Raw genomic sequence first — 72089 nt, forward strand, 5'->3', positions numbered from 1 at the left:
GGCTTTTCTGGGATATATTCCCAGCAGTGGTATTGCTGGGTCAAATGGGAGCTCAACCTCAAGTTTTTTGAGAGTCGTCCATACTGTTTTCCAAAAGGGCTGAACTAGCCGGCATTCCCACCAGCAGTGTAGAAGGGTCCCTTTCTCCCCACATCCTCTCCAACAGCGGTTGCTTTTGTTCTTTTGGATGTGTGCTAGCCTCTGTGGTGTGAGGTGATATCTCATGGTTGTTTTGATCTGCATCTCTCTGACGATTAGTGATGTAGAGCACTTTTTCATGTGTCTTTTGGCCATTCGTATCTCTTCCTTGGTAAAGTTTCTGTTCATTTCTTCGCCCCATTTTTTGATGGGGTTGGATGTTTTCTTCTTGTAGAGTTCAACCAGTGCTTTATATACCCTTGATATCAACCCCTTATCTGATGGGTATTGTGTAAATATCCTTTCCCATTCTGTAGATAGTCTTTGTATTCTGGTCGCTGTTTCTTTTGCGGTGCAGAAGCTTTTTAGTTTAATGTAGTCCCATTTGTTGATCTCTGTTTTTACTAGATTGCTTAGTTCCGTGTCATCTTTGAAGATACCTTTATCTTCAATATCCTGGAGGGTTTTGCCTACCTTGTCTTCAATGTACCTTATGGTTTGTGGTCTGATGTTGAGGTCTTTAATCCATTTTGATCTGACTTTTGTGCATGGTGACAGATCGAGTTCTAAGCCCATTTTTTTGCATGTGGTTGTCCAGTTGTGCCAGCACCATTTGTTAAAGAGACTTTCCTTGCTCCACTTCACATCTCTTGCACCTTTATCAAAGATTAGATGATCATACATTTGAGGTTGTGTGTGGGGATATTCCACCCTGTTCCATTGGTCTGCAGTTCTGCTTTTGTTCCAGTACCATGCTGTTTTAATTGTTACCGCTTTGTAGTAGAGTTTAAGGTTGGGAAGGGTGATGCCTCCCATCATCTTTTTCCCAAGAATTGTTTTAGCTATCCGTGGGCGTTTATTGTTCCATATAAATTTCAGGATTGCTTGCTCCGCTTCTTTGAAGAATGCCATGGGTATCCCCATAGGGATCGCGTTAAATCTGTATAATGCTTTGGGGAGTATTGCCATTTTGACAATGTTTATTCTCCCTATCCATGAGCAGGGGATATTTTTCCATTTCCTCATGTCCTCTTTTATTTCATGAAGTAGCGTTTTATAGTTTTCTTTGTAGAGGTCCTTTACTTCTTTAGTTAAGCTGATTCCTGACTGTGTTTTTTTCATTAGGGTTACTTCCCTGTGCTTCTGGTACTCCAATGATTCTGTGTTGTTCCTCTTGAAGTCATCCCCAAGGACTCTGATTCACTCTATAGACATTTTGAGGTCTTTCGCCATAATTTGTTGTTGTCTGTAAGCTTTCTGCAGCTCATCTCAAGGTCGCTGATTCTGTCTTCAGCTGTAGTTATTCTACTGTTGAGGGCATTTACTGAGATTTTTAATTTATCTACCAATTCCTTTATTTATGTGACTTCTGTACGTAGCTTTGAAATTTCTGCTCTCATTTCTTTCTGCATTTTTTTGGTAGACCGTTCCAGTGCTTCATTCATATCCTCCCTTAATTTATTGGATGTCTGTTCCATGGTTGCTTGGAGTATGTCGGCTCTCCTCAAGATTTCCTCTATGAATTCTTTATCTGAGAGGTCGTAGATGTGAGTAGACCCTGTTGAGGTTTCTGGAATCATTTCTTCTCCCTCTCTTCGTGGAGGGGATTTTCGCTGCTTCTTCATATTGTTATGGAAGTATCGAGTTAGAACGTTAGAACTTTGTAGTTCTTTTTTTTTTTAATAAAGTCTGTGTATTTTATTTTTTTTAATTTTTTTTAGATTTTTTATTATTTTTTTATTAGTTTATTTTTAATTAGAGAGTCATCGTGAGGGTACAGTTATAAATCCATACATCTTTGTGCTCATGTTTCCCCCATACAAAGTTTGATAACCCATCCCTTCACCAGTGCCCATTCTCCACCACCAGTAATCCCAACATCCCTCCCCCACTCCCCAGTCCCGTCTCCCCCCACCCCACCCTGCCACTATGGCAGGGAATTCCCTTTTGTTCTCTCTCTCTGATTAGGTGTTGTGGTTTGCAATAAAGGTGTTGAGTGGCCATTGTGTTCAGTCTCTAGTCTGTATTCGGCCCGCATCACCCTTCCCCCACATGACCTCCAACCACATTTTACTTGGTGGTCCCTTCCCTGAGTTACCCAGAATGAGAGACCAGCCTCCAAGCCATGGAAACAATCTCCTGGTACTTATTTCTACTATTCTTGGGCGTTAGTCTTATAGTCTATTATTTTTTAGATTTTTTTTTAATTTTTATTAAATCACCTTGTGGAAAGTTACAAAGTTCTCAGGTTTATATGTCAGTTATAAAATATTCAAACACCCATCCCTTCACCAGTGCCCATATTCTACCACCAGAAACCCCAGTATACCCCCTGCCCCCACCCCCTACCCCCTACTGTATAACTAATGAATTTCACTTCATTTTTTCTTTACCTTGATTACATTCCATAATTCAACACAAAACTCACTATAGTTGACATAACTCTCTCTCTCTCTTTTTTTCTTTTTCCTTTTCCCTTTTTTTTTCCTTTTTCCCCCTCATCCCCCTTCCTGCGCCTCATAGTATGGTGTAAGCCACGCCGTGTCATCCAGCGTGGGGCTTTTGCTTAGTTCACAGTCCAGAGGTGGCTGCTCCATTAAAAACTTCAATATTTCAACAAAAACTTACTGTTATTATTTGGAGTTTCCCCCCCAAGTCAGACATGTTCAAATGGAACCGTTTCACATTGCTGACAATTATAAATGTTATAAATGTTTTGGATTTCTGTATAAAGTCCAGGGAAAATTCTGCCAGAAATTGCATAGCCCAGCTCACAGTCCCAGTGCATTGCTGTAAGAAGTCTCTGAATTCAAAGTCTTTAGGCGAGAGGGTCCGATTCGCGCTCAGCGGCTCCGGATTTATCTGGGCTGAGGGCGTGCCGGTTACGCCCCCTTCCCATGAGTTCCTGGGAGCCCCCAAAGTAAAATCCGAATACCTGTGGGTTTGGAGTCACAGATGATGGCGCCTGCCACATGGGTGCCGCCAGCCCGCCGCTTTCCGTGCAGGAAGACAGAGTGGGGAGGAAAAAAAAAATCCACCCCCGGCAGCACAGAGTTGTATCCCAGTTTGGTGTCCCAGTGCATCGCTATCGGATGTTGCACTGGATGCCCGAATGTGTTACATCTTTGGAATCAAAGTCTTTAGGCGAGAGGGTCCCAGAACTTTGTAGTTCTTTATTCCTATTTTCTCTTGCTGTGGGAAGGAAGGGGCTCTGGTTGTGCTATTGCTGATGGCAGCCATGTTCCTATTCTAGAGTTCTTCCTTATACTCAGGCGCTCTTTCTGATTGATGAGGGGCCTCTAATGAAGGCTTAAGGCCTTCTCTTTACGAAGGTTTTGCTAAGCTTCTCTTATTTACTGATAGTTTTTATAAAGTTAAACTAAGCTAATGGGCTATTTTGCAGAAGTTATTGAGATGGCTAAAGTGATTTTCAAAAAAAAGACTATACCTATTATGCGGGGAGTGGTCTGATTACCTGGAGAGAGGGCCAGTATTCGGGAACCAGGCGGGAAGGTGGGTCGCAGGACGCGGGGGCGCCAGGTTTTTTAAGTTGCACTCTAGTCGAGAATTGGAACCTAGAAAAATAGGGCACGATACTGATAAATCAGCTGTTAATTTTTGGAAGACATTGAGTTATACCATCTGGGTGTAACATGAAATCTCATAAAGGACTCCAACAACCCAACTACTATATCTTACAGTCACTCACTATTTCTTTTGAGGAACCAATCAAAATATTGTTTCATTGATTCTGCTTCTTGCACATATTTGAAGCCTTTCCAGAACAAATGGCCAGAAACAATAACATCTCTGGGATTTCTAATGACATATATCACCTTCAATAGAAAAAGGGAGTAAAAATCAACCATTGGAAGTATGTTCTATTCTTCCTATGAAAATTCATATATATTGAGAAGCATCAGTTTAGAACATGATCGTGTTTCCAGTTTGAAACACAGACACTGAGAGGTCATCATGTTTGGTCCATTATCTAATTTCGGCACAGATCTCCCATCCTGACTGATTCTTCCAGCCATCATTTTCTTAGTGATCCATTCTCTATTCCATATGACTTCTTACCTCCGCTCATAAAGCAGGCTTCCAGCTATGGGGAAATCCGCCTGGCCCTTGGGTGTCAGCCTCATGTGATTTTATTGTATACTCCACAAATGAGTGAAGTCCTTCTATATCTGTCCCTCTCTTTCTTACTCACTTCACTTAGCATGATACTCTCCATGTCTATCCATTTATAAGCAAATTTCATGACTTCTCTCTTAACAGCTGCAGAGTATTCCATTGATCAATAACCCATATTATTTTTTTAATTTAAATTTTTTTTGTTGTATCACAATGTGAGAAGTTACAAAGCTTTCAGGCTTAAGCCTCAGTCATACAATTATCAAACACCCATCCCTTCACCAGTGCACATGTTCCACCACCAAGAAACCCAGTATACCTCCCATCCCACACCCACCCCCGCCTGTGTGGCTGATAATTTTCACTTTACTTTCTCTTTACTTTGATTACATTCAATATTTCAAATAGTAAACTCACTATTATTTGAAAATTTCCCCCAACAATCAGACCTGCCAAAAAGGCATCATTTGATAATTTGTTTTCCATTGCTGAGAATGGAGAGCATATGAGGTTTTGGATTTCTGTTATTTTCGTAATTAAGTCCAGAGAAATTTCTGCCAGAAGTTAGATAATTGCAAGCTCATACCTCTGTTTAGTGGACCTTATAAGATGGCAGTTGCCATGCTGCCGGGGAAAGGAAAGGCCAAGAGAGAAAAACCATTTCCCTCCTGGGGTGGTGTGGGGCTGTAGCTTAGTCCACAGTTTAGAGGCATTTCTGCAAGAAGCCGCTGGGTGCCAAAAGTAGTTAGTTGGCCTCTGGGATCATGGGCGTTCAGGAACGGCTCCTCCATTCCTGTGCATGCGGCCAATTAGGGTCACATCTGGGCGGAGAGTAATGCCGATAATACCCCCAATCCTGAGATCTCCCACGCATCCCATCACTGCAAGCTCGTACCTCTCTTTAGTGGGCCTTATAAGATGGAGGTCGCCACACTGCTTGTGAAAGGAAAGGCTGAGAGAGAAAAAAACCTTTCCCCTCCCAGGGTCACCCATATTCTAATAGTAATTTTTATCTACCTAAAGTTGTATTTTCATTGATCTATCTAAAGTCTTATTTCATTGATTGGGGTCAGTGGGAAGGGGTTCTTTGGGCCAAACATGTTGCTCAGGGCATACGTCTGGCTCTTCTTTCAGGGATCATTCCTGCTTGGGCTTAGGGGACCATATTGGGTGCTGAGGATTAAAGCTGAGATGCACGTGTACCAAGCAAACACGCTTCCTTCTGCACTATTGCTCCTGCCCTCTTTGTTTATTTTTTAAATAAACAAATAAAGTCATCATAAGTTACTTTTTTATTGCTTGATTTATTTCATAGAGCTTAATACTGTCAGGCTTCATACTCGTCTAAACAAAACATTTGCTACCTTTGAGTTTGGTAGTTTTCCAATCTATATGTTCACCTCTCTTCTTCTATAATCCAAGAAAACACCAGACAATACAAAATAACTAGGTGTGAGGAGGGCGGGATGGCAGGGAGAAGGTGGTGGCAGTGTGTCTACAAGAGCCCAGAGCTGGCTGAGCGCTGACAGCTCTCAATACTCTGAACAGCAGCCAACTGCAGTCACAAAATTTCTGCCCGAAGGAAGGTAAGCGTCCTTTAAATATTCTCCCTCAATGAGAGACTTCAGAAACAGCCTGGCGCCTGCTGTGGAGCTCTGGCCAGGAATGTGACCTCTGAAGAAGGCTGCAGTGCGGCTGCAGATGCACACGCTGGTGAAAGCAGGGCAGTTATATGCACTATATCAGCTGGCCGCTGCAGCCACTGCATTCTATCTGAATAAACAATGATCTTCAGGTCCAACCTGGCACCATTGTGGTGCTCCGGCCCTTGAGTAGAGGGGCGCCTCAGCTTCCTGTCATGGGGGGTCAGGCTCGTGGACCCAGCTGCTCGGTGCCACCAAGGCATCCCCGCCGCTCCTGCCCCTTCCCACCACACACACCAGATCTGCTCTCGCAGCGGTGGCCAACGGTATCATATCTTGGAGGAAAATCTTTCCGAGTTCCAGCTGGCTGGAGACAGGACTCAGGATGGGGGCAAGTGCCCCCTTGGAAGGTTTCTAGACTGGTTGTGGCCACCTTCCCGAAAGTGCCCAACCCACACAGTTTCTGGCCAAGGTTGCTACTGCCACCACCCCTGGGGCCTAGAGGGTGCAGCACTGCTGTTGGGGCAACCTGGACCTGCTGGGCGAGAGTATCAGCATCCAGGCAATGCCCTTGGGCTTCCTGACACCCAAAATTTGGCGCTATGGCCTCCAGCCAGACTCCATCACTAAGAACATAGCTTTCTGAGAAATTAGGCTGGCAAAATTTAGGTATGGGTAGACATGCCCACAAACCTCCTCTGGTTCTGCCATACAAGCTTATTATCGAGCTTGCTCCAGAGACTGTATAAATAAATCTCAAAAGAGATATTTTTAAAAGCCTCAGTAAATTTTTTCAGACACTTGCATGATGGAGTCATTCAGTGCACCTGGGAGAGGAGTGAGTTAGCCCAGTGCATTCCCAAACAGAGCTTCTGGCAGCCACTTGCTCCCACAACCCAAAATTGCTACCATTCCCTCAGCCAAATTCCAACGTCTATGGATGGATCTAACCAAGATATTAATCTTCAGGAACTTTGGGTATGCCGGTTTTATGACTGAAATCTCCAGGCTCATTTGTAGTTGGGATTGGATAACTCCACCCACATTGCTGTAATTCTAAAGCCCTGGTAGTTATGTTCAGCCCCAAACTGTCACATATTTATAAAATCCACTCCAGTAGTACATTCTCCATATCAATACTGAACTTCTCAAACAAACACATTTCTTCTCAGTACCCGTGTAGCAAACCAAAATGCTCAAAGGGAGAAAGAGAGAGATTTGAGAGAGAGAGAGAGAGAGAGCGAGTGAGTGAGAGATGAAACATGCTTAGTATAGAAGCAGGCTTAGGGGTGTGTGAGAGGGAAACTGTACACATTAGTGGTAGAAAATGTACAGTGGTGAAGGTATGGGTGTTGGAGCATTGTATGACTGAAACCCTCTCATGAAAAAAAAGGAAAAAAATTAGCTCATCCCAACAAGGTTTCAAATATACCCAGTCCTGGATCTCCATGTTACCAAATGCCAACACTGGTACTCAGAGTTCCCCCTGAACTGAGTTCCCTGTCGCGTGTTAGTGCAGCCCAATGATATCTGCTTGCTCCAGGCACAGGAAGAGCCTCAAATCGTTCATTCAGGGATTTGACGAAGAAATCTGACCATCTAGTTGGTGGGCGGCCATGAGGTCTTCTGACATCCCGTGGAATCCAGTCAGTGACAGCTCTAGTCCAGCGGTCATCTCTGAATCGCATTACATGACCGGCCCATCTGATTTTTGATGCCTTGGCAAATGAGACAGCGTCCCTGATTCTTGACCGTCAACAGAGGTCAGAACTCTGGATTCCTTCTCTCACTTGAGTGAGACGTGATACTCCTAGCATAGCTCTTTCGATTCCTCTTTGGGATACCCTAATAGCGTTCTCATCCTGTTTGCGTAGGGCCCAGGTCTCTGAGGAATATGTTAGTGCAGGAAGAACAGTGGAATTGAAAAGATGTGCCTGGAGTCAGAGGTTCTTTGTTCTCTTAACCACTTCTTCGACGCTCTTGAAGGCATTCCACGCTGCTCTCTTCCTCCTGCGCAGTTCTGGAACCAAGTCGTTCCTCATGTTGATTTCTCGACCCAGGTACACATAGCTGCTGCATTCGGACTTGTTCATTCCATTGAGAGCAAATGGAGCTTCAGGGACCAGTTCGTTTTTCATGAACATCGTCTTGTTGAGATTCAACTGCAATCCGACCTTTCCACACTCATGGTTGAAGTCAGTCAGCATTTATGCCACTTGGCTAATGTTTGGTGTTATGAGAACGATGTCATCAGCGAAGTGGAGGTGGTGTAACTGCCGACCTTCTATCTTCACTCCCATCCCTCCCCATTCCAGTCGTCGCATGATGTTCTCAAGGATGGCACTGAAGAGTTTCGGTGAAATGGTATCACCCTGCCGTATCCCTCTCTTTACATCAGTGATCACTTCCTTGTAGAATGGTGAGATCCTGGTGGTGAATCCGCAATACAGCTCGCGGAGGATTTTGATATACTGAGTTTGAATGCCCCGTTTGGCCAAGGCTTCAATGACCGCCTCAGTCTCAACAGAATCAAAGGCCTTCTTTAAGTCGATGAATGTTAGACAGAGTGGCATCTTGAACTCTCGCGAAACTTCAATCAGTTTGGTCACTGTGTGGATATGGTCTATCATGCTAAATCCCCTTCAGAACCTGGCTTGCTAACATGGTTGTCCTTCATCTAGTGTTCTGCCTATTCTATTCAGGATGACACGAGTGAACAACTTGTAGACGACAGATAGCAGGCAGGTTGGGTGTAGTTGCTGGTGTTGTGGATGTCTCCCTTCTTGTACAACATAACGGTCTTACTGACATCCACTACCCAGCCACCGCTATGCTCCAGGCCGCTCTCCGGACACTTGGGCCGAACCTCATGCACGAGTGAAGCCCTGCAAAACCAGGTAAGCAGAACTTTGTAGCCTTGAACTCTAGGTTCAAGGAGACCTGGAAACAAGATTCTCTGTCTGCCTCCTTCAATCTCCAGCATCTGAGGGACGGGTCAAACCCAGACACCCCACGGTACCCAAGCCAGATAAATACCTCACTGGCGGACCCCCACTACATCCACTACTCAGCTACTGCCACGCTTCAGGCTGCTCTCCGGACACACCATAAGACACTTAATACCCATTATTCCCGCACCATATTTGATAGGTTTAAATTTGGTATGAACCATGGTAACAACTCTAAGGGCGATTGGAGGCCGCCCTAATAGCCTTCGTTCCTCTCGGTGACCCCGGCAAGCTACTGAGAGTATCCCGCCCACACGGAAGAGCCTAGCATCCTACCCGTGGCGTATTCGATATGCCAACAATGGTAACAAAAATTGGCCTAATTCACCTGTCACTGAAAGAGCCCCCAATATGGCAGCATTAAGAAAGATGAGCAAGAAGAGGCTGAAAATATCTCAGGGACGAACTAGACTGCTAAAACGAAGAAAGACTAAAATGATTGTCTGTACTTTCAATGCATGTACGCTGGCATTAGAAGCATCCATCGAGGACCTGATGGTGCAAGCGCAGAAGATCAAGTACAACATCATTGGTCTGACCAAAGCGAGGAGACATCAATCACCTCACATCATTTTTGACATTGGAGAAGAATTGTTCCTCGGAACATGTGACAACAGAGGCATTGGGGTCCTTGTCAACACAAACTTGGCCATGAGCATCGATTCATTCGAATGCCTAACAACCTTAATTGGACCATTATGCTTGAATAGATGTGGCTCGCTACCTGCAGTTTCTATCTTCGTCATCTGTGCACCAACTTCCAACTATGTTGAAGAAGAAATTGAGAGGTTCTACAGGAAACTGGAGAGGTTCTATAAAGAAGACCACACCTTCTACAAGATCATTATTGGTGATTTTAATGCCAATATAGGTCTGAGAAGGTCGCCCGAAGAACTCCACATTGGTACTCATGGCCTAGAATGGAACGATCAGGGTGAGAGACTGTAAATTCATCATGTCGATCAAAACCATCCATGGTAACTCACAGTTCCAGAAGGCTGAGTCTAAATGCTGGACATGGGAGTCTCCCGGTGGACAGTTCCACAATGAAATTGACCACATCACATTCAATCGAAGGTTTTGCCTGACTGATGTCGCTTTTGTACCAAAATTCCAAATGGGCCACCGTCTCCTTCGTGCAAAATTCTACGACACAGAATGGAGAGAAAAGTTTGCAAACTTTAAGTCTAAGAAGGCAACTCCCAGAATGACTACCAACTGGGAGCTCTTTGGCACTATTGCAGCAATGTGGGAAGATGCTATTTTTGACAGCATCGACGAGGAATATGATTGACTGGTTCAGCACCTCCATGACTGTGCGAAGAATGCCGAGAGTGAGAAAGCCACAAACAGACGCCTGTCTTCGGAAACTCTCGAGCTCACTCATCAACATGGTTTGGCGTGATCCTCAGGAAACCACAAGCTAACATCCGAGCTCACAAAGCTGTGCAGAGATGTGATAAAGGAAGACCTCAAAGAGAGAAGAGCAGCAGTGTTGGCCAGTACAGCAGAAGTTGGGAAAAGTATTCGCAACGCTTGCTTGTCCTTCGCCAACTACAAGACCAAGACGACTGCCCTCCGACATCCCGATGGATCTATCACATCTTCCAGAAAGGCAATGGAGGGGATTATTTATGACTTCTACTCAGATCTCTTTGACAGCCATGTTTACCTGCCCACATACCAAATTCCGCAGGATGGATATGTCATTCCCAGTGTTCTCCCTTCTGAAATCCAACACGCCATTTGTTGGTAAAGACGCATACAGCACCTGGTCTGGACAAGGTCAGACCCGAACACCTGAAGAATCTGCTGCCAGTACTCATCAATACACTGGCTGACTCTTCACATGCTACCTGTCTGAATGCAAGGTTCCGTCTCAGTGGAAAACCAGTATGACCTTTCTGTTTTAAATAATAATAAAGTAAATAAACAAAAATAAACAGCAGGTTATACAACTGATAGATCATTAATCAAGAAGATAAACAGGGAAATAAAATAGAGGGACTCGGGGAAGCTACCCCTTATTGTGTGGTCACAGTTTAGATGTTACCGAGGCTGCCAGTGGGTCAGCAGTGGTGCAGGGGTGTTGGCAGTTTGGTGTTGGAATGGTGCAGTGTATCCCTAAACAGAAACATTTATGCTCTTGAAACCCTCTGGTACCTCAGTATGCAAACAGGCAATTATCACGTGCTTGGGACTTGCCTGGAGTTCTCTGCCCATTTCCCCACAGTTCTCTTTGTAAGAAAGTCTTGACTTATAAGAAGGAACTTTATACCTGGTTATAAACATTCAAGCAGGACCTTCTACCAAATCCATATAAACTATTCTTTTGCCTCTCCCTTTACTCCGTAATAACCACCCATATTTTTCTGTTTTCAAGAGCTCCAGTAGAGCAGGTATCTTTCCTAAATACGCCAGCATGTAGTTTGTCCTTGTGTCACTGGTCGTTGGACTCAATACAATCAGCTGGACTCAATACTCAGTTGTGAGCACACAAAATCTTGTGGCTGTTTCAGAACTTCACTCCTTAATAAAAGGTTGAAGAATATGCCCTGAGATGTTTGTGCTACATTTTAACTACACATTGCCAAGGCATTTGATCTTCACTTTGACTCTGCCTCTGTCTCTGTGCCTAATGGTCATTTCTGTGCACTTACCCTGTCCCTGACCTCAGCCTCAGTCCTCTGTTTCCCTTCCTTCATATAAATAACATCTGGATATACATAGCAGCCTAGCATCACAGCCTCAGGACCAACCCCGGAAGAGATGCATCATCATCATCATCATCATCATCATCATCATCATCATCATCATCATCATCATCATCATCCCGTTGATTGTCGAATTTCTGGAGCGGTCTCAGTAACGTCTCTATTCGTCCTAGCCCTGAGATTTTAGAAGCCTCTCTTTACTCGTCTGTTGCAGTAAGGTTTGGTTAGACAGTCTGAGGCATTAAGATATGCACGCAAAAGAAATACTTTATGGAGGTTCACAAAACTGTCTCTGGTGTTGTGCTGTGCTGGACAGCAGCTTGTTCATCCCCCTTTTATTAACTATCTTGATGTTCTAACCAATGATATTCAGCCACATAGGCAGAATATGCAAATTAACTTAGTCAACAGAAACAGTATCAAAGTCAGTTACATAACCGGAAGCATAGTCAGTTAAATAACCATAACAGAAAAACAATTTTAACATCCAAGCCTAGCTAGGCCTGAGATTGTGAGATGTTGCACACCAACATTTCCCCCTTTTTTGTTTTAAAATGACCAGTAACAAACAACACAAACATTCTCACAAATCTTTCCAGCAGTACCTCAATGCTGTTTTACAAAAATCTAACTTTATTCTACAGAAATTGTTTTTCATTTTTCAATACAGAATTTACATATACAGAGTTTACACATATTAAGTAATATTCCTGTTCCAGTCCTGGGTCAGAGACATTTGTCAACGAAGACCAATTAGTCTCTAAACAAAAACAACATTTTCATGCCATTTCTGATGAACTTCACAGTCCAGGTTTTTCCACAATCAGTAACTGCCGAAGCACTCCTGTTATCAGATTCTTCTCTCATGGACAAAGAAGAACCATCGGCATCCATAAGTAAAAATAGAAACTTCCTCCTCAAACTTCATAGATTTTCCAATAAAATATGCATGGAATATTATCCAGTTTTGTATAATAAACGTGTTATCTCTTAGAACTTATGTTTTGAACTAAACCATACCTTTTGAACTTGTTTTTTTATACAATTATTTCAATTCTCTTTTAACAACTCAATATAATGCAGATACAAAGAGAAATTATAATATAAATATTTAGAGAGAAAAATGTACTATCATCACAAAAACTTGTACCACTTTTACAAAGCATGAATAAATCATCTTTTAAATTAATTTTGATAGCTCCTATACCTTAGATATTTCAAATCATGAACCTTCTACACCAATCTTTAACAATTTTCACCTTGGTTTCATGCTCTAATTTTACAATTCTTAATAAGCTCCCAAAACACCCAAACTTAAAAAAAAAGTTTTTGGAGCACATATTACTAACCTTTTTGATGGGGCTGTGTGCCCAGTTACAAGGATTTCCACTTCTGATTTAAATCTGACTTCAACATTTAAAGCACTCAACGTAGACAGACATCACAATCATGATCACGAAATCCTGTTGATCATCGAGTGGCTGGAGCAGTCTCAGTAACCTCTACATTCATCCTATCCCTGAGATTTTAGAATCCTCTAAAGGCTTCAGGGTCAGGGGAATGAGATTAAGCTGGTTACTGGCTTTGGCATATAGATACACCATGGAAAGCTTTCGAGGCTGTCCCATATGGGCAGGAAGCTCTCAGTAGCTTGCAAATTTCTCCCAGAGGGAAAAGTAGGTTATAAGATATCACTTCTGGGAGCTAGCTTTTACGTCTCTGGATGTTGGCCATTGATGGGATTACACAACCTGGGTTCCTCTGCCGGTACCTTTATATGTGAGGCCTGTCCGAACGTGTGGAGAAGGGCCTTGAGCATGGCTGTGGCTAGATTCCGGTGGTCTTCAGCCTGTGGGAGCTCTGCTCGGGGCAGGGAGGGAAGTTGGAGCCCATCCCCTCCGAGGGGCACCAGGGAAGATAGTCAGGCATGCAGACAAGAGACTCTAAATAGACAGACATACAGAAACAAAATAAAAATTACATGCACATGTGCATTCATACATACCTGATCGATCGATCTGACCCTCCAAGAACCAGGGAAGAAAAACTGATGGACAGAGAAAGGAAGGGCAGTTCCCAGGGTAAAAATTCCCTGTCTGCCTTTGGGATTATCCCCCATTTCTCAGTCTAACTAGCCTGTCTCCTGCTTGTTAAAATTGGGTCAAAAGAGAAGCTCTTCTATTTTTACAAAGCCAGCAAATTTTATGAAAAAGGAATCCATACTGCATTTTTTTAATTTGCTATACCTAATTCACTGAGAAGCTTCAGTCCTTTTGTAGGGCACAAAAATGGTTTCTGTTTGCTGAAATAAAAGAAAAACCTCATCCCCACCTTTCCACCTCCCTGGCATCCAACTCCCAGAGACTGGGTCCCTGTAAAGGCCTTTACGTCTCTGACTTATTTTATATAAATCATTTTTAATTCTATTAAAACTTATTTCTTCTGAGCTATTGAGAATTTCCCAACGTTTTTCCGCCGATGTCATTTCATCAGAGCAATTAAAAAATTCAAGGTGAACAGTGCTCTGGATAGTTGCTGTCTAGGATCACTGTCACTGTCATCCCATCGCTCATAGATTTGTTCGAGCCGGCACCAGTAACGTCTCTCATTGTGAGACTTATTTTTACTGTTTTTGGCATATTGAATACACCATGGGTAGCTTGCCAGGCTCTGCCGTGCAGGCGCGATAGTAGCTTGCCGGGCTCTCTGAGAGAGGCGGAGGAATCGAACACGGTTGGCCGCATGAAAGGTGAATGCCCTACCGCTGTGCTATTGCTCCGCATATATTCCCCCTTTTTGTCTAAGTAACATATCTTTAAGCGAATGATTTGCTCGTTCAATAATGGCTTGTCCTGCACTGTTATATGGAATTTCCGTAATATGATTGATACCATAAGCAGAGAAAAAATTACGCATTTTTGCAGAGGTATAAGTAAGCTCATTATCAGCTTTCATTGTCTTAGGAACACCCATACAACAAATGCTTCTAACAAATGAGTAATCACAGCTTCTTCTTTCCGAAGTTAACTCAGAAGCCTATTGAAAATGTGAATAGGTATCAATTGATTGATGAACATAATTTTGCTTACCAAAAGCTGGAACAATAGTTACATCCATTTGCCAAATTTCATTTGTCTTTATACCTTGAGGATTAGCACCCAAAGGCATATGAGGCATATTGATTGCTTGACAGGTAGGACATTGCCTAATAACGTCTTTAGCTTGACTCCAATTAAGGGTATATTTGGTTTTCAATGCACAAGCATTTTGATGATGTAAGGCATGAGATTTTTCTGCATTTATTACTAAAGTAACTAATTTATCAGCTCGATAATTTCTCTAAACTAATGGACCAGGAAGACCCGTATGAGCTCGCATATGGACAATGTATAAAGGATGCTTACGGTCTCTCAAAACTTGCTGCAAATTTTTAAATAAATAAATAAGCTAAGAGTCACTGAAAGGCAAGGCAACAATAAATATACGATTGACAATCCAAGCTGCATACTGAGAGTCCATTACAATATTTATTGGTTCAGAATAATTTTGTAAAAGAGAAATAATTGCAAACAATTCATTCTTCTGAACTGATTTATATGGAGTTTGTAAAACCCTGTCATTTTGCATGTCAGTATAAGCAGCCTTTCCTTCTTTATTAGCATCTATAAAGAATGTAACAGCGGACTCAATAGGTTCAGCCTTAATAATATTAGGCCAAATCCAATTAGTAAATCCAAGAAATTGAAATATCTTTTGCTTTGGAAAGTTATGAATTTTGCCCAGATAATCAGTGCGAGCAATTTGCCAAGCTTCATCAATTTCCCATAGCTCTTGAATTTGCTCATTAGTCAATGATAAAATAATTTCAGTAAGATTGCTCCTATTAATTGTCTAGTTCTTCTTCTTCCTTTGAAAATTATTTGTGATATTTTATTTACATAATTAACCAATGTTTTACTAGACTTGTTACATAAAATCTCTATTCCACAATATTAGTTCCTTGTACTAAAATCCCAGTAGGAGAATGTGAAGTACGCAACACTATCAGATTTAGACTTTCTGAAGTCAGTTCTATCCAGCTGAGTCTTATTAACGATCTCCTCAATTATTTCTAATTCTTCTTCAGCTGCTGGGCTAATTTGACTTGGATTATTTAAAGAGGGATCACCTTCCAATGTTTGAAACAAATTTTGTAGGGTATAGGTTGGAATACCTAAGGAAGGGTGTAGCCAACTTATATTTCCTAATAGTTTTTGAAAGTCATTTAAAGTTCTTAATTTATCTCTCTGAATCTGGACTTTTTGAGGTGTAATTTTACTCTCCCATATTATTTGTCCTAAAAATTCCCAACGAACCTGACATTGAATTTTGTTCTGTGCAATTTTTAAACCCCATATCTCTAGTTCATAAGTTACAGCTTCCTAAACGTTTTGCAAATTTATATGAGGTGGAGCAGTGATAAGAATATCATCCATGTAGTGAATAATTTGGAGTTCAGGGTACTGTGCCCTAATTATATCCAATGGTTGATTAACAAAATATTGACACATAGTGAGACTATTCATCATCTCTTGAGGCAAAACAGTCCAGTGATATATTTTTTTAACTTTTTTTTGTTTTTTTTTTAATTAATTTATTCTTTTATTGAATCACCATGTGGAAAGTTACAAAGCTTTCAGGTTTAAGTCTCAGTCATACAATGCTGGAACACCCATCCCTTCACCAGTGCACACATTCCACCACCAAGAATCACAGTATACCTTCCCCCCCCTCTCCATCCCCCACCCCGCCTGTGTAACTGATAAATTTCACTTTACTTTCACTTTACTTTGATTACATTCAATATTTCAAAAAAAACCTCACTATTATTGTTTGGATTTTCTTCCCCCTAAAGTCGGACCTACTGAAAAGGAAGCATTTGATAATTTGTTTTCCATTGCTGAGAATGAAGAGATATGAGGTCAAGCAGCCGCACTAGCAGCCGCACGGTTTTGGATTTCTGTATTTTAGTATTTAAGTAACTAAGCCCAAAGAAATATCTTCCAGAAATTGCATTCTTGCAAGCTTGTACCTCTCAGCTACTTTATATTCCACATGAGTGCAATCTTTCTATGTCTGACTCTTTCTTTCTTTTTTTAAAAAAATATATATTTTATTCTTTTATAGAATCACCATGTGGAAAGTTACAAAGTATTCAGATTTAAGTCTCAGTTATACAATGCTCGAACACTCATCCTTTCACAAGTGCACATATTCCACCACCAAGATTCACAGCATACCTCCCCCTACCCCCCACCTCCCCAGCCCCCCATCCCTCATGTGTAACTGGTAAATTTCACTTTACTTTCACTTTACTTTGATTACATTCAATACTTCAACAAAAAATTCACTATTATTGATTTGGAGTTTCTCCCCCCTAAAGTCGACCTGCTAAAAAGAAAGCATTTGATAATTTGTTTTCCATTGCTGAAAATGAAGAGATATGAGGTCGAGAGGCCCCACTAGCAGCTGCATGGGTTTGGATTTCTGTATTTCAGTAACTAAGTCCAGAGAAATATCTGCCAGAAATCACAACATTGTAAGCTTGTACCTTTCAGCTACTTTATATTCCACATATGAGTGCAATCTTTCTATGTCTGTCTCTTTCTTTCTGACTCATTTCACTCAGCATGATACTTTCCATGTTAATCCACTTATATGCAAATTTCATGACTTCATGTTTTCTGAGTCTGTCTCTTTCTTTCTGACTCATTTAACGCAGCATGATACTTTCCATGTTGATCCACTTATATGCAAATTTCATGACTTCATGTTTTCTAACAGCTACATAGTATTCCATTGTGTAGATGTACCAGAGTTTCTTTAACTAGTCATCTGTTTTTGGGTACTCTGGTTTTTTCCAGATTGTGGCTATTGTAAACAGTGCTGCAATGAACATAGAAATGCAGATGTCATCTCTACTATACCTTTTTGCCTCTCCGGGATATATTCCCAGGAGTGGTATTGCTGGGTCAAATGGAAGCTCAATTTCTAATTTTTTGAGAATTGTCAATATTGTTTTCCAAAAGGGGTGGACCAGTTGGCATTCCCACCAGCAATGAAGGAGAGTCCCTTTCTCCCCACATCCACACCAACACTGCTTGTTTTTGTTTTTTGGGGTGTGGGCCAGTGATATCTTTTAGCAGGAGTTTCACTATTTAAGGAAGGAACAGTAAAGGTAAATTTTTCTCTACCCTCTTCTCTCAAAGGGTTTGTGTAGAAACAATCCTTTATATCAATTATAATAATATTCCATTGTTTTGGAATAATGGCTAAATTAGGTAGGCCCATTTGCAAAGGGCCCATTGGTTCCATGCAGTCATTAACTTTTCTTAGATCACTTAACATTCGCCATTTACCAGTCTTTTTCTTGATAACAAATACTGGTGAATTCCAGGGACTAGAACTGAAAACAATATGTCCCAATTCAAACTGTTCTGTAACTAATTCATTTAAAGCCTTAAGTTTTTCTTTTGTTAAGGGCCACTGCTCAACCCAAACAGGCTGAACCTTTTTCCAGACTTTTGGGAGAGCTGTTCTTGGAGCAGCGGCCCAAATTTAAAAGGTGATTGCTGAGGCACCTCTTTTTCTTTAATATATTTCACACCAAGTTTTTTCAACAAATTTTGTCACCATAGGGTGATAGCTATTGGAGGAGCATGTGGCTGGATGACTGCCATGTCTCCATCAGGATCACTACAATGAAGAGATTGCACACTCTGTTGAACATCAGTGAACCACAACAATACCAGAAAAAGTAACGTCCACACAATGCTTTTGCCAAACCATAGGTCAATGATGAGAGGTGACAACAGTAACATCAGCACCTGAATCTACATACCCTCCAGTTTTGTTCCACCTCAAAGGTCATAACCAAAGTAGGCTTCTCATCAGTAATCTTTTTTGCCCAAAATATTTCTGCACTATAGTGCTTCCAAAATCACATTTTCTTTTCATGCCTGTATTTTTCCCTAGTATGCATGGAAGCAAAAGCAGTTGATCAATATGTTCCCATTTAAATATTCTGATATCTAGATTTATTCTACATCTAAAGCAGACAGAAAATCCTATCCATGTACTGCATTAGACAGTGTCCAGAAACAACTATTACATTTTCTGTTTAAAATACTAAAACATAACAGCTCTGGTTATTCAAGAAGAAAACCTATTCTTTATTATCTTGCTGGTGACCTAAATTAACTGGTTTATATAAAATTTTCTTGCCCTGAAAATAATTTGCTTAATTGGCAGTAAACAATGGCACTGAAAAACATGATAAAATAAACATCTTAGGAGACTGTTCAAAAAAAATTAAAAAAATAAATATTCTGATATCTGCCTGAACAGTGACTATAATTCAGATTTCATTCACAAAATCACTGTCAGTGAGTCCCCCTTTTACATTAACACCTCACAAACTCATAATACTTCTCCCAAGGATCAATCCTGCTGTTCCTTTTGGAAGGGGGCCATAAACATTAGTTGGGATTTTATAAATTTTATTAGGAGTCAAAAAGAAATCCTGTAAAACTGAAATATCAGCGGCTACACTTCCTTCCGTTGCTCTCGTAAGGTCAATATAAGACAGCTTTTTTGCCAATGCTCTTGGGTTTATTGATTGTTATCATGGTAGGGGATGAAAAACTCTTGAATTTAATTTGAGGTTTTATTGACAATATCCCATATTGTTGAAGAGGCCCCAGGTCGAGCCCCGACTCCCATTTCCCGATGGCTCATTAGCTTTTCTAATTTTTTCTTTTTTGTAATGGCATTTATTAGCCCAATGCTTCCCCTTCCCACAACGTCTACAGACGCCTGGTTCTTTCCTCATCCCAGACTTAATACTAGTACAATCTTGTCTGAGATATCCCAAAGCTCCACAGCTATAACATTTTATCTGGTTTACTCTTTTAAAAGCAGCAGCTATTATTTGCGCTTGATAGGTTGGTGTTCCCACTTCCCTACATACTTTAATAAAATCATCCAGGGAGTTTTTTCCCATTAGCTTAGCAGTTTGAATTGCCTTTTGGCAATTTGCTGTAGCATTTTCCACTGCTACAGTTAGCATAAACATTTCACGAAGGCTTTCATCATGTATCGCCTTTTCAAGAGAGTCTTGGAGTTCATCTCTCCTAACAGCTGCATAGTATGCCATTGTGTAGATGTACCAAAGTTTCTTTAACCAGTCATCTGTTTTAGGGCACTCGGGTTGTTTCCATATTTTGCTATTGTGAACAGTGCTGCAATGAATATATAGGTACAGATGACATTTCTACTGTGCTCTCTTGCATCCTCTGATATATTCTTGTAACTATCTCATGGTGATTCAATAAAATTAAAGAATTTAAAAAAAGAGTCTTGGAGTCTGGCAATAAAATCTGTGTAAATTTTATTTGCTTCCTGAAAGATTTTTGTGAATGACATAGTACATTTTGCAGAGGTCTCAAGATAACTCCACACCTTTAGACAGGTCTTATTAACAGCTTCTAAAATGTTTGCCTCCAAATGGACTTGTTCTTCTGCTAAAACCCACTTGCCAGTGCCTAAAATCTTGTTCACAGTGATATCAACTTGTTTTGGTGTTTTTATTCTAGCAAAATTCTCAGCCTCTTCTCTCCACCAGGATTTAAATTGTACATATTGAGAATTTTCTAACACTGCCTTTGCAAGAGTTTACCAATCAAGCAAAATCATAGTATTAGCTTCTGCAAAATTTTCAAGAAGGGCTAGCACATAGTTAGAAGTAACACCATAGGTGGTCACAGCTTGCTTAAGGGAGGAAAGAAACTCAAAAGGAACAGGCTCATATTTCCCTGCCTGTCTTTTTCTTTGCACATCAGGATTGTAAACGACTGGAAAAGCCATAAACTGAGCAGGCTGTTGACTCAATTTTGCCTTATATGAAGGAGCTTCAGATTTTTGCATCAGAGAATACAACTCAGGAGTAAGCTTAAAATGGCCGGCAACATAGAGAGTGCTCTTCCCTATTCTTATATAAGCGAGGGGAAGAAATTGCCAAAGGGTCAGAATCAGTGATATCCTGTACAGCAGGCATTAGCCTTCTTTCAGAAAGATGGTGCATCTCAAGGTACTTCATTTGGCTAATTAATTTATCTAATTTTAATTAACTTTTCTCAATTCTTGGGCCCTTACAACCTCTTTTTTTCTGACTGGAGAAAAGTTTAGCAAGTCATAACTTTCTATTTTATTGTTATTTTTTAAAATTTATTTATTAGTGAGTCACAGTGAGGGTACAGTTACAGATTTATACATTTTCGTGCTCATGGTTCCCTGATACAAAGTTCAAGAACCCATCCCTTCACCAGTGCCCATTCTCCACCACTAATAAACTCAGCATCCCTCCCACCGCCCCCCATCCTATATCCCCTCCCCCCCACGCCACTGTGGCAGGGTCTTCCCTTTTGTTCTCTCTCTCTAATTAGGTGTTGTGATTTGCAATAAAGGTGTTGAGTGGCCACTGTGTTCAGTCTCTAGTCTACATTCAGCACGCTTTACCCTTCTCCCACGTGGCCTCCAACCACATTTTACTTGGTGTTCCCTTCTCTATCTGAGCTGCCTTTTTCCCAGAATGTGAGGCCAGCTTCCAAGCCATGGAGTCAACCTCCTGGTACTTATTTCTACTATTCTTGGGTGTTAGTCTCCTACTCTGTTATTCTATATTCCACAGATGAGTGCAATCTTTCTATGTCTTACAACCTCTTTTGAAACCGAATTCTCTGTGTCTGACTCGAAGCTGTCAGACTCAGACCGGGCAGGTGAATCATCATTTGATATGAATCACCAGATAATATAGATGCTGTTGACTTTGCACAAAATTTAGGCCGAATCAAACCGAATCAAAAATTCTTCCTCACTCTTCCCCTCTACACAGGAATTTCTCTGTAAATTGCTTTGAAAACTTGTGCATGATGCAACTTTTCCCCTACTTCTCCCCACAGTTCTAAATTAAATTGTTCTCTCTCTCTCTCTTTCTTTTTTTGCTTAAACTGATGACAATATATTTTTACCCTCTCGAGGAGACATAGCTTTATTTGTTCCTTTAAGGGCAGACCAGCTGCTTTTGTTAGAGAGTTCAGACTGTCAACATAGGTATCCTGCTGTGATATTGCAGAATGACCCATTACTCTTTTTCCTTTTCTTCCTCTATTTATTCTTTATTTCTTTCTCCCTTTCTTTCTCCTTTTCTTCTTTGCCCTTTCTTTCTATATTTTTTATTTCCTTTTTCCTCTTTTTCTTCTTTTCCCTTTCTTTCTTTCTTTCTCCCTTTTGTTCTCTTTTTCTTCTTCTTCCTTTCTTTTTTACTATCTATATCTCTTTTATTCCCTTCTATCTATATTTTTCTTCTTCCTTTCTTTCTTCCTTCCTTCCTTTCTTTCTTCCTTCCCTTCTTTCTTTCTTTCTTTCTTTCTTTCTTTCTTTCTTTCTTTCTTTCTTTCTTTCTTTCTTTCTTTCTCTCTCTCTTTCTATATCTCTTTTATTCCCTTTTTCTCTTCTCTTCTTTCTCTTTCTTTCTTTCTTTCTTTCTTTCCTTTTTCATTTTCTTCTTCCTTTCTTTTTATCTACATTTCTTTGTTCTCTTTCTCTTTTTCTTCCTTTCTATCTATATTTCTTTATCCCCTTTCTCTTTTTCTTCTTCTTCTTTTCTTTCTTTCTCTCTATATTTCCTTATTTATCTTTTTCTTCTTCCTTTCTTTCTATCCATATCTCTTTTTTTCTCTTTCTTCTCTTTCTTTCTCTTTATTTCTATCTCCCTTTCTTTCTCTTTTTCTTCTTTCTATCTATATTTCTTTATTTCCTTTATTTTCCTTTTTCTTCTTCTACCTTTTTTTCTATCTATATTTCTTTATTCCCTTTATTTCCATTTTTCTTCTTCTATCTTTCTTTCTATATATTTCTTTATTCCCTTTATTTCTCTTTTTCTTCTTCTTCCTTTCTTTCTATCTATATTTCTTTATTTCTTTCTATCTTTATTTCTTTTCCCCTTTCTCTTTTTTTTCTTCTTCCTTTCTTTCTATATTTCTTTCTCTTTTTTTCTCTTTCTTTCTATCTTTATTTCTTTTTTCAGTTTTTTCCTTTAATATCAATCATCAGGAATACATATATTATCACTGTATCACTGTCATCCCATTGCTCATTGATTTTCTCGAGTGGGCACTAGTAACGTCTCCATTGCGAGGCTCATTACCGTTTTTGGCATATTGAATACACCACTGGTAGCTTGCCAGGCTCTGCCATGCGGGCAAGATACACTTGGTAGCTTGCCAGGCTCACCGAGAGGGGCGGAGGAATCAAATCCAGGTTGGCTGCTTGCAAGGCAAATGCCCCACCCGCTACGCTATCGCTCCAGCTCTATCTTTATTTCTTTCTCCCTTTCTCTCTTTCTTCTTTCTTTCTTTCTTTCTTTCTTTCTTTCTTTCTTTCTTTCTTTCTTTCTTTCTTTCTTTCTTTCTTTCTTTCTTTCTTTCTTTCTTTCTTTCTTTCTTTCTTTCTTTCTTTCTTTCTTTCTTTCTTTCTCTCTCCCTTTCTTTATTTCTTCTGTACCAGGCCTTTATCTTTGAGCCTCACTCTGGGCACCATATGCTGCAGTAAGGTTTGGTAAGACAGTCTGAGGCATTAAGATATGCACGTGAGGGGCTGGAACGATAGCACAGTGGATAGGGCGTTTGCCTTGCAAGCGACTGATCCTGGTTCAATTCCTAGCATCCCATAAGGTCCCCCAAGCACCGCCAGGAGTAATTCCTGAGTGCAGAGGAGGAGTAACTCCTGGCATCGCCGGGTGTGACCCAAAAAGAAAAAAAATATGCACGTGAAAGAAATACTTTATGGAGGATCACAAAACTGTCTCTGGTGTTGTGCTGTGCCTGAGAGCAGCCTGTTCAGCCCCTTTTATTAAGTAGCTTGATATTCTAACCAATGATATTCAGCCACATAGGCAGAATATGCAAATTAAATTAGTCAATGGAAGCAGTATCAAAGTCAGTTACATAACCGGAAGCATAGTCAGCTAAAGTATCAGTAACAGAAAAAGAATTTTAACATCCAAGCCTAATTAGGCCTGAGATTGTGAGATGTTGTACACCAACACTCCTTCTTTCCAATGGTGCTGCATTGGAGGCTCTTTCAGGATCAGGGGAATGAGACCCATCATTGTTACTGGCTTTGGCATATGAATACGCCATGAGGAGTTTGCAAGGCTCTCCTATATAGGCAGGAAACTCTTGGTATCTTGCCAAGTTCTCCCAGAGGGAGAAGTAGGCTATAAGGTGTCTCTGGATGTCGGACATTGGTGGGATTACATGGGGCCAGGGTCAGTCCCTGGGTGTGACCACCTAGCTACTGGAGAATGGGGAATCTGGGCAGAAGAGGCCCAGTCCCTATCTGAGCAGGCTTGGCAGTCTCAGGCCCGGGGTCTCACACACCTGGGTTTCTCTGCCGGTTCCTTTATGCGTGAGGCTCATCCGACCGTGTGGAGAGAGGGGCCTTGAGCATGGCTGTGGCTAGGCTCTGGAGGTCTTTGACTGCAAGAGCTCAACTTGGGCGGGGAGGGAAACTGAAGCTCACCCCTTCCAAGGGGCCCCGGGAAGCCAGGTGCGGGGGCAAGAGACTCTCTGCCGAGGGTGCACCACTGACCCATCTTGCCCGCTGTGCCAGGGAGGTGAAGCATGAGCGCACGTGTTAGGACCCGAAAGATAGTGAACTATGTCTGGGCAGGGTGAAGCCAGTGGAAACTCTGGTGGAGGTCTGTAGTAGTCCTGATGTGCAAATCGTCATCCGACTTCGGTATAGGGGGAAAAGACTAATTGAACCATCTAGTAGCTGGCTTCCTCCGAAGTTTCTCTCAGGATAGCTGGCGCTCTCAGATGAGATCCTGAGGATCCAGAGGAAGAGATGCAAGCCAGGAAAATCTCAGGGGTACATGTATCTTTAGACTGAGTACTATGGGGCTCCGATAGACTGGGGGACAGGCCAAATCCCCTCCCTGCTGAAGACCCTGCATCTGCACCCAATCCCAGAGCTGGAGCCATGCAAACATCTCAACACTTGGCAGCTTCCATGAGCACATGGAACAAGAGGTCAAGGAACAGAGGAAGAATATTATCAAGCATATCAGTGGGAAATCCACATCTTAATCCAAAATCCAAGGTTGAGATCATCCTCTCAGTTAAAATAAATCTATTTTAGATACAATGAGGGCAGCAAAGGTGTAATCAGGCAAGAAGAGAATAAGAAATTATCATGGTTTGCTTTTGTTTGCTTTCTGTTCGGGCGCCACACCCAGCAGTGTTCAGGGCTTGCTCCTGGCTCTAAACTCAGGGCTGCAGGAACTCTATGGGATGCCAAAGATGGAATCTGCATCATAGCATGCAAGAAAACTCTCCTACCCACTGTACTATCATTCTGGCAACAGAACTTATCATGACATTAGTAATATAGTAAAAAATATCTTGCTGACTCCTCAGTGAAAAACATCAAAATCAGCAGTTGGTTAGTGTTTGGTTGACTGAAGGCACATAAAAGGCTTTCTGAGAGAACAAAATGTTCTTCAGCATGTGGTTGGTGTATATTACCTGGGTTGATTTACTTGCCACACTTCATTCCATTTAGCATGTATTAAACAACATGATTTGTATACTTTGAGGTAAGTTCTACTTACTAAAGTATACTAAAATAAAGTAAATAATGAAAGCATACTAAACAGGGGATGGGAGATAGTACAATAATATGAGCCTAGTCCAGTTCAAATCCTGGACCCCCTGTGGCTTCCTGAGCATCCCAGGTACAGCCCTGGAGGCCTCAGAGAACCACCAGTGTGGCCTGGGTCACTCCTGTTACCAAAGGGTCCAAGTAGCACCTCATCATCAGATCCTAGCATTGAACTGTGGACACACATTTTTTTGGGAGACCTAAAACTCAGGACTGGGTAAGGAAAGTTGAAATGTTGAATTTCAAGTATGTGCTCTTTTTGATCCTGACATAACGTCTCCACAGAAATGATTTTGGATAAAATAAGGAATTTGGAACTGCCCAGATGCCTTTTAGTTTGCAAGTGGAAGGTCATTTGCAGGGTTTTCCAAGATTCATTGGATTGGTCAATGCAAATTAATATCAAGGCAGGGACAAAGCTACAGCACAGCAGGGAGAGCGTCTTACATGTGGTTAACCTGAGTAGATCCCAAACATCCCATGTGGTCCTCTAAGTCCTGCTAGAAATGATCTCTAAGCATAGCAGGGTGTCCTCCTCTAGCATCCCACAAAAACATAAAAATGAACATCAAAGCTAGGCCATTCGACCTAGGTATCTTCAGGCTTATATATGATTTTTAAATTTAATTTCTTCTAACATTTGAAACATATAAATTCATCAGACGCCTAAACATCTCCTGGGATATGGAAAGTAGTCCAAGGTCCCTCACCATAAAACTTGTTCACAGCAAATTTAAAAAACCACTGGACATTGTTTTCACACTCTGGAGAAAAATCTCAATCCACCGAGATTCACTCAGCAAGAATCCCATAAGAAATCCTGTAGAACTGACTCCATCCTTGCATGTGACACAGAAGTCAAGGCATCATCTCTAACAATATTGGGTCAATTTGTAGAGATGTGGGCCCTTAGGATGTTTTACATATCTGTGTGCAGCACTGTATCCTAAAATGCAAACTCATAGTCAATGTTAGTATTTTTTTAAAAGTTGCTGGACCCAGAAAGTTCATGTTGATGTCTCAGGAGAAATAGAGTATGTCAAGAGTCTTCCTGACTCAGTTATCTGAGTCTTGGGATGCTGACAGAAAGGATTGTCATTGGAATTAACATGCTTGTCTCTGTGTAATGGGCAGATGGTGCCAGTCTGAGTTCAGCTCACTGGCAGCTATTCTTGCAGGTGCAAAACGAACGCACTCTACCTAGTCTAAGTAACAGGGAAAGAGACCTTGGAAAAAAACCTGCATGCCCTCTTTACTTCTCAGACCTTGGTGCTCCTCTTAGCTTCAATTAACCTCTCATGTAATTCTTGGGGGTGAACCAGCTGTCCCCAGAGGAAGAAGAAGGATTATGGATCTTGGAGGTGAGACACTGTGATACTGACCCCTCTTCTGTTTCCCTTCAACATTTCCTACATGAGACTTGCTGTTCAGAAGGGACAGTGGTGCCTCTACCTGTCAGCCTCTCGGGTATGATTGGTCAAGGAAGTCTCTGGGGTGTTGATTTGATGATATAGGTTTCAGAAATCAACTGAGTGCTTGTTTGCTGAGCAGCTTCATTCTGTGAAATATTCAAAGGGCTGCGTTATATCCTGAGTCTGGCATGGGACAGTTCATGGATTTGTTCCCTGAATGAAGGGAGGCTGGAGAACTAGGTAGCAAAAATAGCTGCACCACCAAAGTTTGGCCCTGCACATGCCTTCTTGGTTGACTCCCTTAAAGTGGCAATGTGTTCAGGGCAGGGGAGAAGGGAAATACATATTTTCCCAGGCTTTGGGCCAATATGAATTTTTTTAATTTTTCAAATAAATTTGTTTATGATGGTTTGTTACATTCAATATTCCAACACCATTCCAATCATAATACACCTTCTCACCACCATTACCTCCAATTTTCCCAATTATCCCTCAAACCTAACTTTTTAGCAGGCCTTGAATAATTTATTTTTATTGCTTGTTATACATGATTCACGGAGAATGATCAAAAAATATTTTCTTAGAAGAAAGTATGTGAATATTATTTTGTCTCACCATGGAGACCTTAAGTCTTGTAGAAGAGATTACTAACAATTTGCTACAGGTTAAGCCTTAAGGGTTTTTATCTTGTTGATCGAGATTGGTTGCCTTCTACTTTACAATGTAGTGTGCTACTTCTGGTTTATCAGTATGTAAAGTTTGAGATGAATGTAGACTGCTTTCCATGAATTGAAAATTTTGAATGGGGTTGGGGTGTACAACATCCCATAATCTCAGGCCTAGCTAGACTTGGATGTAAACATCATTTTTCTGTTACTGTTACTTTAACTGACTATACTTCCGGTTGTGTAACTGACTTTGATATTGTTTCCGTTGACTAAGTTAATTTGCATATTCTGCCTATGTGGCTGAATATCATTGGTTAAAACATCAAGCTAGTTAATAAAAGGGGGCTGAACAGGCTTCTCTCCGGCAGACCACAGCACAAAAAAATCCGGAAACAGTTATGTGATCCTCCCAGAAAACGTATTTCTTTCGCGTGCATATCTTAAATGCCTCAGACTGTCTAACCAAACCTTACTGCAACATATGTTGCAACAGGGGTAATACAGCAGAAGTTCAATTTTTATTGGATTGTGACATTCAGTGCCCTGGATAGCTCAGTCTGGTGAGGGGTCTGAAAAATCTCTGTAATTTGTTGGTCTCTTTTAAGATTTAACGAGCATCCGGATCATTGTTGGTTGATGAGATTATTGGGTAGAAGATGATGTTTAAGGGCATGACTGACAGGCTTCCAGCAGAATAGGGGAAGGTGTCCCATCCCTGACTTCATGACAGCCTGAAGATTTCAGTCACAAAGCCCACATACCTGAGTTTTTCTTTTTTAAATTTTTTTTTAATTTATTGAATCACCATGAGATAGATACCTGATATTTCAACAGTTCATTTCTGAAGGAGCCTCACCCAGAGCCGTGGAGTCTGGCCGTGAGGTTGCAGTGGTTGGATGTGGAAGTTCTCTGCTGCCAAAACTCTGTTTAGGTAGGTGCTGGCTCACCCACTCCATTCTGGGGTATCCCATATGATTCAACCTGCCATGGAGTCTGGAAGCATCTCTGCCCCAATACAAATTTTAGTGACTAAAATTCCACTGACTTCCCGAAAATAGAGCACAGATTTTAGGACGATGTGAGAATCCAGACTTGACTTTGCTCATGTGATTTGTAACTCCCCTGGTGATTAGTTACTCAGATCCTGGAGTAAATTTGAGGAGGGTGCGCAAAGCACGGGGTGTTTAGGGATTACACGTGGCTCCACACTGGCAGGTCACAGGGTGCCATAAGCTATACCAGAGATGGAACGCTAGTCGGTCACTTGCAATGCAAGTGCCCTAATCTATGTACTCCTACATCAGCCCCATTACTTTTTAATGTTTATGTACCTATGCATTAAAATTTCTATTTCTTTGCTTTGAGGGAGACATTGGGGCCACAACTGGTGGGGGCAAAGAATACTCCTGACTCTGTGCTCAGGAGTGATCTCAAGCCATGCTCAAGGGACCATATCTCATGCCTGGGTTCCACTAGGGCCTTCCACATGCAAGGCAAGTCCTATCTCTCTGTCCCTAGTAATGAAGCACTTTTATTTTGCTTGTGTTTAGAATGGATGTGAATCAAAACCAGCACTTCACACGTGCCAGAGAAGTGCACTGTAAATTATTAACAGTCCCACACTAATAATACAATTTGATTAAATATTTCCTGAGAAGTACAATATTGAATTTTGCCAACTGACCATGTAGCCTGAGACATTAGGACAGAGAATCCCAAGAGTGCGGCCTGAATGGGCACTTTGTAGAGGATTTGGGTAGATCCCATAGTCTGTGCATCTACCGCCTACCCACTTTCTGTGATGTTGTATATGACTTTCATTTCTAAAGAATTGATTTGATTTCACTTTCACAAGACATATGTAAATGCTTATTTGGAAAGGAAAACTATTCCTAAACTGAGAGAATAAAATTTTACTCTTCACTCTCGTGGCCCTATTTCTCTCAACCTGAGCATGCAGGAGGCAAAGATAAGGCAAAGCACATCAATTTGGGGAGCAGTGAAAGGCAAGCTGGGGTTCATAGATTAAGGCAGAAAATGGAGAAAATTCTGCATGACAGTTCTGTCAATGTCAGTTTTCAGGAGGGCACAGAAAGGTAAAAAGTGAAAGAAGGAAGTGTATGATTTGACCAGGCTTCCTCGCTGCTCCAACGGAGTGGGGTTCTAGGAAGGATGAACGCTGTTGCATGTACTGTCACAAATATCACCTTCATTTCTCCAGCAATTGATACTTGATAGTTTCTTAAAGCAAGAGCTTTTGATCTAATTCAAAAGAGAAAGACTATTTTTAGGCTCTTGAGCCCATTGTGAATGACTTCACAGAGATCACTCTGTCAACTACCCTTTATACCGACTATCCCAGAGTAAATGATTGTACATTTAGGATTATCCTGCATATGTACATAAAGAGAAAATTCCAAGAACCATGTTTCTCATATAAATGATTATCTCCAGTCCAGGGTGCCTTGCTCTTCACTTTGATCGAACAATTACAGATTACATTTTGATGGGAGCACAAGAGTCTATCCTGCCAGTCTCACATTTACCAAATTTCAAAATATAGATATGCTTGTTCCCCATTACAATATAATCTTCTGCTCATAGATATTTTGATATAGTCATGACCAAATGGGTGACTCTGTATTGATTTGTGAGTCAGGGTGTAAAATTTGGTGAGCATTGCTGATATGGTAGCTAACAGGGGTGATTCTAAGAATATCTATAAATGAGGTGTGTGCATTTGTGTGACTGTGTGTGTGTTGTGGCATGTGATTAAATTTGACTTTACACTTATGTTCTCTGCCAACCGTTTGAAAATACCCTTTTAATTTTACTCTTTCTTTTGGGGCCCACACCTGGCAGTGCTCAGGGTCTCTTCGTTCCTCTGTGACCGATTGACCCCTGATGGTGCTCAGGGGATCGATGGTGTTGCAGATTTGAAAGTGGCAGCCACATACCTAGCAAGTACTTCCTCAGCCTTGACACTGGCAATACTGGGAAAGCTCTTACGAGCCCCCAACACAACTTCCTGAACTGCACACCCTTGGTTTAGTCTCATTTGGAATAAAACAATATTAACAACATTACTTGTAAGGTGACTCCTTGCCTTGCTTTTTTCACTCAGGGTGTACCAGAGTGGGTCGGGTGAGAACCCTACCTGCCCCAAGGGACCTGGACCCAGCAGCCAACCTCCACCACCCAACTGCCGCCACTCTCTAGGCCGCTTTATAAGATACTTCCTACCCATTTTACATAATTACTACACTATATTTGATGGAGTTCAGACAGTAGGCAACAAATCTTAGAGTGTACATATATATACATATATGTATGTGTGTGTGTATATATATATATATATATATATATATACCTTTTGAAAAGCCCTGCAAGCTGTCTAGAGTATCCCGCCCACACAGACAGAGCATGGTGGCAAGCTATTGGTGGCATATTCAATATGCAAAAACAGTAACGATAGTTCCCATTTCCCTGAGCCTGAAAGAGCCTCCAATGTTGGGAAAGATGAGTAAGGAGAGGCTGCTAAAATCTCAGGATCTTGGGGCTGGGAGGAATAGAGATGTTACTGGTGCCTGGTTGAGTGAATCAACAAACAGTGGGATGACATTGATACAGTGATACTTGTAATATTTTTATCCATTTATTTTTATCCATCCATATTTCTTGTTCCAAAGTGGGTTGCATTATATGCAGAGCAGTATACAGATCAATGGGAACAATATCACCAACGATGCAAAGACTGGTTAATCAGAGTACCAGGGAGAAATAAACGATCATAATCAATCAGCCCCTGGCATGCTCTTGTGCAAAGACAGAACCATGATCAACATCTCTATGAGATTCTGAACATTGTAGAACATTAGTCCCATGGGAACAGCTCTGGAGGAAGATCTTTCATCTTCTCCTTGTATATTTCATCAAAGGTTTCTGCTTGTGCCACTGTGAGGTGATTTTTCCAGTCCCCAGAAACACCTGACAAACATAAAAGAGAGACTCTGATTAGATGATGTCAGCTCTGCTGACACAAAGTCGTCTCCTCTTGGCCTGGGTACAAAACTTACCTCTGTCAAGTACTGATGCAGAAAAGGAAAACTAGAGCAAACAATTTCATGCTGTGCTAGATTTCTTCACTTTACTGAGTGTAACTGAGAAAGAAATGGTGTCACCCTCCCAAACCCCTCTCTTTATGTCGATGATCACTTCTTTGTAGAATGGTGAGATCCTGGTGGTGAATCATAATACAATTCACAGAGGATCTGATGTACTGAGTTTGAATGCTCTGTTTGGCTAGAGCTTTGATGAACGCTTCAGTCTCAATAGAAACAAAGGCTTTCTTTAAATTGATGAATGTTAGACAGAGCATCATCTTGAACTCTTGCAAAACCTCAATGAGCTTGTTCACCGTGTGGATATGGTTGATCCTGCTGAATCCTTTTTGGAACCCAGATTGCTCACATGGTTGTCCTTCATCTAGTGTTCTGCCACTCCTATTCAGGATGATTTGAGTGAACAACTTGTAGACGACGGACACAAGGCAGATTGTGTGATAGTTGCCGATGTCATGAATATCTTCCTTCTTGTACAACAGAATGGTCCTGCTGGTTTTCCATTGGAACGGAACCTTCAAACAGGTAGCATATGAAAAGCCAAGCCAGTGTATTGATGAGTACTGAGGGTAGATTTTTCAAGTGTTTGGGTCTGATCTTGTCTGGACTGGGTGTTGTACGCATCTTTGTTGACAAAATGGCATGTCAGATTTCAGAAGGGAGGATGTTGGAAAGACATATCTATCCTCCAGAATTTGGTATGCGGCAAGTGGACATGGATATCAAAGAGACCCAACTAGAAGTCATGGATAACTTTTTCCACTGCCCTTCTGGAAGATGTGATAGATCCATCAGGACGTTGAAGGGCAGTCATCTTGGTCTTATAATTAGCGAAGGGTAGGCGGGTGTTGCAAATATTTTCCCTGGCTTCTGCCGCATTGGCCAACACTGCAGCTCTTCTCTCTTTGAGGTATTCCTTATCTCTTCTCTGCACAGCTTTGCAAGCTCAGATGTTAGCTTGTGATTGTCTAGCACGTGACAAGGACAAATGGAGATGTTACTGGTGCCTGTACAAGCAAATCAAAAATTGATGGAATGAAAAATGATACAAGTGAACTAGAAAGGACTGTGACAGAGTCATTTCTCATTTCTTTTTTTTGTTGGTTTCTGGGCCTCAACTGGCTGTGTCAGAATTTTCTCTTGGGTCTTTGCTCAGGAATCACTCATGTCTTGGCTCAGAGTACCGTAGGTGTTGTTACATCAATCCTAGGTCGTCTGCATGCTATACAAGTGACTTCCATATTGTGTCTTCTCTCCAGTCCCTAATTTTCTTCAGAATAATCTCAGCTTGGAGATCACAGGTCAGGATTTCTATGTCAGAATACTTGGGGGTCAGAGGGATATCTCTCTCCATGACAGGAGGTGCTCCCTTCCCGTAACTACCTGGACACACTTTTGTTCACTATCTGCTTATAAGGAAACAAGTCATAGAAGTCTAGGGCTGCGTCTTCTTACCTAATTGTGGTAATGACCACTACAGACTTTACCTATTAATCCAGTTCTGAAGTCCTAGTAGGGAGGGGGGAGTCACTGACCTTTCAAAGACAGAAATTTTCCTGGAATATGCCTTATTTTGCTCGTCACAAAATCATTATCCTTCTCACACCAGAACAAAGTATTCTCACACAGAATGTTTCTACCCACTACAGCATCAGCTTTCCACAAGTGGTCTGTGAATCAAGTTATCTGTTTCCATATGCAGCAGCAAGAACTGCAGAACACAGGTCTCTTTTCCAAAGGAAAGGATCAGAATCAAGCCACAGGTTGCAGAAAAACAGTAGTTGATTGAGTCCCTGAGCAGGGACCAAACCCATAGTACAGGAGTTAGTTCTTTGCCTAGCACATGGTCGTACCAATTTCTATCCCTGGCATCCCACAGGGTCTCCCCAGAACCACCAGGAGTAATTCCTGAGTGCAGAGCAGGAGTAAATACTGAGCATCACTGGCATGGCTCACACCACCCCGTACTCCACCAAAAAAGAGTTACATATCAAATTATCCTAGATTTTAAGCATCAAGGAAAGCCTATTTATACTATCAGTATACCCCAACCTCTAGTCTGCCATGATGTGTCACCTGACTCCACAGCCCTGGGTCACAGCCGGGCCTGGCTTAGTATGAAAATCATTTCCTTCCTTCTTCTAGTCACACATCTTTGAAGCTGGAATTCTCCAAGTCTATGGCTGAGAAACTCTTTATCTTGAGCCCGAGGGTGGTGAATTCATTGAATTTTATTACAAGGGTCTGACACGAACTTGTAACAAAACAGCATTGTGCAATGAAAAACCTGACCTGTCTTCCCAAAAGATGAAAATTATATTTTAGACATTTCCTAGTTCAGGAAAGTGACAAGACCAAGCCCAGTTTGAATGTCTTTCCCAGATCATTGAGACTGGTCTGTTTGATGGTGGTGAGGAATTCGCAAGGATCCCTTTGTAAGCTGAATATCTGCATGGCAATTTCTGAGAAGAGAGAGAGATCTACTGACCTCACAGGACTCAGATGATCCCAAAGCAGGAATCAGCATCTGCCAGTGCCTGTAGCCCACGTCTTAACTATGAGAGACTTTCATAGGTCATAGGAGAAGGGCAATGAGTGATGGACAATGACCATGCATGAACTCAAACTCTTCTGATCTCAATCCTGTTATCCTTCCATACATACATAATTTTTCTTTACCTTTTCTCATCATGGTTGATTTCTTTAGATCAATATGAATACCATCCAGAAGGGAATAATTGGACATCTTATTTTCTTTCATAGCCTTGAAGGAAGAATTCTCGAGGACTGAATCCAGGGCTTCTGGTTCTAATTCCATGCCCAGAAATCGGCAGATCTTCTGCACACTGCTTCTTGTGTCCTTGAAGAAGACCAGATAAGAGCAACAATTTGAAAGATGTCAGAGAGGAGATGAGAGGGAAGAAACCCCAAAGGAACAAGGGGAGGAGGAGCAGAAGAGCGAGCACTTGGAAATTCCTGCTCCCAGGAGCTGGATAGGATGGAAAAAGTCAGAGGGAACACAGGGTGTGAAGAAGGCAGGTCCGCCTGATTCTCTGAGGAGTAGGTGAGCCCTTGCTGCTAAGCAGGGTCCAGAGTGGAACATGTTGAAAAGACTTTAGACACCTGTGGTCAGAGTCACTCAAGACAGATCCAGGGAGAAACTGACAAGGCGAGAGGGACAGACTGCAGCTCTCGTGGCGCCATTAAGGCTGTCCAGAAACACCCCGACTAAGGAGCTTATACTTGCACAATGTCATCCTATGCACAGTGTCAGTCATTGGACTGGGCGCACAAAGCACCAGAGGGAGATGATGAGAAAAAGGATGTATCTCTGGAAGGACTTTGCTGTGACTTATGTACCTTAGTTTCTCCCAGAACTCAGAAGCTTTTCACTTCCTATTTTCATGAGTCTTGATTATGTTCCACAAGAAAACTTCTGACTTGAAAAATGATTATAAGGAAAGTTGTTTTGGTGGCTGGAAACTTGTTCAGGGGATGAACAGGAATGAGTGTCAGAAGGAAACATTCTTTTTTTTTTTAATTGAATCACCATGTGGAAAGTTACAAAGCTTTCAGGCTTAAGTCTCAGTTACACAATGCTCAAACACCCATCCCTTCACCAGTGTACATATTCCACCACCAAGAACCACAGTAAACCTCCCCCCCAGCCTCCAATCCGCCCAGCCCCCACCCCACCTGTGTAGCTGATAAATCTCACTTTACTTTCTCTTTAATTTGATTACATTCAATATTTCAACAAAAAACTCACTATTATTGTTTGGAATTTCCCCCCTGCCCAAAGTCAGACCTGCTGGAAAGGAAGCATTCGATAATTTGTTTTCCATTGCTGAGAATGAAGAGATATGAGGTTGTGTGGCCACAATAGTGGCCGCGAGGGTTTGGATTTCTGTATTTTAGTAACCATGTCCAGAAAAATTTCTGCCAGAAGATCCATCATTTTTTGCTCGTACCTCTCTGCCACATTATATTCCATGCATGAGTGCAATCTTTCTATGTCTGTCTCTTTCTTTCTGACTCATTTCACCAACATGATCCTCCAATGAATGTTTTGGTAGGGAAGTATGTTGGGAAATAGGAGATAACTCCAGAGGCATCTGGGCAGCTCAAGTTACTTCCACATCCCATAATTCCCACCCCTATGAGCACCATCCCCAGTGAGACCACATTGGAGGACCCAGTGCCTATGTGATTCTCATGCATCACCTTCTTCTGGGTAGGGCTGCTACTCTTTCAACGTTGTTAAAGGGAGCAAAGAACCACGGGTAAGAGGAAAGAGTCTGCAGAGTGCTCTCCAAAGTGAGGCACCCGTGGCACGAACTGTTCTGCCCCCGGGACCTACCATATATCTACAGAGATGTTGGTTTGAGACCCAGAGTAGGAGGAACAGGTAATAAGGTGAAGATAGTTTGGGGATTCCGACCACAAGAACCAGAAAAAAAAAGTTACCCTTTTCAACTCTTCATAACTCAGCAGCAGGAAGTTCTCCCGATCTCTCATGGGCATCCAGCCATGGGTATGGTCGAACCACGAACCATAGGGCACTGCAGGTGGGGAGGCAGAGAAAGAAGTGGGTCCCACACCACGGTGTTTAAGATCCTCTGAATGTCGAAACTCAGGCAACATTGCTTGCCCCTCTCCATATGGGGGCCTTTACTACAGTTCACTGATTGAAGGGGAGGAAGTGGGCACACAGTGCTCCAACATCCCGGGGTCTCTTACTCAAGTCAGCTCTGCAACAGCTTTTTGAGGCTCTACGAAGTTCCTGCCCAGTGACCCAACCACGGATGGAGAGACAGAGTAGTGCATCTTGAATATATTGTCTCTTTATGATTTTGACAGTTGGTTTCATAATTATTTTCTCTTATGAAATGATCTCTGTCTATGTTTCTCTGTCTCTCTGTCTCTATCTCTCTGTCTCTTTCTGCCTGTATATCTCAACTATTCTGTTCTGAGAGCTTTGTCCTATGTTAAACTACTGTTTCCCAGGGAATGATCTAATGTGTCTATGTGACAGTGGTGGGCTTTCAGCTCCATTCATTCAAGATTTTCTCAGACATGTTTCCTTGTGTAATGACTTTTCTCGTGGATCATGTGTGTTTGGAAGGTTCAGGATCCCCCTAGGGGTTACATAGAATGTTATGTACTTTCTTTGTTGGAGTGTTGGGGGGTCACACACTACAGTGCTTAGGGATTATTCTGAATCTGTGTGCAAGGCTTGGGGAGCCATGCAGGACTTCGGATCACGTCAGAGTTGGCTGCGTGCAAGGCCAGTTGCTTCCCGCTGTGGCGTCTCTCTTCCAGCCCAGACTGCACTGAGTATTGCAGGTGTAGAGCATGTCTGTGCTCTTCTGTCTGATGAATGCTGGTGGTAATCACTCTGGCTGCGTGTTCTGCTCACTCCAGTTGTCCTTTGTGAAAGAGCCTAAAACAAAGGCTCATTTTTCAGGTGCATATATGAACAGAATGTCTCACTTTTCCAGAGACCACGACATTTTCAGAAAAGTAGTATGAAACTTGGGCGGAAAGTTCAATGTTATCCTTCCACACAATATTTGAGACTCAAAAGTCATTCTGAAAGTTTGTTGAGTGTAATCCATATTGATAAAATCATGTTGAGAACATTGAAAAATGAGTTAATCATTTATTAAAGCACGAATCTGCCAAAAACTTGGACCCAACTGATCCCATTAAATAATTTGACCCAACTTTGATTTGCTTTTGAAAATTAAGTGATTCTGAGCACAGAGATATTTGAGTATTATTTGCTACCAGTAATTGCACATCAGAGATGTGCATCTGACAATATAATATCGATTGAGAAAAAACTCAGGCTGGCTTCATTACAGGGAGACTGAAGATGTTTGACTTGGCCAGAATAACATGGAAGCTGATGAAGTGACTGGCACTCAAGTCTGGGCAAAAAGCAAGCCAAATAGTGTAAGAACTTGTCCAGGTAACATGCTTATTCGAAGTGTTTGGGACTCAGGAGTAAAAGATTTTTAAAATATGACATTCAGAAGTGTCTGGGAAAAGGAGATAATGAACTTTCCATTCAAGCAGAAGAACGGATTGGATAAAGGCAGGGGCAATATTACTGCAGGTCAACCCTTTCAAAACTCAACCCTCTCCCAGTGTTGCAACAATGTTGCAATTTTACCGGACAGTCAGAGGCACTTTACTCGCAGGAGAAATATACATTTTTGGGGGAGGATCACAGGACTGCCTCGGAGGTTTTGTGTTATGGCCTGCCAGAGAGGAGCTGAATATACAAATCAACCAACAGAAACAGTAACCGTCATTTAAAGTTACAGTAACCAAAACATAAACCATCGTTTACATCCAGGCCTAGCTAGGCCTGGGATTATGGGATGTTGTATACCAACACCCAGAACATAAAACGTTACTAAAAATGAGTGGATAGAGAAGAAGGAAACGTGTGTTTAGAGGAAAAATGTTGCAGACATAGAAGAAATTCCTCATATGCCCAGAACAAAATGCATTATTGTGTAAGGTTCCTAATGAATATTATAATCTTTTGACACTAAAATATCTCTGGCCTGGCCCTGAGAAGTGACACAACTAAACATGATTGTTGCAAAATATTGTCAGAAATGCACAGACAAGTGCTATCCATCCTGGGGTCTGTCCCACTGCAGCTTTGCCATTCAAAGTCTGTCTTGACATAGGAAATCTTGTGCCTGCATCAGTTCCTTCACTTCACTTCCTCACCTGCATCATTTATCTCCCTTCACTTCCCACCTATCACCAGAATGAGCTTGAGCACAGAACTGTGTCACTTTTGAAACCAAAACAGACCCACATCACATTTCTTTGATGAGTATCTATTTATAGTTGTTCTACTTGGTGGTTAGTTAGGTTGTTATCTTCTACTGGACTCATTTATAATTAACTTGTATTATTGGTGTGAATGCCTATATTCATTTATAGTTAACTTGAATCATCAGTGTGAATGACTGTGTTCGTTTATTATTAATTTGAATCATCGCTCTTTAAAATAGGAATGAGTAGCATAGTTGTAAGGTCAGTATGAGGCAAGCTAATATGAAGCAAGGGGACATTTGTTGACCCATAACGTGTTGATAAGTATGAATTTCTGGGTATATGTTTCCTATGAGATCACAGTAATCTCAGAATAGGTGGCTTTCAAATATGAACATAAAACTTCTATCTGTTATTAAAAATAGACTGTCAAAAGAAAGGAGAATTCTGCTTTGTTAAGATTGGAAACAAAGATCATGAAGAGAACATGACTGTTTATCGTACTTGCACCCAATTGTAGTTTCTAATACAGCCAATAGCTACATCATTGATAAGAAATGAATAAGCAGCTCATATTAACACCAGAAATATTGGATCTTATTTCAGCTACACCAGACAGATATCAGGATGACAAAACTAGGAGCAGGGATGTGGCTCAGCGACAGAGCACAGAATTGACATTCCTAGCACCTCAAAAACAAGCAGGTAGAAAGGTATTGAGGACAAAGATAATTTGGCCAACATGAGATTAAAGTTAGACTAATAATACTAGGGCAGGTTAGCATGAAAATTACTGATCAGTAACATCAATTTTACTGTTCTGTCAGTAAATGCAGAGAACAGTGAGTTTCTATGTCACAATAATGAATTGTGTTAAAGAGAAAAGAAGAAATCATTCCCATTCAAGAATATTCAGAGAATGACAGAAGGTCAATGACCTGTGCAGTTAAGACAACAAGACATTGATGGCAGCATGTGAAGGTAACAAAAATCAATGAAAAGACACCTGTGTTCTTGGATCTCCGGGAGCATGGCTGTGGTGGGTGTGTGTAGAGTACAGAGAGAGGGAACTAGAGAATCAGTGCAATTCTTATCAAAATTCCATGACATCTCTGAAGACATAGAAATGTGTATCTACAGTATCTACACTATGCAAAGTAGAAAAGACTCTAAGTAACCCAGTCTCACAAAAGCAACAGGAATAGAGCTGTAGACTTCACACACCCTGATTTCTCGTGTGATCACAAAGTTATGGCATCAATATGTTATAGTTCTGGATTCAAAATGGCATGTCATCTGGTGGGCTCAAGAGAATGCACATATCATTCAGTCATCAACCTTTAATGTTCACACATCAGAATCATAGACAAGAGCAGTACAGTAATGGCTCAGATGATTGTTCCATCAGTGTTACTATGAAAAGTGGTTTCAGGGTGAAAATGTATGAAGCCAATGTCTGTCTTATGCCACTCTCAAATTTGAGTCAAATGGGTCCAAAATTTGAGTTTTATTAAGACCTCGGGGCCTCAGAGCTTAGTTCTGTTTCTGTGCTCAGAATTCACTCCTGGGAAGCTCAGGGAACTGTATGGAGTTTCAGGAATCAAACAAAGGTCCATCATGTGTGAAGCAAGAGCCTCACCACTCTGTGGTTTCTCTAGCACCAAAATTGGTCAAATATTGAATGTAAGATTTCAAACCATGAAATTCCACCATATGGGACAAGAAATTATGGAATCTTGGCAAAGATATACCCCAAGATGTCTTGGGAAGTCAGGATTCTTTCATCCAGGTATTGGATGAAAAGCTGACCCCCAGACTGCACCCCCAGGGAAACAAAGGATGGGAGGACTAATACTGAAGTTTGTCCAGTGATTCCTGAAGCGCTATGTTTGTGAGGTTGCACTCCAGTAGAGAATTTGGATGTAGTAAAATCAGGCTCCATACTGACAAACCAGCTGCTAATTTTTGGGAAGACATTGAGTTACCATCCGGGTGTAACGTGAAATCCCATAAAGGACTCTGACATCCTCCATCCAACTACTGTATTTTACAGTCACTCACCATTTCCTTCAAGAAACCAATCAAAATATTGTTCCATTGATTCTGCTTCTTGAACATATTTTATGCCTTTCCAGAACAAATGGCCAGACACAATAACATCTCTGGGATTTCTAATGACATAAATCACCTTCAATAGAAAAAGGGGGTAAAAATCAACCATTGGAATTAAGTTCTGTTCTTTCTATGAAAATTCATCCATATTGAGAAGCATCAGTTTAGAACATGACTGTGTTTCCAGTGTGCCACAGAGGACATGCTTTGGTCTCCCCTCAGACTCGAGCTTCCACAATTCACCAAATAATCCCTCCTTTTACTTGAATCTATCCCCACTGAGGTGATCACCCATATTCTGTTTTTTAAACCATACATCCTTTTTATTGTTAAGTCATAAAGAGGTATCAAAATTAAAAGCAAAAATTACAGGGCAAGACAACATAACTACTAGGAGCGTCAAAGTAAGTGAAAATGGGACTAGGCACAGGGCAATATGAATTAATGAACATGGGAAGGACAAGGATGGGAAGAACAATGAGCATGTGCTGAAGATACTAGGGGAGAGGATCTGGTGTTGATCTTAGACAAGCGCCTAGATAAAGAAATAATGGGACAAGAGTTTTAAACCCCACTATGTGCTTAACAGTCATCCTTGCCATCGGCATTGTCTCTGTCATCCTCTCCTTCCTCAGCCTCTTTTTCATCATCTTTGATCAACTCCAGCTGGTCTTCCCCAGATCTTCATTATCATCATCATCGAGCAGATCCCCCTCCTCAGCAGAGTCATCTGCACCCCCCTCAGATTCCATCTTCACATTAGTCTCATCCTTCTTCAGGGAGTTGCTGCTCTGCTCCTCTTCTGATTTGTCATTCTTCATCTCTACTGCTTGTTTGCTTTGCTCCTTTTCTATTTTTTCCAGGTTTTCCAGTAGAGAATCCACTTTTTGTTTTATCTGATCACCCATATTCTTAATAGTAATTTTTATCAATCTAAAGTCTTACTTTCATTAATCATTTCTGTTTAGTTTGGAGGGGATTTTTTTGGAAAACATGTTGTTCAGGGCATATGCTTGACTCTGCTTTTAGGGATCATTCCTGCTTGGGCATAAGGGATGATATTGGGCGCTGGAGATTGAAGCTGAGAGGCACACATACAAAGCAAACACCCTTTCTTCTGCACTATTATTCCTGCCCTCTTTGCTCCTTTTGTTTAGAAATGATTAAAGTCATCATAAGTTACTTATCTTTATTGTTTAATTTGCTTCATAGGGCTTAATACTGTCAGGCTTCAAACTCATCAAAACAAAACATTTGCTACCTTTGAGTTTGGTAATTTTCCATTCTACATGTTCACCTCTCTTCTTCTATAATCCAAGAAAACACAAGACAATACAAAATAACTAGGTGTGGGGAGGGCGGGGTGGTAGGGAGAAGATGGTGGCAGCGTGTCTACAAGAGGCCAGAGCTGGCTGAGTGCTGAAGCTCTCAACTCTCTGAACAGTGGGCAGCTGCAGTCACAAAATTTCTGCTCGAAGGAAGGTAATGTCCATTAAATATTCTCCCTCAATGAGTGCCTTTGGAACCAGCTTGGCGCTGGCTGTGGATTATGGCCAGGAATGTGAACCCTGAAGAAGACTGCAGTGTGGCTCCATGTGCCCATGCTGGCTGAGGCAGGGCAGTCATGTGCAATATGTCAGTAGGCCACTGCAGCCACTGTATTTAAATGTGAATTCTAAACAATGATACTCAGGTCCAACCTGGCACCACCATGTTGCTCCGGATCTTGAATAGAGGGGCGCACAACGTTCCTGCCATGGGGGGAAGGCTCGGTGGACCAAGCTGCTTGCTGCCACCAGGGCATCCCAGCCGCCCCTGGCCCCCCACCCCCTCCACACATACACCCGATCAGCTCTCTCAGCGGTGGCTGACGGTGTCATATCTTGCAAGAAAATGTTTTTGACTCCACCTGCCTGGAGAGTAGATTCAGGACAGGAAATAGAGTCCCCTGGGAAGGTTCTGCACTGAACTGGTTATGGCTGCTAATTCTAAAAAGAATTAGCTCATCCAACAAGGTTTCAAAGATACCTGGTCTTGGATCTCCATGTTACCGAATGTCAATATTGGTACTCAGAGTTTCCACTAAATTGAGTTTGGGAGAGGAGAGAGCCTCCCATCAAACAGAAATCAGAAACCCCAGGACCCAAAACACCCGTCACTTATCCATCGTTTCCTTTCATGAGGAAATATGGCGATTGTGAGTCCAGGACACACAGAAGAGGCCCAGAGAGGAGAAGGCAGAGCTGTGCCTGTCTATCCACATAGACTCACTCTTCCTCACTTTGCTCTACTGTTCATTGCAAACTTACTCCTGTCTACAGATACACAGTATATTACTCTTTACGTTCCCTTGGTCCCTTGGGTCACCTCCCATTCCCGTGAGAGATGTGTTAGACTGTTGGACTTAACAGACATTGACAATTGGTAGAGACAAAGAGGGCAGAAAACTCAGGAGGGGTACCAATCGCTCACCCTGCCTTCAGGCATTCTTTCTTGAATGTTATCAGCAATCTCCTATGGATAGCTCTTTGGGCTTCAACCTTACCAAATATAAGTTGTATCTTAAACAGGGTTGGGTGACATAGCACAGAACAGAACTCTTTATCTCCATTTTAACTTGACTGCTAAAAACCCTGTTGAATGATTGACATAATGCACTCAGAAATACACAGTAATGCCATCTTACACAGAACCAAAGACCCCACACCAGACCTATGAAAGAGACTCTACATCTCCATCTCAGTCTCTGCTAACTTCTGGACATAGAGAGATTGAAAAAGCATTGATCACACATACGAGGACCATCGTGCACTCACCTTCACTTTGGCACTGAAGAGTGACTTGGGCATGAATTGGATTGGAAGGTGGGAACACATAAAGCGTGGGCCGTTTTTATCCTTCAATGCCTCATATCCCTCGTCTGTCTCTATCCACCGGAAACGTTCCCAGATAGGCACAGATTGAATCCACCTGGGATCGCCTTTGGAATGAATCAGGGAAAGAATCTCTACCATCCAATGTGTTCCTAAATAAAGGACAGAAAATGAAGACCAGTCATTTTCTTTGACTTTTAAAAATGTATGGTACTAATTATGGAACAAAATCACACGATTTTCACACATAAACTGCAGCTCTATCAATGAAAGTTGTGATCTGAAAGCAACCAAATTCCCGCAAACAGATAAATGTTTGAAGAAGATGAGAACTATACAGTGAGGAATCCTAGTCATCTGGGAGAAGATATGAAGTCCAACTCTTCTCATCTAATGTGGAAGTAATTATGAAATTAAATACCAGGTGACAGAGACACAGCAGTGAATCCTGGATGACAACAGCTCGCTGGAGATCTCTCCAGTCCCCGTACAGAATCAGTTCCACTGCGGCCCCTCAGATGGAGCGGGTGTGCCCCCTCCGCCTGTTCCAGATGAAACCCTGGCGGCCATGAGCTTCCAGAAGAAAAACCCAGGTATGTGGGTTCAGGGATTAAGACTCCAGGCCACATGGTAGCACCAGAAATGGGCCCTGCTTCGTGTCTCCCCGCCCGCTTGGGGTCCTAGCTCTCACACCCATGATCTGTCTCTAGATGCCACCTTAAGCACGTCTACGGCCTTGATGCAGAGACTCCCAAGTGAATCTCAAAGTGGATTAGCTCCCTACAGAGATGTCTCTGGATCCCAACCATTTACAATTTTAGAATTCAAAAAGTATGTGGCAGCTTTTGCAGCCTCGAGACCTCTCATGATATTCATGATAAGCAATAGAAAATAAATTATCTAGCATCTGTCCACGGCAAGCAGGATTGAATGGTGGTGGAAAAATTTGAAATATTGGTGGCGGAAAGGTTTAATGGTATTGGGACTGGTGTTGAAACATTAAATGTAATCAACTAATGTGAACAATCATATGAAAATATTTTTTTTAAATAATAATAAAACAAACTTTATTTATTTATTATCGGAGAGCCTGGCAAGCAACCAAGAGTATCTCGCTTTTATGGCAGAGCCTGGAAAGCTCCCCGTGGTGTATTCGATGTGCCATTAACAGTAACAAAAAGTCTCACAATGGAGATGTTAGTGGTGCCCGCTTGAGCAAATAGATGAGCAAGGGGATGACAGTGACAGTGAGTAAAATAAGTAAGTAAATAAAAATAAACACCAGGTTATATAACTGATAGATAATCAATCAAGAAAATAAACAAGGAAATAAAATAGAGGGGCTCTGGGAAAGAGACCCCTTATTCTGCGGTCACAATTTTGATGTTACTGAGGGACCAGTGGGTGAGCAATGGTGCAGGGGTGTTGGAAGTTTGGTGTTGGGTTTAGAATGGTGCGGTGTATCCCTAAACAGAAACATTTATACTCTTGAAATCCTCTGGTACCTCAGTAAGTAAAGAGGCAATCGTCACAGTGCTTGGGACTTGCCTGTAGTTATCCACTCGTTTCCCCATGGTTCTTTTTGTAAGAAATTCTTGAATTCCGGCTATGGGGCAAATTTCCTGGCCCTTGTATCAAATGTCCTTGGGGTCAATGAAATTAAAAAGAAAAAAAAGAACTCACTCACAAAAAAAGAAAGTCTTAAGTTACAAGAAGGAACTTTATACCTGGTTATAAACCTTCAAGCAGGACCTTCTATCGAATACATATAAACTCTTCCTTTTCCTTCCATTTACTCCGTAATCACCACCCATATTTTTCTGTTTTCATGAGCTCCAGAAGAGCAGGTACCCTTCCTAAATGCACCAGCACGATAGTTTGTCCTTGTGTCATTGGTTGTTGGACTCAACGCGGTCAACTGGACTCAATACTCTGTTGCGAGCACACAAAATCTTGTGGCTATTTCAGAATTTCACTCCTTCATAAAAGGTTGAAGAAACTTCACTCCTTCATAAAAGGTTGAAGAATATGCCCTGAGATTTTTGTGCTACATTTTAACTACACATTGCCAAGGCATTAGATCTTGAATTTGGCTCTGCCTCTGTCTCTACCCAATTGTCATTCCTATGCACTTACCCTGTCCCTGACCTCAGCCTCAGTCCTCATATTTTTCCCTTCCCTCACATAAGTAGCATCTTGATACACATAGCAACCTAGTATCATAGCTTCAGGACCAACCCCGGAAGAGATGCAAGCCAGATAAATCTCAGGGGTACAAGCATCTTTAGGCTGAATACTTTGGGGCTCTCTCAGGATGGGGGACAGGCCAAGACCCCTCCCTGCTGAAGCTCCAGCATCTGTACCCACTCCCCAGAGCTGGAGCCATGGAAACGACCCAACTCAGCTGCTTCACAACTCATTTCTGCAGAGATGCCAGTCCAATTAAAATTCCAGGTACATAGTATTTTGGCCTGAAAACTCTAGGTTCTTCTTGTAGTGGGGAAAAGCAGCCCCCACACCCTGCTGTATTGCTAGAAATTCCACAGGCAACACCCACATTGCACAGTCACTTCCTTATAAACAAGGCCTATCTTTACAACCTTGGGGAGATGCAAGCCAAACCAACCTGCTGAATCCAATTGGTACATATCTACAGATCCTGGACTTCTTGAGTGTGCAGTCACATTGGGGACTGAGCGACCCCTACAAATTCTACAATACTGACAGTCCATTAGAGCACACCAAGTCAAATGCGAAAGTAACATAGAAGTCAACAAAGCTCAATTTTAAAAATCAATAACAGAGAAGCTAAGCAATTGACAAACAACTTGGTTAACCCACAGACAAGCATTTTGTCCCCATTGTAAGACAACAATTTTCACAAATTTTGTTAATGCAGCATTATTCTAAAATTCCATTCAGTATTGGGCTGTAGCAAACAGCCTCTCAGAGGGGATTGGCTCCAGCTTTCCTCCCCGCCCCGAGCACAGCTCCCAGCGGCCAAGGCCCTCCAGAACCTAGTCACAGCCATGATCAAGGCCCCTCTCCACACATTTGGACAAGCCTCACGCATGAAGGTACTGGCAGAGGAATTCAGGTGTGTGTAATCCCATTAATGGCCAACATCCTGAGAATTAAAAGCAAGCTCCCAGAAGCGTGTGGCCGCTTCCCAGCCATGCGATATCTTATAAGCCACTTCTCCCTCTGAGAGAAAATTGCAAGCTACTGAGAGTTTCCTGCCCACATGGGAGAGCTTCACAAGCTTTCCGTGGTATGTTCATATGCCAAAGCCAGTAACAAGCTGGATCTCATTCCGCTGACCCTGAAAGATCCTCCAATAAAGCATCTTTGGGAAGGCCGAGTAGAGAGAAGCTTTCAAAATCTCAGAGATAGGACGAATGGAGAGGTTACTCGAGAAATTTGATGATCAACGGGATTTCATGGTTCATGATGCGTGATTTTGTGCCTACTAAAGGGCAGCCTTCGTGGGGTCAGGGGAAACAATCTAAGAACAGGGTAGAGGGAAGGTCACAATGGTGATTGGATAGGTTTGAAGCACAAAGGTCTGAAACAACAGTATTTTGAACAACTCTATGAACCCACAGTGTCTATATAAATCTGAAATAGGAAAAGTAAAATAAAGGAAAAATGAGTAGCATCTGTACAGGAATAACAGCACAATAGGCTGGACCAAATGTCAGACGTGCTTGAGGCCCTGAGTGAAATAACTGCATGAACCACCCCGTCCCCAGAACACCTAGAAGAGTCGCCTAGATCCCTAGAAATGCTATGATTCTCACTAAAGAAATAACACCGGCATCATTCAACTAATTCACTCTTCCAGACCCTTCATTTCCTGACCACTGCTCACATTTACATCTTTCCCTACAAACAACCTATTCAGTAAACATTTTTACATTCATTCTTTTTAAAAAAATACATATAACACCATGGTTTACCATGTTGTTCATAATACAGTTGTTTCAGGCATTAAATGTTCCAACATCATGCCTACCTCCAGTGTGACCTTCCTTCCACCAATGTCCCTGATAACCCACCCACCATCTCAACCTACCCTTTTAGAAGGTATAACAATTTTACTTCCTATGGCTTGTCAAAACACAAAGGCAAATGGAATTATACAAACTAAGGACAATAAAAGTTAATTGGTTTTTAGTGTTATAATTTCATAATGATGTTACTGAATCATTGACAATTTCCTGGGCATGTTGATGCTAGACCTTCATTCTTTTTTTTTTTTCTTTTTGGGTCACACCCAGCGATGCTCAGGGGTTACTCCTGACTTTGCACTCAGGAATTACTCCTGACGGTGCTTGAGGGACCATATGGGATGCCAGGGACTGAACCCGGATCGGCCGCGTGCAAGGCAAACTTCTACCCGCTGTGCTATCGCTCCGGCCCCTAGACGTTCATTCTTAGCATCTCAATTTAGATGGGACTTTTCTTCTCTTTAAATTGTCTTTAATTCACACCTCACAACTGAGAAGTGAAAATCTTCTTACAGGACAGATCTGATTATAGGACTATACGCAGTGTATAGTGATGCCACTACAGTCCCAGCTAATCAACAATCAAGCTCCCCTCTAGGTCTTTGATAAGCTCCCTCTGCACTTTAGGTTATTGACATTAGTTAAAACACTTGACACGGTCTTAGGATTCCATCTTATAGGCTCCCCTAGACCTTGGATAGTCCTCATCCCAACCTTGTTAGGATGTCTCTGTTCCAGACCAACAACCAGTTCCCTGGACACTGGTGGTCTGTCCTATAAAAAGTCCCTCTTTTCCATACTCTGCCACCCAATTCAGGTACCAGCCTGGATCAGGGCTCCTGCCTAAGCGTGTTTTGACCCAGTTCCCAGGAAAGCCGGTTTTCACCCTTGGTCTTCGGGGGATGGGAATTGAGGGACATCGTGCCGCATCCAAAGCTGAATCGTTCTTCCCACCCTCTGCCACCCTATTCAGTTACCAGCCTGGGTTGGGGCTCTGGCTCAGAGCTACAGCCGCAGTAATTATTCACTCCCCTCCATATCCCACAAGAACCAGAAGTTATCCTTTTAGTTGGATCTTTCACAAGATTAGCTTAACCAACAGAAACACATTAGCCAATATCACATTAAGCCCACCTAAATTAATATTGCATCATACACAGAATAATAACAGTGAGTGTGAAGTGCAGAGCCACATAGGTCACAATGGTAAAGCAACGCCGATCCCCACCAAGCTTACTTGTTGAAGAGGCTAGCCCAGAAGACCCCAACAGCAATGAAGTTATATACAACCTCTCTGACAAGGAATTTAGAAGGGAGCTACTTAGGATGTTTAGGGAGCTAAAAGAAACAATGGAATGCAATACTAATAAAATACAAGAAGATTGAAGGTAGAGATACGGAAAATACAAATGGAAATGTCAGACGTGAAAACCCTAGTAGGCGAATTAAAAACTCACTGGACAGCCAACGCAGCAGAGTAACAGCTGCTGAGGATAGAATTAGTGAGCTCGAAGATGAAGTCCAGAGACTCTAGGAAACAAGAGAAAATGGAAGAGACTGACACTCCGGGAACGGATGGTAAGAGTGGATTGTGACGAAGCCAAGAGGAGTAAATTAGAATTATTGGAGTCCCAGAGAGACAGGAAGAAAACCCTGATGAAGAAGAAACTGTCAAAGACATCATTGCTACGATGTTCCTAGAGCTGAAGAAAACATGTGACCACATTCAGGAGGCCCAAAGGGTACCAGCTAGAAGAAATCCAGATGAAAATACCCCAAGACACATCCTGATCAAAATGACCAAAACATTACATAGAGACAAAATTCTGAAAGCAACAAGATCAATGAAAGAAATTGCCTATATAGGAGCATCCTTAAGATTCACAGCCGACTTGTCTGATAAAACTCTCATGGCCCAAAAACAGTGGTAGGATATAGTGAAAAAACTCAATGAACTAAATGCCTCACCAAAAATATTTTACTAGCTAGACTCTCATTCATCACAGAAGAAACAGCACACAGTTTTACAGAAAAACAACAGCTCAGGAACTTCATAGACTCAAAACCATGGTTACAAGAACGACTGAATATAACTTTAAGACAAGACAGGATCCTCAAATACACCAAACTTCAGCAGAAAAATGGGACAAAACCCCCATAACAATAATCTCTCTCAATGTCAATGGGTTAAATGCACCAACTAAAAGACACAGAGTGGAAGGATGGATTAGAAAATTGAACCCAACATTCTTCTGCCTGCAAGAAACATATATCAAGAGTCAGAGCAAACACAGACTCAAAGTCAAAGGCTGGAAAACATCCTACAGGTGAACAACTCCCATAAAATGCTGGGTAGCCATCTTAGTATCAGACCACATTGATTTCAGACTGAAGATGGTCACAAGAGACAGTAAAGGTCATTTCTTATTGATATAGGGATCTATACAAAAGGAAGAACTAACAGTACTAAATACATATGCACTTAATGAAGGACCAAAAAAGTACTTAAAACAACTACTCATATACTTGAAGAAAGACATCGATAGCAACACAATTCTAGTGGGAGACTTCAACACTGCTTTATCACCTCTTGATAGATCAACCAGACTCAAGCTTAGCAAGGACATACAGCATCTGAGGGAAGAAATGGAATAAAGGGATTTAGTAGATATATACAGGACACTTCATCCTCAAAAAGCTGAATATACATTCTTTGCAAGTGTACATGTAACATTCTCCAAGATAAACCACGTGCTGAGCCACAAAACATACCTCCATAAAATTAAGAAGATAGAGATTGTATCAACGATCTTCTCAGACCACGATGTGCTAAAATCAGAAATAAATCACACACACAAACAGAAAACGAAATCAAGCACCTGGAAATTAAACAGTTCATTGTTGGACAATGAGTGGCTTAGAAAGGAAATCAAAGAAGAAATCAAAAGATTCCTGGAAATGAACGACAATAAGGACAGGAGATACCAAAACCTATGGGACACAGCAAAAGCTGTGTTAAAAGGAAAGTTCATAACTGTAAAAGCATTCCTCAGGCAGGAGGAGTGACCCCACCTAAGTAACCTAACCTCACAGCTTGAGAGCTTGGAGAATGACCAACAAAAGGAGCCGAATCCGAACAGGAGGAAGGAAATAATAAAACTCAGAGCAGAAATTAATGAGATGGAAGCAAAAAAAAAAAACAACCAAACAATCCGAAAGATCAATGAAACCAAGAGCTGGTTCTTTGAGAAATTAAACAATATCGATAAACCTCTAGCAAGACTCACCAAAAAAGCGAGAAAGAAAACCCTAATAAACCGAATTAGAAATGAAAAGGGGGACATTACAACAGAAATTACAGAAATTCAAAGAATTCTCAGAGATTACTTTGAGAATCTTTATGCTATGAAACATGAAAACCTCGAGGAAATGGACAAATTCCTAGACTCCTATAGCCTCCCAAGGCTGAGCCAATACCTAGAATACCTGAACAGACCTATCACCATCAATGAAATTGAAACAGTAATAAACAGTCTCCCCAAGCACAAAATCTATCCTGGCTCAGATGGATTTACAAGTGAATTTTCCAAACCTTTAAAGAGGACTTACTCCCAATACTCTTTAAGCTTTTTCAGGAAATTGAAGTATCAAAACACTTCCGAACAGCTTCTATGAAGCAAATATCACCCTGATACCAGACGTAGACAGAGATACCACAAAGAAAGAGCATTACAGACTGATATCCCTGATGAACACAGATGCAAGATACGAAACAAAATATCAGCAAATAGAATCCAACGACTCATCAAAAAGGTCATACACCATGACCAAGTAGGATTAATCCAAGGGATGCAAGGATGGTTTAACATTCGCAAGTCAATCAACATAATTCATCATATCAATAAAAAATAATAACCATATGATTGTATCAAAAGATGCAGAGAAATCCTTTGACAAGATTCAGCAACCGTTTATGATGAAAACTCTCAGCAGAATGGGCATCAAAGGAACTTTCCTTAATATAGTCAAAGCCATCTACCAAAAGCCCACGGCAGGTATCATTCTCAATGAGGAAAAACTGGAAGAATTCCCTCTAAGATATGGCACAAGGAAAGTTTGCCCACTTAGGCCACTCCTATTCATATAGGAAAGGAAGAAATGAAATTATCACTATTTGCAGATGATATGATGCTATACTTGGAAAACCCTATAGACTACAGTAAAGCTCCTAGAAACAATAAGTCAATATATTAAGGTGACAGGCCACAAAATCAACACCCAAAAGTCCATGGCTTTCTTTTATACAAATAATGAAAGAGAAGAAAGAGACATTTTAAAAATCCCTTTCACAATAGTACCTCAGAAACTCAAGTACCTGGGGCTGGAGCAATAGCACAGTGGGTAGGGCGTTTGCCTTGCACGCGGCCAACCCGGGTTAGATTCCCGGCATCCCATATGGTCCCCTGAGCACCGCCGAGGTAATTAGTGAGTGCAGAGCCAGGAGTAACTTCTAAGCATAGCCCAGTGTGACCCAAAAAGCAAAAAAAAGAAAATCAAGTACCTTGGAATCAGCTTAACCAAAGTGGTGAAGGACCTATACAAAGAAAATAACAAAACAGTACTTCAAGAAATAAAGGAGGACAATAGGAAGTGGAGAGTGGAGACACATCCCCTGCTCATGGATAGGGAGAATTAACATGTTCAAAATGGCAATACTGCCCAAAGCACTATACAAATTTAATGCAGTACCTATCAGGATACCCATGACATTTTTCAAAGAAATAGAGAAAACATTCCTGAAATTCATATGGAACAATAGACCCCCACGAATAGCTAAAGCAATCCTTGGAAAAAAGAAGATGGGTGGCGTCACCTTCCCCAACTTGAAACACTACTACAAAGCAGTAGTAATTAAAACAGCATGGTATTGGGATAAAAACAGACCTGCAGACCAATGGAACAGAGTTGAATATCCTGTCACAGACCCCAAATATATGGCCACTTAATCTTTGACAAAGGAGCAAGAAATGTGAAGTGCAACAAGGACAGCCTCTTCAACAAGTGGTGCTGGGAAAACTGGATAGCTACCTGCAAAAAAATAAACTCTGACCTCTGTCTAATGCCAGGCACAAAAGTCAGATCAAAGTGCATTAAAGACCTCAATATCAGACATGAATTTATAAGGTCCGTAGAAGAAAATGTAGGCAGAAATCTCCATGACATTGAAGCGAAAAGAATCTTTAAGGATGAAACAGCAGTAACCATGCAAGTGGAAGCAAACATAAACAAATGGGACTACATCAAACTAAGAAGCTTCTGCACGTCAAAAGAAACAGTGACCAAAATACAGAAAGAGCCCACAGAATGGGAAAGAATATTTACCCAATACCCATTTGATAAGGGATTAATATCAAGGATATACAAGACACTAGTAGACTTGTATAAGAAAAGAAATTTCCAACCCCAACAAAAAATGGGGAGAAGAAATGAACAGAAGTTTCCTCAAAAAGAAATAGAAGTGCCCAAAAGGCATATGAAAAAGTGCTCCACATCACTAGTCATCAAGGAGATGCAAATCAAAACAACAATGAGATATCATCTCACACTAAAGAGATTGGCACACATTCAAAAGTACAAAAGCAACCAGTGTCGGCATGGATGTGGGGGAAAAGGGACGCTCCTTCACTATTGGTGGGAATGCACTGGTCCAGCCTTTCTGGAACACAATATGGACAGTCCTTCAAAAACTAGAAATTGAGCTTCCATATGACCCCGCAATACCATTTCTGCGAATATATCCCAAGGATGCAAAAAAGCACAGTAGAAATGACATCTGTACCTATGTATTCATTGCAGCACTGTTCACAATAGCCAAATCCTGTAAACAACCCAAGTGCCCTAAAACAGATGACTGGTTAAAGAAACTTTGGTACATCTACACAGTGGAATACTATGCAGCTGTTAGGAGAGATGAAGTCATGAAATTTGCTTATAAATGGATAGATCTGGAGAATATCATGCTAAGTGACATGAGTCAGAAAGAGAGGGACAGACATAGAAGGACTGCACTCATTTGTGGAGTATTAAATAATATCACATGAGGCTGACACCCAAGGACAGTAGACACAAGGGCCAGGGGGATTTCCCCATAGCTGGAAGACTGCTTCATGAGCATAGGGGAGAAGGCAGATGGAATAGAGAAGGGATCACTAAGAAAATGATGGCTGGAGGAACCAGTTGGGATGGGAGATGCATGCTGAAGTAGATAATGGAACAAACATGATGACCTGTCAGTGATTGTGTTGCAAGCCATAATGCCCAAAAGTAGAGAGAGAGATGGGGAATATTGTCTGCCACAGAGGTAGGGGGAGGGTGGGTAAGAGGGATATACCCACCATATAGGTGGTGGGGAATGTGCACTGGTGGAGGTATCAGTGTTTGATAATTGTGAGATTGTAACCCAAACATGAAAGCCTGTAACTATCTCATGGTGATTCAATAAAATAAAAAAAAAGAAAGTCCCTCTTCTTTCCCTAATGCCCACAGACAGACCCACAGTCTGTCTTGCAACTTCTCCAGCTGCCTTACCTGATTTAGGGTAAGTCAGCAGCAAGACATCTTCATCTGTAAACAAAAAATTATGCCACTCTTCTGTCATGAAATTAGGTGTGAAAAACAAGGTGGGAAAAAATACACCGTTAATCCGTTTATTTTCACCAGACATTCTGTTTGCTTGACTTTGGAGGAATGTGATATCCACAGTTGGAGGCTCCTTTATTAATTATAAGATCCACATTATAACAAAGTCCAAACATTCCCTAAGACAGGTCCAATGATCATGATATTATGCAACTCTGAGGTCACTCAGAGACATTATGTATAAATCTGAGTATAAATCTTGAGAAGCAACCTAAAATTCAGTAAGATACCACAAAGGTAGGATATGGGGTGCTTAAAATGTTTTTTTGATGGTATTTTAATACTTTATTTTTTAAATTTTTAAAAAAATTATTGATTACATGAAGTTATTTATTTAAATATTCACTTATGAAAACAATATATAGAGATGAGCAAAAATTAGAGGAATAATAATATGTAGCATGCTGATAGTATACATAAGTGTCTAAGTATTATCGGTGGGAATGATAATGTTTAATGTCTAGTTGAGTAAAATTTTGATAAGATCACCAAAAAACATATGTGCATTTCCTCGGAGGCAACAAGTCTATTTCTATGAATAATTGGATATTAAATATCTGTTATTATTTTATTTATTTATTTAAAATAGAAGTTATTTATTAAAAGAGTAATTTTTATCACTACAATAATAATTCCATACTTATTAATGAATTTTTAGTTGAATAAACATTTTTTCAGGTTTCTTCTTTTTTTAAATTAATTTATTTTTTAATTAGTGAGTCACATTGAGGGTAGTTACAGATTCACACATTTTTGTTTTTGTTTTTCCCTCATGTAATATTTAAGAGCCCATCCTTCCACCAGTGTCCATTCTCCACCACCAATGAATCCAGTTTCCCTCCCACCCCCCAGTCCCATCCCCTCGCCGCACCCAGCCTCTTTGGTGAGACATTCCAGTTTGATTTCTCTCTTTCTTTTTGGGTGTTGTGGCCTGAAAAAGGGGTATTGAGTGGTCATCCTGTTCAGTCTCTAGTCTAGTTTCAGCACGCATCTCCCTTCCCGTGCAGGATCTCCAGTCACATATTACTTGGTATTCCCTTCTGTGTCTGGGATGACTTTCCCCCAGCGTGTGAAGCCACCTTTCAAGCTATGGAGCCAACATCCTGGTAATATATACTACCATTCATGGGTATTAGTCTCGTACTCTGTTGTTCTATATTCCACAGAAGAGTGCGATCTTTCTATGTCTGTCCCTCTCTTTCTGGCTCATTTCACTTAGCATGATACTTTCCATGTTGATCCACTTATATGCAAAGTTCATGACTTCATCCTTTCTAACAGCTGCATAGTATTCCATTGCATATATGTACCAAAGTTTCTTTAACCAGTCGTCTGTTCTCAGGCACTCGTTTTTTTTCCAGATTCTGGCTATTGTAAATAGTGCTGCGATGAATATATAAGTGCAGATATCATTTCGACTATACTTTTTTGTTTCTCCAGGATATATTCCCAGAAGTGGTATTGCTGGATCAAATGGAAGCTCAATTTCTAATTTTTTGAGAAGTGTCCATATTGTTTTCCAAAGTGGCTGGACCAGTCGGCATTCCCACCAGCAGTGTAGAAGGATCCCCTTCTCCCCACATCCTCTCCAACAGCGATTGCTTTTGTTCTTTTGGATGTGTGCCATTCTCTGTGGTGTGAGGTGGTATCTCATGGTTGTTTTGATTTGCATCTCCCTGATGATTAGTGATGCAGAGCATTTTTTCATGTGCCTTTCGGCCATTGGTATCTCTTCCTTGGAAAAGTTTCTGTTCATTTCTTTGGCCCATTTTCTGATGGGGTTGGATGTTTTCTTCTTGTAGAGTTCAACCAGTGCTTTATATACTCTTGATATCAACCCTTTATCAGATGAGTATTGGGTGAATATCCTTTCCCATTCTGTAGATTGCCTTTGAATTCTGGTCACTGTGTCTTTTGCAGTGCAGAAGCTTTTTAGTTTAATATAGTCCCATTTGTTTATCTCTGTTTCTACTTGATTGCTTAGTTCCATGTCATCTTTGAAGATACCTTTAGCTTCAATATAGTGAAGAGTTTTGCTGACCTTGTCTTCGAGGTACCTTATGGATTGTGGTCTGATGTTGAGGTCTTTAATCCATTTTGATCTGATTTTTTTTGCATGGTGTCAGGTCAAGGTCTAAGTCCATTCTTTTGCATGTGGTTGTCCAGTTGTGCCAGCACCATTTGTTGAAGAGAATTTCCTTGCTCCACTTCACATTTCTTGCCCTCTTATCAAAGATTAGATCATCATACATTTGGGGTTGTGTGTAGGGATATTCCGTTCTGTTCCATTGGTCTGTGGCTTTGCCTTTGTTCCAGTACCATGCTGTTTTAATTGTTACCGCTTTGTAGTAGAGTTTAAGGTTGGGGAGGGTGATGCCTCCCATCATCTTTTTCCCAAGATTGTTTTAGCTATCCGTGGACGTTTGTTGTTCCATATAAATTTCAGGATTGCTTGATCAATTTCTTTGAAGAATGACATGGATATCCTTATAGGAATCGCGTTAAATCTGTATAATGCTTTGGGGAGTATTGCCATTTTGACAATGTTTATTCTCCTTATCCATGAGCAGGGGATATGTTTCCATTTCCTCATGACCTCTTTTAATTCATGGAGTAGCGTTTTATCGTTTTCTTTGTAGAGGTCCTTTACTTCTTTAGTTAAACTGATTCCAAGGTATTTGATTTTCTGGGGCACGATTGTGAACGGGATTGCTCTTTTCATGTCCCTTTCCTCTGTCTCATTGTTTGCATATAGGAAGGCCATGGATTTTTGGGTATTGATTTTATAGCCTGAAACTTTACTGTACAGGTCAATTGTTTCTAAGAGTTTCTTACTAGAGCTTTTAGGCTTCTCTAGGTATAGTATCATATCGTCTGCGAATAGTGAGAGCTTGATTTCGTCCTTTCTGATCTGAATCCCCTTAACATATTTTTCTTGCCTAATGGCTATTGCTAATACTTCCAGTAATATATTAAAGAGAAGTGGTGAGAGTGGGCATCCTCGTCTTGTCCCCGATCTTAGAGGAAATGCCCTTAGTTTTTCCCCATTGATGATAATGCTTGCCATAGGTTCGGGGTAGATGGCCTTGACTATCTTGAGGAAAGTTCCTCCAAAACCCATTTTGGTGAGAGTTTTTATCATGAATGGGTGTTGGATCTTGTCAAATGCTTTCTCTGCATCTATTGATATGATCATGTGGTTTTTATCTTTAGTTTTGTTGATATGATAGATTACGTTGATTGATTTCCGAATTTAAACCATCCTTGCATCCCCGGGATGAATCCCACTTGGTCATGGTGTATGATCTTTTTGATGAGTTGTTGGATTCTATTTGCCAGTATTTTGTTGAGGATCTTCGCATCGGTGTTCATCAAGGATATTCGTCTATAGTTTGCTTTGTTAGTGGTGTCTTTGTTTGCTTTTGGTATTAGGGCGATATGTGCCTCATAGAAACTCTTCAGGAGGGTTCCTGTCTTTTCAATTTCCTGAAAAAGCTTGAGGAGAACTGGCAACAAGTCTTCTTTAAATGTTTGGAAGAATTCGCCAGTGAACCTGTCTGGACCTGGGCTTTTGTTTTTGGGGAGACTTTTGATTACAGTTTCTATTTCCTTGATACATATGGCCCTATTCAGGTACTTAAAGTCTTCTTGGTTCAGTCTTGGGAGATTGTAGGAATCAAGAAATTTGTCCATTTCTTTTAGGTTCCCTTGTTTTGTGGCATACAGACTTTCAAAGTAGTCTCTGATGATCTTTTGAATCTCCTTGGTTTCTGTTGTGATGTCCCCCTTTTCATTTCTGATTTGGTTTATTAGGGTTTTCTCTCTTTCTTTCTTTGTGAGTCTTACTAACGGTTTATCAATCTTATTTATTTTCTCGAAGAACCAGCTTTTTGTTTCATTGATCTTTCAGATTGTTTTTCGGGTTTCCATATTGTTAATTTCTGCTCTTAGTTTTATTATTTCTTTCCTTCGATCTGATTTGGGTTCCTTTTGCTGGTCCCCTTCTAAGATCTTGAGCTGCAAAATCAAGCTATCTACATATGCCCTTTCTTCCTTTCTGAGGAATGCTTGCAGAGCTATAAATTTTCTCCTTATTGCGGCTTTAGCTGCGTCCCATAGGTTCTGGTAGCTTGTATCTTCATTCTCATTTGTTTCGAGGTATTTTTTTGATTTCTTCCTTGATTTCCTTCGTGACCCACTCATTATTCAATACTGGGTTGTTTAATTTCCAAGTCTTTGATTTGGTTCTCCGTGTCTGTGCGTGATTAACTTCCATCTTCAGTGCATCATGGTCTGAGAAGATAGTTGATACAATTTCTATCTTCCCGATTCTATTAAGGTATAATTTGTGACCCAGAACGTGGTCTATTTTGGAAAATGTTCCATGTGCGGTGGAAAAGAATGTGTATTCTTCTTTTTGGGATGTACAGCCCAGTATAGGTCTATTAACCCTGTCTCTTCCATTTCTTCCTTCAGAGCCATTGTTTCCTTACTGAGTGTTGTTCTTGTCTATATATCCAGAGGTGATAAGGCAGTGTTGAAGTCTCCTACTACAATCATGGTGCTAGTTATGTCCTCCTTAAATTCTGTTAGGAGTTTTTAAGTATTTGGCTGGTCGTTCATTAGGTGCGTATACACTTAATAGTGTGATTTCTTCCTTTTGTACATATACCTTGATGAATAGGAAATGACCTTCGCTGTCCCTTCTAATCTTTTTTAGCCTGAAATCTATGTTGTCAGATACTAGTATGGCCACCCCCGCTTTTTTGAGGGAGCTGTTTGCTTGCAGGATTGTTTTCCATCGTTTGATTTTGAGTCTGTGTTTGTCCTGACTATTCAGATGTGTTTCTTGTAGGCAGCAGAAAGTTGGTTCAGTTTCCGAATCCATTTTGCCACTCTGTGCCTCTTGATTGGTGCATTTAGACCTTTAACGTTAAGAGAAATTATTGTCATGGGATTTTGTGCCATTTTTCTGTAGGGTTTGTTTTTCTTTCAGGTTTTTTCCTTGTTTTACAGTAGCCCTTTGAGTCCTTCTTTTAGTTCTTTTTTTTTTTTTTTGCATTTTGGGTCACACCCAATGATGCATATTGGTCACTCCTTCACTTCTGGTTCTGCACTCAGGAATTATCCCTGGCGGTGCTCAGGGGACCATATGGGATGCTGGGAATCGAACCCGGGTCAGCCGCGTGCAAGGCAAATGCCCTACCCTATACAGCTATAGCAATAGCTGTGCTATTGCTCCAGCCCCTGAGTCCTTCTTTTATTTTTTTTTATTTTTTTATAATTTATTTATTTTTAATTAGAGAATCACCGTGAGGGTACAGTTACAGATTTATACACTTTTGTGCTTATACTTCCCTCATACAAAGTTCAGGAACCCATCCCTTCACCAGTGCCCATTCTCCACCACCCGTAAACCCAGCGTCCCTCCCACCCTCCCCAATCCCATCTCCCCCCCACCCCACCCTGCCACTGTGGCAGGGCATTCCCTTCTGTTCTCTCTCTCTAATTAGCTGTTGTGGTTTGCAATAAAGGTGTTGAGTGGCCGCTGTGCTCAGTCTCTAGCCCTCATTCAGCCCGCAACTCCCTTCCCCCACATGGCCTTCAACTACAATGTAGTTGGTGATCGCTTCTCTGAGTTGCCCTTTCCCAGGAACGTGAGTCCTTCTTTTAAATTTGGTCTTGAGTCTATGAAGTTCTTGAGCTGTTGTTTCTCCGTGAAATAGTGTATGGTTCCTTCAAGTTTAATTGAGAATTTAGCGGGTAAAGTATTCTTGGTGAGGCATTCATTTCTTTGAGTTTTTTCACTATATCCCATCATTGTTTTAGGGCTTGGAAGGTTTCTTCTGATAGATCTTCTGTGAATCTCAGGGGTGCTCATTTGTATATGATCTCCTTCTTTGATCTTGCTGCTTGCAGTATTGTGTCTGTATCCATAGCCTCCATCATTCTGACTATGATATACCTTGGGGATTTTTTATTTGGGTGCCTTTTATCTGTCACCCTTGGGACTCTTTGGATCTGGATGTCCATATTTTCTAGCTCTGGGAATTTCTTAGCAATGATGTCTTTAATTGTGTTTTTTTTTTCCTTAGGATTGGTTCCCTGTGGTTCTGGTACTCCAATGATTCTTATGTTGTTTCTCTTGAGGTCATCCTCTAGGACTCTAATTTGCTCTAGAGCCATTTTGAGGTCTTTTGCCATTATTTGTTGTTGCCTATATGTTTTCTGCAGCTCGTCTTCAATATTACTGATTCTTTCTTCGGCAGTAGTCATTCTACTGTTAAGGGCTCCTACTGAGTTTTTTATTTCATCTACCAATTCTTTTAATTGTGTCACTTCTGTTCGAAGCTTTGAAATTTATGCTCTCATTTCTTCCTGAATTATATTGGTGGATCGTTCCAATGCTGCATCCATATCTTCCCTTAACTTATTGGATGTTCACTCCATAGTTGCTTTGAGTTCTTCAACCATCTTGACAATTTCCTCTCTGAATTCTTTATCTGAGAGGAGACTGTATATCTGGGAAGTCATTGTTGGGGTTGCTGAGATCCTCCCTTCCATCTCTGCTGGTGGTGGGTATTTCCACTGTTTCTTCATCTTGTTATGGGTTTTACTATTAGGCACTCTCCTTAGCTTGAGAGGGGTCTCAAGAGAAAGTGTGGGGCTATGATCTTTTTACAAAGAACTTTATGTGCAGCTTGATGGGTTCATTGACAGTTTTTGTGAAATGAGGATAGGCTAGGTTAGTTGACTATCAACATATAGTGACTAAGATGACCAGGGTATTCTTCAGAGGGATAGATTCTATCGATTATGGCAAAAGCATAATGCATTGAGTGGGAAAAATAACTTCGGCCACGTAAGCTGCTGCCGCTCCAGAAGGAGGCCACGCCCCCTGACGTGTGGACACGCCCCTAACAAGCTGGTGGGGAGGGAGATTTCAGGGCCGCTTCAGGGAGACTGAGAGGTGTGAGAAGGGCCTGGGGGCTCCAGACCCCAGACCGCGGACGTGGGGGAGATCGGAGCACTCTCCGACAGGGGGCAGGGTCTCAGAGGAAAAATTCCAATTACCTGGTGGGGAGGGAGAGTTCAGGGCCGCCGCAGGGAGACTGAGAGGCGCGAGACGGGCCATTTCAATTGATGCAGAGAAAGCATTTGACAAGATCCAACATCCATTTATGATGAAAACTCTCACAAAATTGGGTTTTGGAGGAACTTTCCTCAAGATAGTCAAAGCCATCTATCACAAACCCGTGACAGGCATTATCCTCAATGGAGAAAAACTAAGGGCCTTTCCTCTAAGATCAAGGACAAGACAAGGATGCCCACTCTCACCACTTCTGTTCAACATAGTACTGGAAGTACTTGCAATAGCAATTAGGCAGAAAAAGGACATTATGGGCATCCAGATAGGAAAGGAAGAAATCAAGCTCTCACTATTTGCAGAAGACATGATTCTATACCTAGAGAATCCTAAAACCTCCGATAAGAAACTCCTAGAAACAATAGACTTGTACAGTAAAGTTGCAGGCTATAAAAACAATACCTAAAATTCCATGGACTTCCTATATGCAAACAGTGAGATAGAGGAAAATGATATAAAAAAATGCCATTCACAATTGTGCCCCAGAAAATCAAATACATCAGAATCAGCTTAACTAAAGACGTTAAGGATCTCTACAAAGAAAACTACAAAACCCTACTCCATGAAGTAAAAGAAGACACGAGGAAATGGATACATATTCTTTGCTCATGGATAGGAAGACTTAACATTGTCAAAATGGCAATACTCCTTAAAGCACTATACAGATTCAATGCGATCCTCATAAAGATACCCATGAAATTCTTCAAAGAAATAGACCAATCAATCCTGAAATTCATTTGGAACAACAAACGCCCATGAATAGCTAAAGCAATTCTTGGGAAAAGGACGATGGGAGGCATCACCCTCCCCAACCTTAAACTCTACTACAAAGCAGTAACAATTAAAACAGCATGATACTGGAAAAAAGGCAGAGCTGCAGAGCAATTGAACGGGGTGGAATATCCCTACACACCACCCCAATTATATGAACACCTAATCTTTGATAAGGGAGCAAGAAATGTGAGGTGGAGCAAGGAAAGCCTCTTTAACAAATGGTGCTGGCATAACTAGTCAACCACATGCAAAAGAATGGGCTTAGACCTCGACCTGACACCATGCACAAAAGTCAGATCAAATTGGATTAAAGACCTCAACATCAGACCACAATCCATAAGGTACACTGAAGACAAGGTCGGAAAAACCCTCCACGATATTGAGGCCAAAGGTATCTTCAAAGATGACACGGAACTAAGCAATCAAGTAGAAACAGAAATAAACAAATGAGATTATATTAAACTAAGAAGCTTCTGCACCGCAAAAGACACAGCGACCAGAATACAAAGGCAACCTACAGACTGGGAAAGGATATTCACCCAATACCCATCCGATAAGGGGTTGATATCAAGGGTATAAAAGTCACTCGTTGAACTCTACTAGAAGAAAACATCGAGCTCCATCAGTAAATGGGGCAAAGAAATGAACAGAAACTTTCTCAAGAAAGAAATACAAATGGTCAAAAGGCACATGAAAAAATGCTCTACATCACTAATCATCAGGGAGATGCAGATCAAAACAACTATGAGATACCACCTCACACCACAGAGACTGGCACACATCAAAAAGAACAGAAGCAACCGCTGTTGGAGAGGATGTGGGGAGACAGGGAAACTCCTACACTGCTGATGGGAATGCCGACGGGTTTAACCCTTCTGAAAAACAATATGGTTGCTCCTCAAAAAATTATAAATTGAGCTCCCGTTTGAGCCAGCAATAGCACTTCTGTGAGTATATCCCGGAGAGTCAAAGATATAGTCGAAATGACATCAGCACACGTATGTTCATGTATGTTCATCGCAGCACTGTTTACAATAGCCAAAATCTGGAAAAAACCCTAATGCCCTAGAACAGATGACTGGCTAAAGAAACTTTGGTACATCTACACAATGGAATACTATGCAGCTGTTAGAAAAGACAAAGTCATGAACTTTGCACACACGTGGATCAACATGGAAAGTATCATGCTAAGTGAAATAAGTCAGAAATAGAGAGACAGACATAGAAGAATTGCACTCATCTGAGAATATAAAACAACAGAATGGAAAACTAACACCCAAGAATAGCAGAAATAAGTACCAGATTTGCTCCATGGCTTGGAAGCTGGTCTCACATGCTGGGGGGAAATGGCATCTCAGATAGGGAAGGGAAAACCAAGTAAAATGTGGTGGGAGGACCCACTCAGGATGGGAGAGGCATGCTCAGAGCAGACTATAGATTGAACACATTGACCACCCAAAACCTCCATTGCTAACCACAATGCCCAAAGGGAAAGAGGGAACAGAGGGGAATACCCTGTCAAAGAGGCGGGTGGGGAGGTGGATGGGGTGGGAATGGGTGGGAGGGATGATAGGATCATCAGCTGAGGACGGGCACTGGTGGAGGGATAGATACTCAAGCTGTATATGATTGAAACACAATAACAAGAATTTGTAAACCTGTATCTGTACCCCCATGGTGATTCATTAATAAAAAAAAGGAAAACCACGGAACAGTGTTATTCAAACTCTGGGTAAAAATCTCAATCGACTAAGACCCACTCAGCAAGGTTCCCATAAAATATCCTGCAGAACTGACTTCATCCTTGCATGTGACAGAGAAGTCAAGGCATTATCTCTTACACTATTGGGTCAATTTGTAGAGATGCAGGCCCTTAGGATGTTTTGCATATCTGTGTGCAGCACTGTATCCTAAAATGCAAACTCAATGTCAATGACGGTATTATTTCAAAAGTTACTGGACCCAGAAAGATCATGTTGATGTCTCAGGAGAAATAGGGTATGTCAAGAGCCTTCCTGATCAGTTATCTGAGTCTTGGGATGCTGACAGAAAGACCTGTCATTGGAATTAACATGCTTGTCTCTGTGTAATGGGCAGATGGTGCCAGGCTGAGCTCAGCTCACTGGCAGCTATTCTTGCAGGTGCAAAGCAATCACACTCTAGCTAAATTCTAAATAACAGAGAACGAGACTTTGGAGATAAACCTGCATGCTTTCTTTACTTCTCGGTCTTTGGTGCTCCTCTTAGCATCAGTTAATCTCTCCTGTAATTCTTGGGGTAAACCAGCTGTCTCAAGAGGGAAATGAGGGATTATGGATCCTGAAGGTGAGACATTGTGATATTCACTCTCTTCAGTTTCCCTGGAACATTTCCTAGGTGAGACTTGGTGTTCAGAAGGGACAGTGGTGCCTCTATCTGTCAGCCTCTCTGGTATGATTGGTCACAGAGGCCTCCTCTGGGGGTGTTGGATTGGTTATATAGGTTTCAGAAATCAACTGAGTGCTTGTTTGCTGAGCAGTTTCATTCCATGAAATATTCAAAGGGCTGTGTTATGTCCTGAGTCTGGCATGGGTCAATTCATGCATTTGTTCCCTGAATGAAGGGGAGGCTGAAGAATCAGGTAGCAAAGATAGCTGAACCATCATAGGATAGGCCTGCACATGCCTTCTTGTTTGACTTCCTAAGAATGCTGATGTGTTCAGGGTAGGGGAGAAGGGAAATAAATATTTTCGCAGGCTTGTGGCCAATATGAAAGTTTTTAATTTTTTAAATAAATTTGTTCATGATGGTTTGTTCCATTCAATAGTACAACAGCAATACCATCATAATACACCTTCCCACAACCATTATTTTCATTTTTCTGAACCACCCCTTAATCCTAACTTTCTAGCAGGCCCTGAATAATTTATTTTATATTGCTTATTATACATAATTCTCAAAAATATTTTCTTAGAAGAAATTATGTGAAGATTGTTGTATCACACTATGGAGCCCTTAATCCCTCATATAAGAGATTACTAACATGTTGTTACAGGTTTAGCCTTGGGTGTTTTTATCTTGTTGATCGAGATTGGTTGCCTTCTACTTTACATCCCATCCAATGTGGTGTGCTACTTTTAGTCTATCCGTAAGTAAAGTTTGAGATGAATGTAGACTTCTCTACAGGAATTCAAAATACTGAATGGGATGTGTTGGTGCACAACCAGATCATAGAGATGAGTCCTTGGACGCTGCCCTGCAAGCAGGAAGCAGAACCAGGACCCCATTTTTGCACTAAGTGGGTGAGCCTAACCTTGTGAGTTCGATTGATATGGAAAAGGTCAAATTGACCCTCGGTGGCCAGCAAGTCCCCACAGCACAAAGAAGCAGATTCCACTTCTTACATATCTCAGACCTAGCTAACCTTTTGATGTTAACATCCTCTCCTGATTATCACATACCCAGGTGTGAGGAAGTCGGGACCTATGGAACCTAATGCTCCACCACGTTTTCTTCCTTGGAAATTATAACGACCATGTTTTCTTTCCTTTAACTGATCATGTTTTCATTCCTGGATATTATAACTGTTTGCCTCGTAAACAGGGCAAAACAATATATACTTTGATACATGCTCATCCAGTAACTCATTTTCTTGTTTGGAAATCATCCCACTCTGTTGAATTTCACTGGATGTGTTTACATTAAAAAAATAAATAAAAAGAGGCTGAAAAGACTTCTCTGGGTCACAAGATCTGAGTGAGTTCTGTGACCCTCCTTGAAAAATAATTCGCCTCGCGTTCCTTGTCTCCGCGCCTCAGGTAACCTAATCGAACGTTCATAGTGCAGGAGTGATACAGAAGAATTTAAATTTTCACTGAATTGTCATATTATGTGCCCTGGATTGCTCAGCCTGCTGAGGGGTCTGGAAAATCTCTGTAACTTGTTGGTATCTTTTGAAATTTGATGAGTCTCTGGGTCATGGCTGGTTAATGAGCTTAATCAGCACAGGAGGAAGTTTAAGAGCATGACTGCCAGGCTTCCAGAAGAACAGGGAAAAGTATCCCATGCCTGATTCCATGAAAGCCTGGAGATTTCAGTCACAAAAAACACATACCTGAGTTTTTCAATAAATTCATTACTGGAGGAGCCTCATTCAGAACCAGTGGAGTCTGGCCGTGAGGTAGGTGGTGGTTGGAGTGGTTGGACTGTGGAAGATCTTTGCTGCAAAAACTCTGTTTGGGTAGGTGTTGACTCACCCACTCCGTGCTGGGTGTCCCAGATGATTCAATCTACCACAGGGTCTGGAAGAATCTCTGCCCTGACACAGATTTTTAGTGACTAAAATTCCAGTGACTTCCCAAGAATAGAGCACAAATTTTAGGATGATGTGACAATCCTGACTTCACTTTTCTCAAGTGATTTGTCACTCTCCTGGTGACTAGTTACTCAGATCCTGGAGTTAATTTGACCAGGGTTGGGGCGCAAAACTGGGGGTGTTTAGGGATGACTCTTGGTTCTGCACTGGCAGGTCTCAAGGTGCCATACCAGAGATGGAGCACTAGTTGGTCACATACAATGCAAGTGCTCTAACCTATGTGCCCCTACATCAGCCCCGTTATTTTTTAATATTTATATGCCTATCCATTAAAATTGCTATTCCTTTGCTTTGAGGGAGACAATGAGGCCACTCTTAGTGAAGGCTAGAAATACTCCTGACTCTGTGCTCAGGAGTGATCTCAGGCCATGCTTTAGGGACCATATCTCATGCCTGGATTCCACTGGGGTCTTCCACATGCAAGGCAAGTGCTATTTCTCTGGCCCTAGTAATTAAATACTTTTAGCTTGCTTGGTGTTTAGGATTGATCGCGGATCAAAACCAGCACTTTACACTTGCAACATTAGTCCCATGGAAACAGCTGTGGTAGAAGATCTTTCATCTTCTCCTGGTATATTTCATCAAAGGTTTCTGCTTGTGTCACTGTGAGGTGATTTTTCCAGTCCCCAGAAACACCTGACAAACAAAAGAGAGACTCTGATAAGATGATGTCAGCTCTGCTGACACCAATACGTCTCCTCCTGCGCAGGTAGAACACTTACCTCTGCCATGTCATGATGCATAAAAGGAAGGCTAAGAGCAAACAATGTTGTGCTATGCTAGGTTCCTTCACTTTTCTAAGAGAAACAGGCAAGGAGGGTGAGAGAGCCTTTTATCTTTTCGATATTTGGTGCTTGGGCCACACCTGGCAGTGCTCAGTGTTTACTCTTGGGTATTTGTCTAGGGATCAATTCTAGTGTAGCTCAGGGGACCTCAGGAGGTGCTGGAGATCAAAGTTGGGTGACCTGTATGCAAGGCAAGTGAATTCTGTCTTGTGCTTTGTCTCCAGTCCCTCCTTTTTCTTTTAGATACTGGATTAATATTCTTCAGACTAATCTCAGCCTAGAGATCAAACAGAGGATTTCTATGAAAGAATACTTGGAGGTTGGGAGAAGAAATATCCCCGTGGCAGGAGGTGCTGTCTTCCCATGATTACCTAGACACACCTTTGTCCTCTATCTGCTTATAAGGACACAAGTCATACCAACCTAGGGCTGGGTTTTACTACCTCATTGTGGTAATGATATCTTACAGACTTTATCTCTAAATCCAATTCTGAAGTACTGAACAGGGAGAGGAGGTCACTGACCCTTCAAGACAGAAATTTGCCTGGAAAAAGCCTCCTCCACTCTCCAAAAAAGCACCATCCTTCTCACACCACAACAAAATATTCTCAGCCACTTGTATTGCTTGTATCACTTGTCTTCCTGTTGATCTTTGATTTTCTGAAGAGTGGGTGCCAGTAATGCCTCCATTGGTCCCTGTCGTGTGTTACTGTAGCCCAATGATATCTGCTCACTCCAGGAACAGGAAGAGCCTCAAAACGTTCATTCAGGGTTTTGACAAAGAAGTCTGAGCATCTCATTGGTTGGAGGCCACGCGGTCTTTTGAATCCCGTGGTCCCGTGGAATCCAGTCAGTAACAGCTCTAGTCCTGCAGTCATCTCTGAATCGCATTCATGTCTAGCCCATCTGAGTTTTGATGTCTTGGAAAATAAGAAAGCGTCCCTGATTCTTGACCACCGAAGGAGGTTTGAACTCCAGATTCCTTCTCTCACTTGAGTGAGACGTGATACTCCTAGCATAACTCTTTGGATTTCTCTTTGGGATACCCGAATAGGTTCTCATCCTGTTTGCATAGGGCCCAGGTCTCTGAGGTGTACGTTAGTGCAGGAAGAACGGTGGAATTGAAAAGATGTGCCCGGAGTCAGAGGTCCTTCATCCTCTTAACCATGTCTTTGACGCTCTTGATCGCGTTCCATGCTGCTCTCTTCCTCTTGTGCACTTCTGGCGTCAAGTCGTTCCTCATGTTGAGTTCTTGACCCAGGTACACATACCTGTTGCATTTGGAGATGTTAATTCCATTGAGAACAAATGGAGCTTCAGGGACTAGTTTGTTTTTCATGAGCATCATCTTGTTGAGGTTCAGCTGCAGTCCGATCTTTCCACACTCTTGGTCAAAGTCGGCCAGCATTTGTGCTGCTTGGCTATGTTTGGTGATATAAGAATGATGTCATCAGCGAAGCGGAGGTGGTGTAGTTGCCGACTGTCTATCTTCACTCTCATTCCTTCCCATTCCAGTCGTCGCATGACGTTCTCGAGGGTGGCACTGAAGAGTTTCGGTGAAAGGGTGTCGCCCTGCCGAACCCCTCTCTTTACGTCAATGATCAGTTCCTTATAGAATGGTGAGATCCTGGTGGTGAATCCGTAATACAGCTTGCAGAGGATCTTTTTTTTTTTTTGGTCACACCCGGCGATGCACAGGGGTTACTCCTGGCTCTTCACTCAGGAATTACCCCTGGCGGTGCTCAGGGGACCATATGGGATGCTGGGATTAGAACCCGGGTCGGCCGCGTGCAAGGCAAACGCCCTACCCGCTGTTGCAGAGGATCTTGATGTACTGAGTTTGAAAGCCCTGTTTGCCTAGGGCTTCAATGAGCACTACAGTCTCAACAGAATCTATGGCCTTCTCTAAGTCGATGAACTTTAGTCAGAGAAGCATTTTGAACCCTCGCGAAACTTCAATGAGTTTGGTCACTGTGTGGATATGGCCGATCGTGCTGAATCCTTTTTGGAACCTGGCTTGCTTGCATGGTTGTCCTTCATCTAGTGTTCTGCCTATTCTATTCAGGATGACATGAGTGAAGACTTGTAAATGACAGATAGCATGCAGATTGGGCAATAGTTGCTGATGTCGTGGATGTCTCCCTTCTTGTACAACAGAACGGTCCTGCTGGTTTTCCACTGGGACGGAACCTTGCATTCAGACAGGTAGCATGTGACGAGCTGAGCCAGTGTATTGATGAGTACTGGCAGCAGATTCTTCAGGTGTTTGGGTCTGACCTTGTCTGGACCGGGTGATTTTTGTGTCTTTACCGATGAAATGGCATGTTGAAATTCGGAAGGGAGGACGTTGGGAATGACATATCCATCCTGTGGAATTTGGTATGAGGGCAGGTGGACGTGGCTGTCAAAGAGATCCGAGTAGAAGTCGTGAATAATCCTCTCCATTGCCTTTCTGGAAGATGTGATAGATCCATCAGGACGCTGGAGGGCAGTGATCTTGGTCTTGTAGTTGGCGAAGGACAGGCGAGCGTTATGAATTCTTTTTCTGGCTTCTGCTGCATCGGCCAACACTGCTGCTCTTCTCTGTTTGAGGTCATCCTTTATCGATCTATGCACAGCTTTGCGAGCTCGGACGTTAGCTTGTGGTTGCCTGAGGCTCACGCCAAACCACGTTGATGAATGAGCTCGAGAGTTTCCAAAGACAGGCATCTCTTTGTGGCTTTCTCACTCTCGGCATTCTTCGTGCAGTGCAGTCATGGTGGTGCTGAACCAGTCGATCGTATTCCTCCTTGAGATTGTCAAGGAAGGCATCTTCCCACGTTGCCGCAATAGTGCCAAAAAGCTCCCAGTTGGTGTTCATTCTGGAAGTTCTTTTCTTAAACTTAAACTTTGCAGACTTTTCTCCCCGCTCTGTGAAGTAGAATTTTGCACGAAGGAGACAGTGGTCTGATCCCGTTTGGAATTTGGAGACAACCGGGACATCGGGCAGGCAAAACCTTCGATTGAATATGATGTGGTCAATTTCATTGTGGAACTGTCCACCGGGAGTCTCCCATGTCCAGCGTTTAGATTCTCACCCATCTGCCAAAATGTTCCCACCCTCTACAGCATCAGCTTTACTCTAGTGGCCTGTGAATCGAATTCTCTGTTTCCATATAAAGCAGTATAAACTTGAGAACACAGGCTCTTTACCAAAGGAAAGAATCAGGATCAATCTACAGGTCCCAGAAAAATAGCAGTTGACTGTAACAGTTACAGACAGGGACCAGAGACATAGTACAGCTGTAAGGCATTTGCTCTGCATGTGACCCTACCAGTTTCTGTCCCTAGAATCCCACAGGGTCCCCCCAGAAACACCGGGAGTAATTCCAGGGAGTAATTCCAGGCCAGTTGCTTCCCCACTGTGGTGTTTCTCCTCCAGTCCTTACTGCACTGGGTTCAGCAGGTGCAGAGCATGTCTGAGCTCTTCTGTCTGATGAATGCTACTGGGAATCACTGTGCCTGAGCACTCTGCTCACTCCAGTTGTCCTTTGAGAAGTAGCCTAAAAAATCTTGTTTTACAGGTATTTGTTGACAGAATGTCTCACTCTCCTATGGACCATGACATTTTCAGAAATCTAGTATGAAACGTGGGCACAAGGTTCATTGTTTTCCTCCCATAGCACATATGAGACGGAAAAGCCACGCTGAGAAGTTTGTTGAGTACAATCCATGTTTATAACCTCATTTTGAGGACATTGAAAAATGACTTAAATCATTCACTAATTCATGAATCTGCCAAAAACTTGGATCCAATTGATTCCATTTAGGATTAGACCCAACTTTGGTTTCCTTTCACAAATTAGGTGGCTATGAGCACAGAGATATTTGTATATTAATTGCCTGCCTGTAATTGCACATCAGAGATGTGCATTGGAAAATTAGTGTTGATTGAGAAAAACCTTAGGCTGGCTTCATTTCAGGGAATCTGCAGATGTCTGCCTTGGTCACAGTAACATGGAAACTGATGGAGCAACTGGCACTCAAGTCTGGGCCAAAAACAAGCCAAATAGCATGAGGATTTATTTTTTATTTTTATTTTTTTTATTAAATTAATAGTTTATTTTTAATTAGTGAGTCAACGTGAGGGTACAGTTACAGATTTATACATTTTTGTGCTCATGTTGTTCCCTTACAAAGTTCGATAACCCATCCCTTCACCAGTGCCCATTCGCCACCACCAGTAAACCCAACATCCCTCCCCCCTCCCCAGTCCTGTCTCCCCCCACCCCACACTGCCACTATGCCAGGTTATTCCCTTTTGTTCTCTCTCTCTGATTAGGTGTTGTGGCTTGCAATAAAGATGTTGAGTGGCCATTGTGTTCAGTCTTTAGTCTATATTCGGCCTGCATCATCTTTCCCCCACATGACCTCCAACCACATTTTACTTGGTGTTCCCTTCTCTGAGTTGCCCAGAATGAGAGACCAGCCTCCAAGCCATGGAGACAACCTCCTGGTACTTATTTCTACTATTCTTGGGTGTTAGTCTCATAGTCTATTATCCTATATTCCACAGATGAGTGCAATCTTTCTATGTCTGTCTCTCTCTTTTTGACTCATTTCACTTAGCATGATTCTTTCCATGCTGATCCACTTATATGCAAACGTCATGACCTCATTTTTTCAAACAGCTGCATAGTATTCCATTTTATAGATGTACCAGAGTTTCTTCAACCAGTCATCTGTTCTAGGGCACTCAGGTTTTTTCCAGATTCTGGCTATTGTAAACAGTGCTGCGGTGAACATATAAGTGCATATGTCACTTCGACTATACTTTTTGGCTTTTCTGGGATATATTTCCAGTAGTGGTATTGCTGGGTCAAATGGGAGCTCAACCTCTAGTTTTTTGAGAGTCGTCCATATTGTTTTCCAAAAGGGCTGAACTAGCCG

General features: G+C 41.7%; 1 protein-coding gene across 1 annotated transcript; it reads right to left on the minus strand.

The window, feature by feature from the left end:
- Nucleotides 1–31358: 31358 nt before the first annotated feature.
- Nucleotides 31359–54125, minus strand: LOC101554810 (sulfotransferase 2A1-like). Its single transcript, XM_055146091.1, has 6 exons — nucleotides 53990–54125; nucleotides 43335–43543; nucleotides 40468–40594; nucleotides 36073–36167; nucleotides 34285–34465; nucleotides 31359–31471 (listed from the first exon to the last, which is right to left on the minus strand). Exons 1-6 carry the CDS (start codon nucleotides 54123–54125, stop codon nucleotides 31359–31361), a joined length of 861 nt encoding a protein of 286 aa, XP_055002066.1.
- Nucleotides 54126–72089: the final 17964 nt, after the last annotated feature.

Source organism: Sorex araneus, chromosome 8, assembly GCF_027595985.1.
Source record: "Sorex araneus isolate mSorAra2 chromosome 8, mSorAra2.pri, whole genome shotgun sequence".
NCBI lineage: Eukaryota > Metazoa > Chordata > Mammalia > Eulipotyphla > Soricidae > Sorex > Sorex araneus.

Bases quoted from the DNA above. Each gene is read 5' to 3' on its own strand.
- LOC101554810 (XM_055146091.1), bottom strand. From the start codon at position 54,125: ATGTCTGGTGAAAATAAACGGATTAACGGTGTATTTTTTCCCACCTTG. The intron at 34,466-36,072 runs GTAACTTTTTTT...GTCTTCTTCAAG, and splicing joins GTTATGAAGAGTTGAAAAGG to GACACAAGAAGCAGTGTGCA. The intron at 31,472-34,284 runs GTAAAGAAAAAT...TATGTTTGTCAG, and splicing joins ATCAACCATGATGAGAAAAG to GTGTTTCTGGGGACTGGAAA.